Source organism: Nerophis lumbriciformis, linkage group LG05, assembly GCF_033978685.3.
Source record: "Nerophis lumbriciformis linkage group LG05, RoL_Nlum_v2.1, whole genome shotgun sequence".
Lineage (NCBI taxonomy): Eukaryota > Metazoa > Chordata > Actinopteri > Syngnathiformes > Syngnathidae > Nerophis > Nerophis lumbriciformis.
In genome coordinates, this window is record NC_084552.2 from 14810332 (window position 1) to 14871279 (window position 60948).

The following is a 60948-nucleotide window of genomic DNA, read 5'->3' on the forward strand; positions in this document are numbered from 1 at the left end:
TTCAATATTCAATGCAAAACTTGTTTGAGTCCCTATTAAAAGGTTAATTTGTTCAACCTTGGCCCGCGGCTTTGTTCAGTTTTAAATTTTGGCCCACTCTGTATTTGAGTTTGACACCCCTGCCTTAGTAGCTCTTTCTAGTATTTGTACCCCTGAGAGAAAGTGTCAGAGGTCAGCATGCATTTGCGTGTGAGCCAGGAAAAATAAACGGACACGGCCACTGTCAGACAAATCATTCAGACAGGTCTGCACCTATGAAAGTGCCACCGCCTCCTTCATGCTTGTGGTCGGACTGTGAAGACAGGAAATAGACCAAATAAATAAGAGAATCATGTCAAACACACTTACACGGTTCAAGCTGTGTGTTCTTCCTTTTTTGCATATTTCTAGTCCAGATGAACATTTGTGAGCATCAGCAGGAAACATGAGACATGTTTAGGTTAAGATTATATATGAACAAGATATATTTGACATACTTCTCTCCATATCGCTCCATTAGGAAAGGTACCAGGATTTGGGTCAATGAAATTCTTTCTTTTCTGGTGATGAGGCCGCTTTCATCGAGGCTTTTTATTATGTCCAGGCCACTGGAAGCTGATGAGAGAACCTGCTGGATGTCCTGGAAAAAGATTAGCTGTTCAGGATTCATTTGAATGATCATGTTTTACCGACTATAAAATCATGCTTTTTTAGCAGTTTGGCGGGATGGTATGCAGGGAGAGCGGCCAAGACAGTCGCTTACGCAATTTACGTGTCACGAGAGTATACACTAGGCTTTCGCTGCTGCTACATAGCGACCAACTCGCTGCACGTGTCCATTGTACTTTCCCGTAACGTTTCTGTGTCGACTCTGGTTGACGAGGCCGCGTTAGCCGCGGCTACATAGCGACCAGCTACCTGCACGTGTCCGGTGTACCTTCACCTAATGTTTCTGTGTCGACTCTGGTTGACAAGGCCGTGTTAGCCACGGCTACATAGCGACCAAGTAGCTGCATGTGTCCATTGTACTTTCCCGTAACATTTCTGTGTTGACTGTGGTTGACGATGCCGCATAATCCCTGGCTACATAGCGACCAGCCAGCTGCATGTTACTAGTGTACTTTCACATAACGTTTCTGTGTCGACTCTGGTTGACGAGGCTGCGTTAGCCTCGGCTACATAGCGACCAGCTAGCTGCACGTGTTCGTGTGTACTTTCCCGTAACCTTTCTTTGTCGACTCTGGTTGAGGAGGCCGCGTTAGCCACGGCTACATAGCGACCAGCTAGCTCCACGTGTCCGGTGTACCTTCACGTAACGTTTCTGTGTCGACTCTGGTTGACAAGGCTGCGTTAGCCTCGGCTACATAGCGACCAGCTAGCTGCACGTGTTCGTGTGTACTTTCCCGTAACCTTTCTGTGTCGACTCTGGTTGAGGAGGCCGCGCTAGCCACGGCTACATAGCGACCAGCTAGCTCCACGTGTCCGGTGTACCTTCACGTAACGTTTCTGTGTCGACTCTGGTTGACAAGGCTGCGTTAGCCTCGGCTACATAGCGACCAGCTAGCTGCACGTGTTCGTGTGTACTTTCCCGTAACCTTTCTGTGTCGACTCTGGTTGAGGTGGCCGCGCTAGCCACGGCTACATAGCGACCAGCTAGCTCCACGTGTCCGGTGTACCTTCACGTAACGTTTCTGTGTCGACTCTGGTTGACAAGGCCGCGTTAGCCACGGCTACATAGCGACCAAGTAGCTGCATGTGTCCATTGTACTTTCCCGTAGCATTTCTGTGTTGACTGCGGTTGACGATGCCGCGTAATCCCCGGCTACATAGCGACCAGCTAGCTGCACGTTACTAGTGTACTTTCACATAACGTTTCTGTGTCGACTCTGGTTGACGAGGCTGCGTTAGCCTCGGCTACATAGCGACCAGCTAGCTGCACGTGTTCGATGTACTTTCCCGTAACCTTTCTGTGTCGACTCTGGTTGAGGAGGCCGCGTTAGCCACGGCTACATAGCAACCAGCTAGCTCCACGTGTCCGGTGTACCTTCACGTAACGTTTCTGTGTCGACTCTGGTTGACAAGGCCGCGTTAGCCACGGCTACATAGCGACCAAGTAGCTGCACGTGTCCATTGTACCTTCCCGTAACGTTTCTGTGTTGACTGTGGTTGACGATGCCGCGTTATCCCCGGCTTCATAGCGACCAGCTAGCTGCACGTGTCCAGTATACTTTCCCGTAACGTTTCTGTGTCGACTCTGGTTGACAAGGCCGCGTTAGCCACGGCTACATAGCGACCAAGTAGCTGCACGTGTCCATTGTACCTTCCCGTAACGTTTCTGTGTTGACTGTGGTTGACGAGGCCGCATTAGCCGCGGGTACATAGCGACCAGCTAGCTGCACGTGTCCAGTGTACTTTCATGTAATGTTTCTGTGTCGACTCTGGTTGACGAGGGCGCGTTAGCCTCGGCTACATAGCGACCAGCTCGCTGCACGTGTCCGGTGTACTTTCCCGTAACGTTTCTGTGTCGACTCTGGTTGACGAGGCCGCGTTAGCCGCGGCTACATAGCGACCAGCTACCTGCACGTGTCCGGTGTACCTTCACCTAATGTTTCTGTGTCGACTCTGGTTGACAAGGCCGTGTTAGCCACGGCTACATAGCGACCAAGTAGCTGCATGTGTCCATTGTACTTTCCCGTAACATTTCTGTGTTGACTGTGGTTGACGATGCCGCATAATCCCTGGCTACATAGCGACCAGCCAGCTGCATGTTACTAGTGTACTTTCACATAACGTTTCTGTGTCGACTCTGGTTGACGAGGCTGCGTTAGCCTCGGCTACATAGCGACCAGCTAGCTGCACGTGTTCGTGTGTACTTTCCCGTAACCTTTCTTTGTCGACTCTGGTTGAGGAGGCCGCGTTAGCCACGGCTACATAGCGACCAGCTAGCTCCACGTGTCCGGTGTACCTTCACGTAACGTTTCTGTGTCGACTCTGGTTGACAAGGCTGCGTTAGCCTCGGCTACATAGCGACCAGCTAGCTGCACGTGTTCGTGTGTACTTTCCCGTAACCTTTCTGTGTCGACTCTGGTTGAGGAGGCCGCGCTAGCCACGGCTACATAGCGACCAGCTAGCTCCACGTGTCCGGTGTACCTTCACGTAACGTTTCTGTGTCGACTCTGGTTGACAAGGCTGCGTTAGCCTCGGCTACATAGCGACCAGCTAGCTGCACGTGTTCGTGTGTACTTTCCCGTAACCTTTCTGTGTCGACTCTGGTTGAGGTGGCCGCGCTAGCCACGGCTACATAGCGACCAGCTAGCTCCACGTGTCCGGTGTACCTTCACGTAACGTTTCTGTGTCGACTCTGGTTGACAAGACCGCGTTAGCCACGGCTACATAGCGACCAAGTAGCTGCATGTGTCCATTGTACTTTCCCGTAGCATTTCTGTGTTGACTGCGGTTGACGATGCCGCGTAATCCCCGGCTACATAGCGACCAGCTAGCTGCACGTTACTAGTGTACTTTCACATAACGTTTCTGTGTCGACTCTGGTTGACGAGGCTGCGTTAGCCTCGGCTACATAGCGACCAGCTAGCTGCACGTGTTCGATGTACTTTCCCGTAACCTTTCTGTGTCGACTCTGGTTGAGGAGGCCGCGTTAGCCACGGCTACATAGCAACCAGCTAGCTCCACGTGTCCGGTGTACCTTCACGTAACGTTTCTGTGTCGACTCTGGTTGACAAGGCCGCGTTAGCCACGGCTACATAGCGACCAAGTAGCTGCACGTGTCCATTGTACCTTCCCGTAACGTTTCTGTGTTGACTGTGGTTGACGAGGCCGCATTAGCCGCGGGTACATAGCGACCAGCTAGCTGCACGTGTCCAGTGTACTTTCATGTAATGTTTCTGTGTCGACTCTGGTTGACGAGGGCGCGTTAGCCTCGGCTACATAGCGACCAGCTCGCTGCACGTGTCCGGTGTACTTTCTCGTAACGTTTTTGTGTCGACTCTGGTTGACGAGGGTGCGTTAGCCCCAGCTACATAGCGACCAGCTAGCTCCACGTGTCCGGTGTACTTTCCCGTAACCTTTCTGTGTCGACTCTGGTTGAGGAGGCCGCGTTAGCCACGGCTACATAGCGACCAGCTAGCTCCACGTGTCCGGTGTACCTTCACGTAACGTTTCTGTGTCGACTCTGGTTGACAAGGCCGCGTTAGCCACGGCTACATAGCGACCAAGTAGCTGCACGTGTCCATTCTACTTTCCCGTAACGTTTCTGTGTTGACTGTGGTTGACGATGCCGCGTTATCTCCGGCTTCCTAGCGACCAGCTAGCTGCACGTGTCCAGTATACTTTCTTGTAACGTTTCTGTGTCGACTTTGGTTGACGAAGCCGCATTAGCCGCGGGTACATAGCGACCAGCTAGCTGCACGTGTCCAGTGTACTTTCACATAACGTTTCTGTGTCGACTCTGGTTGACGAGGCTGCGTTAGCCTCGGCTACATAGCGACCAGCTAGCTGCACGTGTTCGGTGTACTTTCCCGTAACCTTTCTGTGTCGACTCTGGTTGAGGAGGCCGCGTTAGCCACGGCTACATAGCGACCAAGTAGCTGCACGTGTCCAGTATACTTTCCCGTAACGTTTCTGTGTCGACTCTGGTTGACGAGGCCGCATTAGCCGCGAGTACATAGCGACCAGCTAGCTGCACGTGTCCAGTGTACTTTCACATAACGTTTCTGTGTCGACTCTGGTTGACGAGGCTGCGTTAGCTTCGGCTACATAGCGACCAGCTAGCTGCACGTGTCCAGTGTACTTTCATGTAACGTTTCTGTGTCGACTCTGGTTGACAAGGCCGCGTTAGCCACGGCTACATAGCGACCAGCTAGCTGCACGTGTTCGGTGTACTTTCCCGTAACCTTTCTGTGTCGACTCTGGTTGAGGAGGCCGCGTTAGCCACGGCTACATAGCGACCAGCTAGCTCCACGTGTCCGGTGTACCTTCACGTAACGTCTCTGTGTCGATTCTGGTTGACAAGGCCGCCCGCGTTAGCCACGGCTACATAGCGACCAAGTAGCTGCACGTGTCCATTGTACTTTCCCGTAACGTTTCTGTGTTGACTGTGGTTGACGATGCTGCGTTATCCCCGGCTTCATAGCGACCAGCTAGCTGCACGTGTCCAGTATACTTTCCCGTAACGTTTCTGTGTCGACTCCGGTTGACGAGGCCGCATTAGCCACGGGTACCTAGCGACCAGCTAGCTGCACGTGTCCAGTGTACTTTCATGTAACGTTTTTGTGTCGACTCTGGTTGACGAGGGTGCGTTAGCCCCGGCTACATAGCGACCAGCTAGCTCCACGTGTCCGGTATACTTTCCCGTAACGTTTTTGTGTCGACTCTGGTTGACGAGGGTGCGTTAGCCCCGGCTACATAGCGACCAGCTAGCTCCACGTGTCCGGTGTACTTTCCCGTAACGTTTCTGTGTCGACTCTGGTTGACGAGGCCGCGTTAGCCTCGGCTACATAGCGACTAGCTAGCTGCACGTGTCCGGTGTACTTTCCCGCAACGTTTTTGTGTCTACTCTGGTTGACGAGGGTGCGTTAGCCCCAGCTACATAGCGACCAGCTAGCTGCACGTGTCCAGTGTACTTTCACATAACGTTTCTGTGTCGACTCTGGTTGACGAGGCTGCGTTAGCCTCGGCTACATAGCGACCAGCTAGCTGCACGTGTTCGGTGTACTTTCCCGTAACCTTTCTGTGTCGACTCTGGTTGAGGAGGCCGCGTTAGCCACGGCTACATAGCGACCAAGTAGCTGCACGTGTCCAGTATACTTTCCCGTAACGTTTCTGTGTCGACTCTGGTTGACGAGGCCGCATTAGCCGCGAGTACATAGCGACCAGCTAGCTGCACGTGTCCAGTGTACTTTCACATAACGTTTCTGTGTCGACTCTGGTTGACGAGGCTGCGTTAGCTTCGGCTACATAGCGACCAGCTAGCTGCACGTGTCCAGTGTACTTTCATGTAACGTTTCTGTGTCGACTCTGGTTGACGAGGGTGCGTTAGCCCCGGCTACATAGCGACCAGCTAGCTGCACGTGTTCGGTGTACTTTCCCGTAACCTTTCTGTGTCGACTCTGGTTGAGGAGGCCGCGTTAGCCACGGCTACATAGCGACCAGCTAGCTCCACGTGTCCGGTGTACCTTCACGTAACGTCTCTGTGTCGATTCTGGTTGACAAGGCCGCCCGCGTTAGCCACGGCTACATAGCGACCAAGTAGCTGCACGTGTCCATTGTACTTTCCCGTAACGTTTCTGTGTTGACTGTGGTTGACGATGCTGCGTTATCCCCGGCTTCATAGCGACCAGCTAGCTGCACGTGTCCAGTATACTTTCCCGTAACGTTTCTGTGTCGACTCCGGTTGACGAGGCCGCATTAGCCACGGGTACCTAGCGACCAGCTAGCTGCACGTGTCCAGTGTACTTTCATGTAACGTTTTTGTGTCGACTCTGGTTGACGAGGGTGCGTTAGCCCCGGCTACATAGCGACCAGCTAGCTCCACGTGTCCGGTATACTTTCCCGTAACGTTTTTGTGTCGACTCTGGTTGACGAGGGTGCGTTAGCCCCGGCTACATAGCGACCAGCTAGCTCCACGTGTCCGGTGTACTTTCCCGTAACGTTTCTGTGTCGACTCTGGTTGACGAGGCCGCGTTAGCCTCGGCTACATAGCGACTAGCTAGCTGCACGTGTCCGGTGTACTTTCCCGCAACGTTTTTGTGTCTACTCTGGTTGACGAGGGTGCGTTAGCCCCAGCTACATAGCGACCAGCTAGCTCCACGTGTCTGGTGTACTTTCCCGTAACGTTTCTGTGTCGACTCTGGTTGACGAGGCAGCGTTAGTTGTGGCTACATAGCAATCAGCTAGCTGCCAGTGGCCGCAGCTAACGCGGCCTAGTCCCGACTTCGCTACTAACCTTGGTGCGGTTGGCGATTTTCAATAAGCTGAAACCAATGCTTGCTATAACAGAAGTTGAGACCAAAACATGAAAGAGAAGTGCGAAACAACACGAAAGACCAAAAGTTGTTTAACGAATTGTGCTAAACTAAGTTTTACAAAGGGGACACAGAATAAAGTTTAAGTGGTGGTAAGCTACATTTGTAGCCACAGAATCAGAATCAGAATCAGAATCAGAATCGTTTTTATTGCCATTGTTTGAGAACGAGTTCACAAACTAGGAATTTTACTTGGTGCAATCGTGCAAAATAAAACACATATAACACAGAATAGAATAACATGAGCTGTAACTGAGCTATCAGATCTTGTTATTGTTCATGTGCCTGATGGCCGAGGGGAAAAACCGTTCAGGTGGCGGGAGGTGTGGGTCTGGATGAACCATAGTCTCCTGCCTGAGGGGAGAGGGGAGAATAGTTTGTGTCCAGGGTGAGAAGAGTCAGCTGTGAAGTCAGCTGCCCTGAGGTAGACTGCCGGAAGCGTGGCTGCCAATTTGCGCCTATGGCCCCTCCAACCACCACCCATCATTCATTCACCAGTGTGAGTGGCGCTGGGGGGAAGGGTGAAGTGTCTTGTCCAATGACAGAACGGCTTTGATTTGGATGGCAAGAGGCGGGGAGCGAACCTGCAACTCTCAAGTTTATGAATCCCGGTCGTAACATACCTAGGGTGTGTGTGACAATCATTGGAGTATCCGCCCTGAGATCGGTAGGTCGTGAGTTCAGACCCCGGCCGAGTCATACCAAAGACTATAAAAATGGGACCCATTACCTCCCTGCTTGGCACTCAGCATCAAGGGTTGGAATTGCGGGTTAACTCACCAAAAATGATTCCCGGGCGCGGCCACCGCTGCTGCTCACTGCTCCCCTCACCTTCCGGGAGGTGATCAAAGGTGATGGTTCAAATGCAGAGAATAATTTCGCCACACCTAGTGTGTGTGTGAAAATCATGGGTACTTTAACTTAACTTAACTTAACTTTACCTTTCTGGCACGGCTGCTCTACCCACCACACTCCGCCCACTGCACTCCTTCTTCTTCTTTACAGTTTTACGGCAGCTGGTATCAATATGTGTGGCATTACTGCCACTGCCCACTGTACTTCTTTTTCTTCTTCTTCTGGAATTACGGGCTCACTGTACGTTTGCCCATCCATCCATTTACCGCTTGTCCCTTTCGGGGTTGCGGGGGGTGCTGGAGCCTATCTCAGCTGCATTCGGGTGAAAGGCGGGGTACACCCTGGACAAGTCGCCACCTCATTACAGGGCCAACACAGATAGACAGACAACATTCACACTCACATTCACACACTAGGGCCAATTTAGTGTTGCCAATCAACCTATCCCCAGGTGCATGTCTTTGGAGGTGTGAGGAAGCCGGAGAACCCGAAGGGAACCCTTGCAGTCACGGGGAGAACATGCAAACTCCACACAGAAAGATCCCTTTACAGAAAATCTACAAACCCCGTTTCCATATGAGTTGGGAAATTGTGTTAGATGTAAATATAAACGGAATACAATGATTTGCAAATCCTTGTCAACCCATATTCAATTGAATGCACTACAAAGACAAGATATTTGATGTTCAAACTCATAAACTTTATTTATTTTTTGCAAATAATAATTAACTTAGACTTTCATGGCTGCAACACGTGCCAAAGTAGTTGGGAAAGGGCATGTTCACCACTGTGTTACATGGCCTTTCCTTTTAACAACACTCATTAAACGTTTGGGAACTGAGGAGACACATTTTTGAAGCTTTGAAGGTGGAATTCTTTCCCATTCTTGCTTGATGTACAGCTTAAGTTGTTCAACAGTCCGGGGGTCTCCGTTGTGGTATTTTAGGCTTCATAATGCGCCACGCATTTTCAATGGGAGACAGGTCTGGACTACAGGCAGGCCAGTCTAGTACCCGCACTCTTTTACTATGAAGCCACGTTGATGTAACACGTGGCTTGGCATTGTCTTGCTGAAATAAGCAGGGGCGTCCATGGTAACGTTGCTTGGATGGCAACATATGTTGCTCCAAAACCTGTATGTACCTTTCAGCATTAATGGCGCCTTCACAGATGTGTAAGTTACCCATGTCTTGAGCACTAATACACCCCCATACCATCACAGATGCTGGCTTTTCAACGTTGCGCCTATAACAATCCGGATGGTTCTTTTCCTCTTTGGAGGAAAACTGTGGCCACGACGGCCACAGTTTCCAAAAACAATTTGAAATGTGGACTCGTCAGACCACAGAACACTTTTCCACTTTGTATCAGTCCATCTTAGATGAGCTCAGGCCCAGCATAGGAGAGTTTTAACTTGCACTTACAGATGTAGCGACCAACTGTAGTTACTGACAGTGGGTTTCTGAAGTGTTCCTGAGCCCATGTGGTGATATCCTTTACACACTGATGTCGCTTGTTGATGCAGTACAGCCTAAGGGATCAAATGTCACGGGCTTAGCTGCTTACGTGCAGTGATTTCTCCAGATTCTCTGAACTCTTTGATGATATTACGGACCGTAGATGGTCCATCCATCCATCCATCTTCTTCCGCTTATCCGAGGTCGGGTCGCGGGGGCAGCAGCCTAAGCAGGGAAGCCCAGACTTCCCTCTCCCCAGCCACTTCATCCAGCTCTTCCCGGGGGATCCCGAGGCGTTCCCAGGCCAGCCGGGAGACATAGTCTTCCCAACGTGTCCTGGGTCTTCCCCGTGGCCTCCTACCGGTCGGACGTGCCCTAAACACCTCCCGAGGGAGGCGATCGGGTGGCATCCTGACCAGATGCCCGAACCACCTCATCTGGCTCCTCTCGATGTGGAGGAGCAGCGGCTTTACTTTGAGCTCCCCGCGGATGACAGAGCTTCTCACCCTATCCCTAAGGGAGAGCCCTGCCACCCGGCGGAGGAAACTCATTTCGGCCGCTTGTACCCGTGATCTTGTCCTTTCGGTCATAACCCAAAGCTCATGACCATAGGTGAGGATGGGAACGTAGATCGACCGGTAAATTGAGAGCTTTGCCTTCCGGCTCAGCTCCTTCTTCACCACAACGGATCGATACAGCGTCCGCATTACTGAAGATACCGCACCGATCCGCCTGTCGATCTCACGATCCACTCTTCCCTCACTCGTGAACAAGACTCCGAGGTACTTGAACTCTTCCACTTGGGGCCGGGTCTCCTCCCCAACCCGGAGATGGCACTCCACCCTTTTCCGGGCGAGAACCATGGACTCGGACTTGGAGGTGCTGATTCTCATACCAGTCGCTTCACACTCGGCTGCGAACCGATCCAGCGAGAGCTGAAGATCCTGGCCAGATGAAGCCATCAGGACCAAATCATCTGCAAAAAGCAGAGACCTAATCCTGCAGCCACCAAACCGGAGCCCCTCAACGCCTTGACTGCGCCTAGAAATTCTGTCCATAAAGGTTATGAACAGAATCGGTGACAAAGGGCAGCCTTGGCGGAGTCCAACCCTCACTGGAAACGTGTCCGACTTACTGCCGGCAATGCGGACCAAGCTCTGACACTGATCATACAGGGAGCGGACCGCCAAAATCAGACAGTCCGATACCCCATACTCTCTGAGCACTCCCCACAGGACTTCCCGAGGGACACGGTCGAATGCCTTCTCTAAGTCCACAAAGCACATGTAGATTGGTTGGGCAAACTCCCATGCACCCTCAAGGACCCTGCCGAGAGTATAGAGCTGGTCCACAGTTCCACGATCAGGACGAAAACCACACTGTTCCTCCTGAATCCGAGATTCGACTATCCGGCGTAGCCTCCTCTCCAGTACACCTGAATAAACCTTACCGGGAAGGCTGAGGAGTGTGATCCCACGATAGTTAGAACACACCCTCCGGTTCCCCTTCTTAAAGAGAGGAACCACCACCCCGGTCTGCCAATCCAGAGGTACCGCCCCCGATGTCCACGCGATACTGCAGAGTCTTGTCAACCAAGACAGCCCCACAGCATCCAGAGCCTTAAGGAACTCCGGGCGGTTCTCATCCACCCCCGAGGCCTTGCCACCGAGGAGCTTTTTAACTACCTCAGCAACCTCAGCCCCAGAAATAGAAGAGCCCACCACAGATTCCCCAGGCACTGCTTCCTCATAGGAAGACGTGTTGGTGGGATTGAGGAGGTCTTCGAAGTATTCTCTCCACCGCTCCACAACATCCGCAGTCGAGGTCAGCAGAACACCATCCTCACCATACACGGTGTTGATAGTGCACTGCTTCCCCTTCCTGAGGCGGCGGATGGTGGTCCAGAATCGCTTCGAAGCTGTCCGGAGGTCGTTTTCCATGGCTTCCCCGAACTCCTCCCATGTCCGAGTTTTTGCCTCCGCAACCGCTGAAGCCGCACACCGCTTGGCCTGTCGGTACCTGTCCGCTGCCTCAGGAGTCCTATGAGCCAAAAAAACCCGATAGGACTCCTTCTTCAGCTTGACAGCATCGCTCACCGCCGGTGTCCACCAACGGGTTCTAGGATTACCGCCACGACAGACACCAACTACCTTGCGGCCACAGCTCCAATCAGCTGCCTCGACAATAGAGGCGCGGAACATGGTCCACTCGGACTCAATGTCCAGCACCTCCCTCGTGACATGTTCAAAGTTCTTCTGGAGGTTGGAATTGAAACTCTCTCTGACAGGAGACTCTGCCAGACGTTCCCAGCAAACCCTCACAATGCGTTTGGACCTGCCAGGTCTGTCCGGCACCCCCCCCCCCCCCCCCCACCATCGCAGCCAACTCACCACCAGGTGGTGATCGGTTGAAAGCTCCGCCCCTCTCTTCACCCGAGTGTCCAAAACATGAGGCCGCAAATCCGATGACACAACTACAAAGTCGATCATGGAACTGCGGCCTAGGGTGTCCTGGTGCCAAGTGCACATATGGACACCCTTATGTTTGAACATGGTGTTCATTATGGACAATCTGTGACGGGCACAAAAGTCCAATAACAAAACACCACTCGGGTTCAGATCTGGGCGGCCATTCTTCCCAATCACGCCTCTCCAGGTTTCACTGTCGCTGCCAACATGAGCATTGAAGTCCCCCAATAGAACGAGGGAATCACCCGGGGGAGCACTCTCAAGTATCCAAAATCCAAAAAGGGTCGGTACTCTGAGCTGCCGTTTGGCGCATAAGCGCAAACCACAGTCAGGACCCGTCCCCCCACCCGAAGGCGGAGGGAAGCTACCCTCTCGTCCACCGGGTTGAACTCCAACGTGCAGGCTCTGAGCCGGGGGGCAACAAGAATTGCCACCCCAGCCCGTCGCCTCTCATTGCCGGCAACGCCAGAGTGGAAGAGAGTCCAGCCCCTCTCGAGAGAACTGGTTCCAGAGCCCTTGCTGTGCGTCGAAGTGAGTCTGACTATATCTAGCCGGAACTTCTCGACCTCGCGCACTAGCTCAGGCTCCTTACCCCCAGCGAGGTGACGTTTCACGTCCCAAGAGCTAGCTTCTGTAGCCGAGGATCGGACCGCCAAGTGCCCTGTCTTCGGCCTCCGCCCAGCTCACACTGCACCCGACCTCTATGGCCCCTGCTATGGGTGGTGAGCCCATTGGAGGGGGGACCCACGTTGCCTCTTCGGGCTGTGCCCGGCCGGGCCCCATGGGGACAGGCCCGGCCACCAGGCGCTCGCCATCGTGCCCCGCCTCAGGGCCTGGCTCCGGAGGGGGGCCCCGGTGACCCGCGTCCGGGCGAGGGAAATCTGGGTCCTTTATTTTTATTCTTCATGGAGGTCTTCGGGCTGCTCTTTGTCTGATCCCTCACCTAGGACCAGTTTGTCTTGGGAGACCCTACCAGGGGGCATAAAGCCCCCGGACAACATAGCTCCTAAGATCATTGGGACACGCAAACTCCTCTACCACGGTATGGTGGCAGCTCAGAGAGGAGATGGTGAAATCCCTAAATTCCTTGCAATAGCTGGTTGAGAAAGGTTTTTCTTAAACTGTTCAACAATTTGCTCACGCATTTGTTGACAAAGTGGTGACCCTCGCCCCATCCTTGTTTGTGAATGACTGAGCATTTCATGGAATCTACTTTTTTATCATGGCACCCACCTGTTCCCAATTTAACTGTTCACCTGTGGGATGTTCCAAATAAGTGTTTGATGAGCATTCCTCAACTTTATCAGTATTTATTGCCACCTTTCCCAACTTCTTTGTCATGTGTTGCTGGCATCAAATTCTAAAGTTAATGATTATTTGCACAAAAAAAATATTTATGAGTTTGAACATCAAATATGTTGTCTTTCTAGCATATTCAACTGAATATGGGTTGAAAATGATTTGCAAATCATTGTATTCCGTTTATATTTACATCTTACACAATTTCCCAACTCATATGGAAACGGAGTTTGTACTTTGCAGAGGACTTCAATTGTACATCACAACAAAGTTCAACTTTGTTTTAAATGTTGTCTTTGATCAAGACTCCAGTGTGCATGTGTGCCTAATGGAGTGTCCCTGTTAGTGTACAATATGTTTGAGAATATGTTTGAATATTTATTTATATGTATGAGGATATCTATGATATGTATAAGGATATTTATATGTATGAGGATATTTATGATATGTATGAGCATTTTTATGATATGTATGAGGATATTTGTGATATGTATGATGATATTTATCATATGTATGAGGATATGTATAATATGAATTATATGTATGAGGATATTTATGATATGTATGAGGGTATTATAATGTGTATGAGGATATTTATGATATGTATGAGGGTATGTACAATATATATATATATATATATATATATATATATATATATATATATATATATATATATACTAGAGATGCGCGGATAGGCAATTTATCTCATCCGCAACCGCGTCAGAAAGTCGTCATCCATCCGCCATCCACCCGATGTAACGTTTGATCAAAACTGCATCCGCCCGCCATCCGCCCGTTGTTATATATCTAATATTAATAAAAAAAAAAAAAAAAAAGGGTGAAAACTACGCGAATTGCACCTTGTGCAGACAAAATTTTTCGATCGGACACGGAGGAATTAGCGATGTAAAAGACCACGTTGGGACAAAAAAACACAAGTCTAATGCCGTTGCTAGCGATACAAGTGGAAAACTTTCAACGTTTTTCGTCGCCCAAACAGATTCTTTGGATGTGATAAATGCCGAAGTTTTATTTACGGAGGCAATAATTGAGCATGGACTTCCAATCGCACTGGCTGATCACATGGGACAGTTAATAATGTAATGCAACCTTTAAAAATCATTACGCGGTGATCGCGATCCCAAAAATAAACTTTTCTTGCATGATAATGTCCAGAAAATTTCGCTTTATATTACTATAGAGTCCTTTTAACGAATGAGTTTGATGGTTTATCACAAACCTTAAATGAAATTCCATGGCCACCGTCCTGCTGTCTATATCAACCAGGGTGAGCCCCACCCCTTTCGTGAGCGCACTGTGCGCGGAGTGACCCCTGTTACGCGCCCCCGGCAACAGGGGTGGCAAGCAGGTAAGCTGCGCGGGCGGAGCGCGCGGAGTGACCCATGTTACGAGCCCCCGGCCACGGGGGTGGCGGGCAGGTAAGCTGCTTACCTGCTGCGCGTGACGCCGGCCGCGGCGAAAGCGGACGAGGCGGGGTGTCGGTGCGGTGGGCGCGGTAGTGACCCTGGACGTGCGTCGGGCCCTTCTCGCGGATCGCCTCAGCTACGGCTCCCGGTGGGGCCCTCTCAGGGGAAGGGGCCTCGGTCCCGGACCCCGGCGAGGCGTCCCTTCTCCGCTCCGTAAAAGTGTCCATCTCTTTTCTTTTTTCTTCTTCTGTTGTGGCATATGCTGCAGGTGCCTGCTCGTTTTTCGTATGTGGGTAACAACATTTAACTATGTATATATATTTCCGAATTGGTTTAACTGCCACCCGCAAAAAAACAAACAAAAAAAAAAAAAAAAAAAAAAATCTAATTAATCCGCCCGACCCGACCCGCGAGCGGATAAAATCTTATTTTTTTTAATTTCATCCGCCCGATCCGCGGATAATCCGCGGACTCCGCGGTTGTGTCCGCAAACCGCGCATCTCTAATATATACATATATATATATATACATATATATATATATATATATATGTATATATGAGGATATTTTTATATATATGAGGATATTTATGATATGTATGAGCATATTTATATGTATGAGGATATTCATTAAATTAATGATATGTATGAGGATATTTAGGATATGTAGGACGATATGTATGATAAGTAGGATCATATTTATGATATTCATAATATATATGAGGGCATTTACGATATGTATGAGGATTATTATGATATGTATAATAATATTTATGATATGTATATGTATGAGGATATTTATATGTATGAGCATTTTTATGATATGTATGAGGATATTTGTTATAAGTATGTGGATATTTATGATATGTATGATAATATTTGTGATATGTATGATGATATTTATGATATGTATGAGGATATTTATGATATGAATGACAATATTTATGATATGAATGATATGTATGAGGATATTTAGAATATTAATTATATGTATGAGGATATTTATGATATGTATGAGGATATTTATGATTTGTATGAGGGTATTTATAATATGTATGAGGATATTTATGATATGAATGACAATATTTATGATCCAAATTATATATATGAGGATATTTAGGATATTCATTATATGTATGAGGATATTTATGATATGTATGAGGATATTTATAATATGTATGAGGATATTTATGATATGTAGGAGGATATTTATAATGTGTATGAGGATATTTATGATATGTATGAGGGTATTTATAATATGTATGAGGATACTTATGATATGTAGGATATTTATAATATGTATGAGGATATTTACGATATGTATGAGGATATTTACAATATGTATATACATACAAGGATAGTTTTATATATATGAGGATATTTATGATATGTATGAGAATATTTATTTGTATGAGGATATTTATTAAATGAATGATATGTATGAATATATTTATGATATTCATGAGGATAATTAGGAAGATATGTATGATAAGTATGAGAATATTTATGATATTCATGAGAATATTCATAATATATATGAGGGCATTTACGATATGTATGAGGATAATTATGACCTTGGATAAGCGGAAGAAGATGGATGGATGGATGAATGGATAATAATGTTTATGATATGTATATGTATGTGGATATTTATAATATGTATCATATATATGAGGATATTTAGGATATGCAGGAAGATATTTATGATATGTATGATAGGCTCCAGCGCCCCCCGCGACCCCAAAGGGAATAAGCGGTAGAAAATGGATGGATGGATGATAAGTATGATAATATTTATGATATGTATGGGGATATTTATGATATGTATGAGGATATATATATATATATATATATATATATATATATATATATATATATATATATATATATTTATGAGGATATTTATGATATGTATGAGGATATATATATATATATATATATATATAAATATATATATATATATGAGGATATTTATGATATGTATGAGGATATATAAATATATATATATATATATATATATATATATATATATACACACACACACACACACACACACACACATACATACACACATACACACATACATATATATATATATATATATATATATATATATATATATATATATATATATATTTATGAGGATATTTATGATATGTATGAGGATATTTAGAATTTATACTAGATACACTGTAGATAACTTATGTTAGATACATTGTGGATAACTTATACTATATACATTGTATATAACTTATACTAGGTACATTGTAGATAACTTATACTAGACACATTGTAGATAACTTATATTAGATACATTGTAGATAACATACTAGATACATTGTAGATAACTTATAATAGATACATTGTAGATAACATACTAGATACCTTGTAGATAATTTATACTAGATACATTGTAGATAACATACTACATACATTGTAGATAACTTATACTAGATACATTGTAGATAACATACTACATACATTGTAGTTAACTTATACGAGTTACATTGTAGCTAACATACTACATACGATGTAGATAACTTATATTACTAGATATATTGTAGATAACTTATATTAGATACATTGTAGATTACTTATATTACTAGATACACTGTAGATAACTTACACCAAATGTATTGTAGATAACTTATATTAGATACATTTTAGATAACTTATACTAGATACATTGTAGATAATATACTAGATACATTGTAGATAATTTATACTATATACATTGTAGATAACTTATACTAGATACATTGTAGATAACATACTAGATACATTGTAGATAATTTATGCTAGACACATTGTAGATAACATAAACTAGATACATTCAAGATGGCTGGAAAAGTGGAAAATGCTGAGGACATAAAAATACATACACTAAAGCAGACCAAGGATACAAGAGTGGAAAAGCAAAGAGCAGTTAAAGAAAGTTGGTCTAAGTCAGTCCTTCTCAAATATTTTCTGTTATGCCCCCCCAGGAAAAAGAAACTATTTTGCGCCCTGCTATTCTCCACCGTGACTATGAAGAGTATAATTTGTCTATAAAGTTGTTATAAGTACACCTCTGCATTAAATTCTAAGTTTATTAACATTAAAGGAAACAACACAGCGGTCTTTCCTCGTCTCCCAGCGTGGTTACAGTGACAAGTGCTACATACGCTTCATCATATTCTGCTATGGCAATATTGCATGTTCCCCGAGGTCGCATGCGCCCCCCCTGGCATCACACCGCACCCGCCCCATTATGTGAGAAGGACTGTAAACAGCCCACCTACTAAGGAGCATTTATAGATAAACACTATTGATCTACATCATTTACTTAATAACATCAAATTGCACTTATAGAACTCCCGGGGCTCGTATAACAAAGCAATAAAAACAAGCCGTAAAAGTCTGAAGCCCAGTCTCATCACTCTGCTAGCTGCAGCTCCAAAAACGGTGTAGCATCTTAGCTGCGGCCTCTAAAAAGGAGTTAGCATCTAAGTTGCAGCCTCTAAAATTGAGTTAGTATCTTAGCTGCGGCCTCTAAAAAGGTACCCCTTCAGAGATCACATTTAGTTCTCCTTAAACATTCTCATTTTGCACAATGAAATGTAAGCATAGGATGAAGTGTGCATTCCTGTAACTTTCTCCGGTAACAGCATTCCATGATTAATATGGTTAAGAGGGGAGGAGTATATTTACAGCTAGAATTCACCAAGTCAAGTATTTCATATATATATATAAGAAATACTAAGTCAAGTATTTCATATATATATATATATATATATATATATATATATATATATATATATATATATACAAGAAATACTTGACTTTCAGTGAATTCTAGCTATAAATATATATTTATTTTATTATATATATATATATATATATATATATATATATATATATATATATATATATGTATATATGTATGTATATATATATATAGCTAGAATTCACTGAAAGTCAAGTATTTCTTATATATATATATCTATCTTAACCACGCCCCCCGCCCCACCCCCGACCACGCCCCCGCCCCCCACCCCCCACCTCCCGAAATCGGAGGTCTCAAGGTTGGCAAGTATGATATATATATATATATATATATATATATATATATATATATATATATATATATATAAATATATAAAATAAATACTTAAATTTCAGTGTTCATTTATTTACACATATACACACACACATAACACTCATCTACTCATTGTTGAGTTAAGGGTTGAATTGATCCTTGTTCTATTCTCTGTCACTATTTTTCTAACCATGCTGAACACCCTCTCTGATGATGCATCGCTGTGTGGCACGCACAAAAGTGCTTTCATCAAATGCACTAGATGGCAGTATTGTCCTGTTTAAGAGTGTCACAACATTGCTGTTTACGGCAGACGAACTGCTTTACGGTAGACGAAAACGTGACTGCTGTTGTTGTGTGTTGTTGCCGCGCTGGGAGGACGTTAATGAAACTGCCTAACAATAAACCCACATAAGAAACCAAGAACTCGCCCTCCATCATTCTACAGTTATAACGTGATTGGGCAGGTACGCTGTTTATATTGTGGGAAAGCGGACTCAGGTCCACATGGACCTGAGTCCACCTGAATTTTGGGAGATTTTCGGGAGAAAATGTGTCCCGGGAGGTTTTCGGGAGAGGCGCTGAATTTCGGGAGTCTCCCGGAAAATCCGGGAGGGTTGGCAAGTATGTCTAAAAAGGAATTAGCATTTTAGCTGCGGCCTCTAAAAAGGTGTTAGCGTATTAACAGAAGTCCCAACATATGGGACTTCCGGTTCCGGTTCGCCATGAGTGACTGCTCGCTGACTGTTCGCTGACTGCTCGCTGTTGCGAAAAAGCTAAGTATCGTTCTATCTGTGTGCTTTTAATTGTTTTGCAGCTTTCTTTACTACTTCCCAAACATATTTAGTAGTCCTATTAAACTTGCAAATCACCCGATCTCTGTCTCACCACCTCTCCCTCAGCAAGCGAGCTGCTAAGCTAACGAAGCTAGCACAGAGAAAGGCGGCGCCAGTTGTCGGTCGGGAATCTACTCCCACACAACGTGACCACTTCCCGGAAGACAGCCGAAACTTCACTCGGTGACAGAAAATACCGTGAGTATGGCTTCCTGCGCGCCGTGCATCTTACTCGTGGATAGGTTGGCTCTGCTAGAGGGCCGTGTCCGCCAGTTAGAGCAGAGTAATCTCGTAAAACTTTAGATGTTGCGGACACATCTGCTAGCGTTAGCTGTAGCGAGCTAACTAGCCCAGTTTATAGTAGTCCTAAGCGGCCTATAAACTACAGTGTACCGGTTGAGACGCATACTAGATTTAGCCCTTTAGCTAGTCCTACACCCCAGTCTACCGGGCACCACACCTTAGTCATAGGGGACTCCATCACCCGAAACATAAAGCTTAGCAAACCAGCCACAATTAAGTGTATTCCCGGGGCCAGAGCACCTGACATTGAAGCTAATCTTAGGGAGCTAACTCGCAACAGGTCTAGTAAACACGTACGACAGGCTAATCGCACCACTAGTTATGCGAATATAGTTGTACACGTTGGCTCCAATGACACTAGGATGAGACAGTCTGAGATTACAAAGAGAAACATATCCAGGACTTGTGATCTCGCTAGAAAGATGTCCAGGCATTGAGTAATTGTCTCTGGCCCCCTGCCTGCGAGAGGCAATGATGAGAGATATAGCAGATTAGTCTCGCTTAACAAGTGGCTGGCTAGCTTCTGTAGACAACAGGGACTAACGTTTATTGATAATTGGCCCTCTTTCTGGGGCAAACCAGGCTTGCTGATGAGAGACGGCCTTCACCCTAACCAGGAAGGCGCCATCATCCTGCCTAGGAACATAGACTACTATTTGAGTCACACTTGACTAACTACACTAGAGCAAGCCCGGTCACAGGCAATTACAGAGTCTGCTAGTCCGGATGAGGAGTCAGTTAAACTAGAACTAGCCAGCGCCAGGCTGGATAACCCATGTACGCATAGCAATTCTCGTGGAATAATACACAACTCACATAATGTTTTTTCTGTTGTGACTGTGTCAGAGGTAGACATGCATTCTACTGAGGTGGCAAATTATTATGCGTTCAGTTTATCGCAGCACCAAGCAAACAATCTGAAAATTCCCGTCATATCATTTCTTAGATATGGTCGAAACTATTTAAAGTGCACTATGCACGGGGGGGGGTCGCACTAATATACAATGAAAACTTTAACCTTAACCCTAACCTAAATAATAAATATAAATCGTTTGAGGTGCTTACTATGAGGTCTGTCACACCGCTGCCTCTCGACCTGGCTGTTATCTACCGCCCCCCAGGGCCCTATTCGGACTTTATCAGTGAATTCTCAGAGTTTGTTGCTGATCTAGTGACGCACGCCAACAATATAATCATAATGGGGGACTTTAATATCCATATGAATACCCCATCTGACCCTCAGTGTGTGGCGCTGCAGACTATAATTGATAGCTGTGGTCTTACACAAATAATAAATGAACCCACGCATCGCAACGGTAATACGATAGATCTAGTGCTGGTCAAGGGTGTCACCACCTCCAAAGTTATGATACTCCCGTATACTAAAGTAATGTCCGATCATTACCTTATAAAATTCTAAGTTCTGACTCATTGTCAACAAGCTAATAATAATAATAACTGCTATAGCAGCCGCAACATTAATGCTGCCACAACGATGACTCTTGCTGACCTACTGCCTTCGGTAATAGCACCATTCCCAAATTATGTCGGCTCTATTGATAACCTCACTAACAACTTTGACAACGCCCTACGCGAAACCATTGATAGTATAGCACCGCTAAAGCAAAAAAGGGCCCCTAAAAGGCGTACCCCATGCTTTACAGAAGAAACTAGAGCTCATAAATTATCATGTAGAAAGCTGGAACGCAAATGGCTCGCGACTAAACTTGAAGTTTTCCATCAAGCATGGAGTGATAGTTTAATAACTTAAAAACGCATGCTTACCTTACCTAAAGCTAAATATTACTCAAATATCATCCGCCTCAACAAAAACGATCCTAAATTTTTGTTTAGTACAGTAGTGTCGCTAACCCAACAAGGGACTCCTCCCAGAAGCTCCACCCACTCGGCAGATGACTTTATGAATTTCTTTAATAAGAAAATTTAACTCATTAGAAAGGAGATTAAAGACAACGCATCCCAGCTACAACTGGGTTATATTAACACAGATACGACTGTATCTACGTCGGATACTGCCCTGCAAAATAGTCTCTCTCTTTTTGATGAAATAACATTAGAGGAATTATTACGGCGTGTAAGTGGAATAAAACAAACAACATGTTTACTTGACCCACTTCCTGGGAAACTTATCAAGGAGTTTTTTGTATTATTAGGTCCATCAGTGCTAAATATTATAAACTTATCACTTTCCTCCGGCACTGTTCCCCTAGCATTAAAAAAAGCGGTTATTCATTCTCTGCTCAAAAGACCTAACCTCGATCCTGACCTCATGGTAAACTACAGATTATTTCGAAAAAATTGTCGCACAGCAGCTAAATGAACACTTAGTGTCTAACAATCTCTGTGAACCTTTTCAATCCGGTTTCAGGGCAAATCACTCTACGGAGACAGCCCTCGCAAAAATGACTAATGATCTATTACTAACGATGGATTCTGATGCGTCATCCATGTTGCTGCTTCTTGATCTTAGCGCTGCTTTCGATACCGTCGATCATAATATTTTATTAGAGCGTATCAAAACACGTATTGGTATGTCAGACTTAGCCTTGTTGTGGTTTAACTCTTATCTTACTGACAGGATGCAGTGCGTCTCCCATAATAATGTGACCTCAGACTATGTTAAGGTAACGTGCGGAGTTCCCCAGGGTTCGGTTCTTGGCCCTGCACTCTTTAGTATTGACATGCTGCCGCTAGGCGATATCATACACAAATACGTTGTTAGCTTTCACTGATGACACCCAACTCTACATGCCCCTAAAGCTGACCCACACGCCGGATTGTAGTCAGCTGGAGGCGTGTCTGAATGAAATCAAACAATGGATGTCCGCTAACTTCTTGCAACTCAACGCCAAGAAAACGGAAATGCTGATTATCGGTTCTGCTAAACACCGACATTTATTTAATAATACCACCTTAACATTTGACAACCAAACAATTACACAAGGCGACTCTGTAAAAAATCTGGGTATTATCTTCGACCCAACTTTCTTGTTTGAGTCACACATTAAGAGTGTTACTAAAACGGACTTCTTTCATCTCCGTAATATCACTAAAATTCGTTCCATTTTGTCTACTAGCGACGCTGAGATCATTATTCATGCGTTCGTTACGTCTCGTCTCGACTACTGTAACGTATTATTTTCGGGTCTCCCTATGTCTAGCATTAAAAGATTACAGTTGGTACAAAATGCGGCTGCTAGACTTTTGACAAGAACAAGAAAGTTTGATCATATTACGCCTATACTGGCTCACCTGCACTGGCTTCCTGTGCACTTAAGATGTGACTTTAAGGTTTTACTACTTACGTATAAAATACTACACGGTCTAGCTCCATCCTATCTTGCCGATTGTATTGTACCATATGTCCCGGCAAGAAATCTGCGTTCAAAGAACTCTGGCTTATTAGTGATTCCCAGAGCCCAAAAAAAGTCTGCGGGCTATAGAGCGTTTTCTATTCGGGCTCCAGTACTATGGAATGCCCTCTCGGTAACAGTTAGAGATGCTACCTCAGTAGAAGCATTTAAGTCCGATCTTAAAACTCATTTGTATACTCTAGCCTTTAAATAGACCCCATTTTTAGACTAGTTGATCTGCCGTTTCTTTTCTTTTCTCCAATGCTCCCCTCTCCCTTGTGGAGAGGGAGACACACAGGTCCGGTGGCCATGGATGAAGTGCTGGCTGTCCAGAGTCGGGACCGCTCGCCTGTACATCGGTTGGGGACATCTCTGCGCTGCTGACCCGTCTCCGCTCGGGATGGTTTCCTGCTGGCCCCACTATGGACTGGACTCTCACTAATATGTTAGATCCACTATGGACTGGACTTTCACAATACTATGTCAGACCCACTCGACATCCATTGCTTTCAGTCTCCCCTAGAGGGCGGGGGGGTTACCCACATATGCGGTCCTCTCCAAGGTTTCTCATAGTCATTCACATCGAAGTCCCACTGGGGTGAGTTTTTCCTTGCCCTTATGTGGGCTCTGTACTGAGGATGTCGTTGTGGCTTGTGCAGCCCTTTGAGACACTTGTGATTTAGGGCTATATAAATACACATTGATTGATTGATTAGCTACGGTCTCCAAAAAAGTTGTAAGCATCTTAGCTGCAGCCTCTAAAAATGAGCCTCTCTACAACACAACACTACATAACATAACACTACACTACACAACATTGCACAACACTACACTAGACTAGACTACACTACACCTGTAATAATAATAATAATAATAATAATAAAGGATTATATTTATATAGCGCATTTCTTTTAACTAGATACTCAAAGCGCTCACAGTCACATATAGGTGGTGGTAAGCTACATTTGTAGCCACAGCTGCCCTGGGGTACACTGACGGAAGCTTGGATTGCGCCTACGACCCCTCCGACCACCACCTATCAGTCATTCACCAGTGTCAGCGGCACTGGGGGCAAGGGTGAAGTGTCTTGCCCAAGAACACAACGGCAGTGATTTGGATGGCAAGATTGAACCTGGAACCCTCATGTTTCTGGCACTGCCGCAAGACTACACAACACAACACTAGACTACACAACACAACACTACACTACATAAGATTATAGGGGTGTCCCCACCTATGTGGTGGGGACACCCCTATAATACCATGGAGTAAAAAGTAAACATGTTGAAGTGTTCTAAGGACATACATACTATGGGAGGCAAAGGAGTTCGAATATATCGAATGAAAGCAAACATTCTACAGTTGGCAATAGTTTAGGTACTTTACTAGGGCGACATCTTCTGGCCGAATGTAGTTACTACAACCTGGACCAAGCCAGAAACACACTGCTTTTAAAATATTGTCATCACTTTTTATTTATTTTTTAATTCCACATGTACACTATTTAGTACATAATATGTACACTACGTCCTTCTGAACACTTCAACATATATACTATTTAGTACATACTATGTACACTACGTCCTTCTAAACACTTCAACATGTATACTATTTAGTACATACTTTGTACACTATGTCCTTCTAAACACTCTTACATGTATTCTATTTAATACATAGGATGTACACTAGGTCCTTCTGAACATGTCAACATGTACACTATTTAGTCCATACATACTATGTACACTAAGTTCTTCTGAACACTTCCACATGTACACTAATTAGTACATACTATGTACACTAAATCCTTCTGAGCACTTTGACATGTATACTATTTAGTATACTATGTATACTACGTCCTTCTCAACACTTCAACATGTACACTGTTTAGTACAAGTATGTACTAAATAGTGTACATGTTGAAGTGTTCAGAATGACATAGTGTACATACTACAAAGTATGTACTGAATAGTATAAATGTTGAAGTGTTCAGAAGGACCGAGTGTACATAATATGTACTAAATAGTTTATATGTAGAAGTGTTCAGAAGGACCTAGTGTACATATTATGTACTAAATAGTGTACATGTTGAAGTGTTCAGAGTGACGTAGTGTACATACTACATAGTATGTACTAAATAGTATGTTGAAGTGTTCAGAAGGACCGAGTGTACATAGTATGTACTAAATAGTTTACATGTAGAAGTGTTCAGAAGGACCTAGTGTACATAGTATGTACTAAATAGTGTACATGTTGAAGTGTTCAGAAGGACCTAGTGTACATAGTATGTACTACATAGTGTACATGTTGAAGTGTTCAGAACGACGTAATGTACATACTACAAAGTATGTACTAAATAGTATAAATGTTGAAGTGTTCAGAAGGAACGAGTGTACATAATATGTACTAAATAGTTTACATGTAGAAGTGTTCAGAAGGACGTATTGTACATAGAATGTACTAAATAGTTCACATGTTGAAGTCTTCAGAACAACGTAGTGTACATACTACATAGTATGTACTAAATAGTATAAATGTTAAAGTGTTCAGAAGGACCGAGTGTACATCATATGTACTAAATAGTTTACATGAAGAGGTGTTCAGAAGGACCTAGTGTACATAGTATGTACTAAATAGTGTACATGTTTAAGTGTTCAGAACGACATAGGCACATACTACAAAGTATGTACTAAATAGTATAAATGTTGAAGTGTTCAGAAGGACCGAGAGTATGTACTAAATAGTTTACATGTAGAAGTGTTCAGAAAGACCTAGTGTACATAGTATGTACTAAATAGTGTACATGTTGAAGTGTTCAGAACGACATAGTGTACATACTACAAAGTATGTACTAAATAGTATAAATGTTGAAGTGTTCAGAAGGACCGAGTGTACATAGTATGTACTAAATAGTTTACATGTAGAAGTGTTCAGAAGGACCTAGTGTACATAGTATGTACTAAATAGTGTACATGTTGAAGTGTTCAGAACGACGTAGTGTACATACTACAAAGTAAGTACTGAATAGTATAAATGTTGAAGTGTTCAGAAGGACCGAGTGTACACAGTATGTACTAAATAGTTTACATGTAGAAGTGTTCAGAAGGACCTAGTGTACAAAGTATGTACTAAATAGTATAAATGTTGAAGTGTTCAGAAGGACCGAGTGTACATAATATGTACTAAATAGTTTATATGTAGAAGTGTTCAGAAGGACCTAGTGTACATAGTATGTACTAAATAGTGTACTTGTTGAAGTGTTCAGAGCAACGTAGTGTACATACTACATAGTATGTACTAAATAGTATAAATGTTGAAGTGTTCAGAAAGACAGAGTGTACATAGTATGTACTAAATAGTTCACATGTAGAAGTGTTCAGAAGGACCTAGTGTACATAGTATGTACTAAATAGTACATATGATTTGTGGCTTTATTATTTTGTAAAACGGACCAAACTCGCCACAAAATTAACTACAACAAGACTGATTCTTCAAAAATTATTTTAAAGATTGAAAGGTACCACGTGGGTGCTCGGTATTGTCCGGGATCGGCGCCTATGTGTACATGTTGAAGTGTTTGGAAGGACCGAGTGTATATAGTATGTACTAAATAGCAGACATGTTGAAGTGTTCAGAAGGCTTTAGTGTAGAGAGTATGTACTAACTAGTGTACATGTTGAAGAGTTCAGAAGGACCTAGTGTACATCGTATGTAATAAATAGTATACATGTTGAAGTGTTTGGAAGGGCCTAGTGTGCATAGTATGTACTAAATAGTATACATGTCAAAGTGTTCAGAAGGATTTAGTGTACATAGTATGTACTCTGTGTACATGTTAAAGTGTTCACAAGGACCTAGTGTACATAGTATGTACTAAATAGTATACATGTTGAATGACGTGTTCAGAAGGATTTAATGTACATAGTATGTATTAAATAGTGTACATGTTAAAGTGTTGAGAAAGACGTAGTGTACAGAGTACGTACTAAATAGTGTACATGTTGAAGTGTTCAGAAGAATGTAGTGTAAAAAGTATGTACTAAATAGTATACATGTTGAAGTGCTCAGAAGGACGTAGTGTACATAGTACGTACTAAATAGTATACATGTCGAAGTGTTCAGAAAGACGTAGTGTTCATAGTAGGTACTAAATAGTATACATGTCGAAGTGTTCAGAAGGATTTATAGTACATAGTATGTACTAAATAGTATACATGTTGAAGTGCTCAGAAGGACGTAGTGTACATTGTACGTACTAAATAGTATACATGTCGAAGTGTTCAGAAGGACGTAGTGTACAAAGTACGTACTAAATAGTATACATGTCGAAGTGTTCAGAAGGACGTAGTGTACATAGTACGTACTAAATAGTATACATGTCGAAGTGTTCAGAAGCATTTATTGTACATAGTATGTACTAAATAGTGTACATGTTGAAGTGTTCAGAAGGGCGTAGTGTACAAAGTATGTACTAAATTGTATACATGTTGAAGTGTTCAGCAGGATTTAGTGTACATAGTATGTATTTAGTACATACTATGTACACTCGGTCCTTCTGAACAGTTCAACATTCATACTATTCAGTACATACTTTGTAGTATGTACACTACGTCGTTCTGAACACTTCAACATGTACACTATTGAGTACATATTATGTACACGACGTAGGCACCCTACTGTCGTTGCGTACTTACCGGAAGTGACGAGTCATATTGATTCACTTCCTCCTCTTGAGCCCTCCTTTTTAGTTGCTGGATGACACTAGAAACAAACGCTAAACACTCGAGTAATTTCCATAAATAAATAAATAAACGATTGAGGGCGCTAAGTATAGATAGTATGCAGTCAAAATGCTAAGGTAAGTACGGAAAGTGCGCGTATAGAAAAACCAGCTTGGTTGAGAGATGCGTTCTAGTGCCACTATAAATGTAGAATTCCCCACAATTTTGTGTTATCGTGGTATTTTTGTAACGTACCAAGACCGGTAGATTGATTGATTGAAACACGAATGGTAATTTTTTGTAACGCACTGAAGTCGTGATGTTCGCGGTTCTACTTTGTTCAAAGATACCCGCTCACATGTCGCTGATTAGGACGATTAGAGAGCGTTCGATGGGTCCTTGAACGCAGCCCCTCTAGTGGCCGGAGGCGGTAGTGCAGCCGGGGCTCCGCGCTGGGACTGGTTCTTTCGCAGCCATTTTCTGTCCAACCAAACCGCGGCCTGAGGACGGCAACCAACCAGGGCTTCATTGCAGGTCTGTGTCTGGCTCCGGCCAATGATTGCTAACCGCTTGCTCGTTAGCTCGAATGGAAATGTCCGCCGCCGTCTGATTAACGTTCGTAGTTGGCGTGTGTCTGAAGGAGGAAGTCTCTCCGCGGGCGACACGTTTTCGATGACCGCTAAGAAGGCGTTGAGCCGCGGCCACGTTCTTGTCGCGCTGCGGTCGACAAAGAAACGACAGGCCGACGCTTTTCTCCTCCGAGTGTCCGTCAGTGTGATGGGAGCGGTGGGCCCGCGCGGGGTTACCTGCCGGAGGTTACAGGCGCCGAATGGCCTCGTCGTCGCCTCGCTGGAATAAAATAAACATTTTTTTTTGTCACAAGCTCGCTGCTGTCGTTTAGTTGTTATTGTTAATTATTACACGCTAGCATGCTAGTTAGCATGCCTTAGCCTAAACGTAGAGCCCTCGTTTTGGCGGGCGTTTTGCGGCACGATTTCCAATTCGTTATTTGGCAAAAACCGATGTATTTTTTTAATTCAGTGGCAGTATTTCAACCTTTTACTATCAATGTTTTTGTCTGGAAGAGAGCGAACACTCTTTGTTGACATGCGTCAAAAATGTCCACCGTGACGTCATATCAAGAGGCCGCAACCAATGATGTCATTAAAAAAAACCTCAAACTACAAATGCGTCTCAATCAATTAGTATACATTCAGTGACGTGTGGTGAACTACACACCAAATGAGGCGTAGATACTTTTTTTTTTTTTTTTTTTTTAAGACTGTGGTGATTGATTGATTGAAACTTTTATTGATTGCACAGTGAAGTACATATTCCGTACAATTGACCACTAAATGGTAACACCCCAATAAGTTTTTCAACTTGTTTAAGTCGGGGTCCACTTAAATTGATTCATGATACAGATATATACTATCAAATATATACTAACATCCAGGGGCGTCACTAGCTTTTAAGGACAGGGGGGGGCTTAGCCCCCAGGACAGCGAACGTAGCGCACGAGCACAAAACTTCACAAACGGCTAACAAAGACTTAGAAATTATTCATTGTTATTATTTTAAAAATGCACGGGACGAAATGAAATCCTCCCCGGGACGATGGCTTTTAACAATTTTTTCTCTTTTTCTTTTTATGTATTTATTCATTTTACATTTTATATTAAATGTCTTGGTTTTTACTCCCTCTGAAAATCCTATGAAATGTTTAACAAGCCATCCTATAATAATACAACAGCTATTAATGTGACAATACAATAAAACAAATCTATTTAATTATGTTTTTTTCAATATTTTAACATTAGGCTAATGTATATTACTTTATATAGATTCTACAAGAGTGATGTGGGCGTTTTCTATATGAACAAGTCCAAGGACCGCAAGTAAGGTCGCAGAGAAAATGCGGACTGGATTTTGAGTGATGTGGGCATTTTCTATATGAACCAGTGGAATGGATTGGATACCGACACACTAAAGGGGCTCTCTACCTTAAAGTACCAATGATTGTCACACACACACACTAGGTGTGGTGACATGTCCTCTGCATTTGACCCATCCCCTTGATCACCCCTTGGGAGGTGAGGGGAGCAGTGGGCAGCAGCGGTGCCGCGCCCAGGAATAATTTTTGGTGATTTACGCTATAAAATGAGGGGAAACTGAGTGAATAATGACAGTTTATATGATTATTTAATTAAACTCATATTCGGGCCTCTTTATAATGGATATGTCGGCATGTATTTGTAAAAAAAAAAAAAAAAAATAAAATATATATATATACACCGGTAACACCAAATTATTTAGGGGGGCTTAAGAATATTTTAGGGGGGCTTGAGCCCCCCTAAAATAGGCCTAACAACGCCAATGCTAACATCATAATACAGTCATCACACAAGATAATCATCAGAGTATATACATTGAATTATTTACATTATTTACAATCCGGGGTGTGGGATATGGGGGGCGGGGGTTAGGTTTGGTTGGTATCAACACTTCAGTCAACAATCAGCATCAGAGAATTGGACATTGAAACAGTGTAGGACTGACCTGGTAGGATATGTTCAGCAAGTAGTGGACACAGAGAGAGAGATCAGAAAGTATAAGAAAAAGTGTCTCCATTTGATTATTTACAATCCGAAGAGGTATTATGTGGAAGGGAGGGTGTTAGTTTAGTGTACCGGTAGTTGCCTGGAGGTGTTCTTTTAGTGCGGTTTTGAAGGAGGATAGAGATGCCCTTTCTTTTACACCTGCTGGGAGTGCATTCCATATTGACATGGCATAGAAAGAGAATGAGTTAATTATGAGTGAGTGAATTATATTTATATAGCGCCTTTCTCTAGTGACTCAAAGCGCTTCACATAGTGAAACCCAATATCTAAGTTACATATAAACCAGTGTGGGTGGCACTGGGAGCAGGTGGGTAAAGTGTCTTGCCTAAGGACACACTAGGATGGCGTAAGCGGGAATCGAACCTGGAACCCTCAAGTTGCTGCCACGGCCACTCTACAAACCGAGCTATGCCGCCCCACAGAGTACTCATCACACCTAGAGATGTCCGATAATATCAGCCTGCCGATATTATCGGCCGATAAATGCGTTAAAATGTAATATCGGAAATTATCGGTATCGTTTTTTATTATCAGTATCGTTTTTTATTTTTTATTTTTATTTTTTTATATTAAATCAACATAAAAAACACAAGATACACTTACAATTAGTGCACCAGCCCAAAAAACTCCCCTCCCCCATTTACACTCATTCACACAAAAGGGTTGTTTCTTTCTGTTATTAATATTCTGGTTCCTACATTATATATCAATATATATCAATACAGTCTGCAAGGGATACAGTCCGTAAGCACACATGGTTGTGCGTGCTGCTGGTCCACTAATAGTACTAACCTTTAACAGTTAATTTGACTAATTTTCATTAATTACTAGTTTCTACATAACTGTTTTTATATTGTTTTACTTTCTTTTTTATTCAAGAAAATGTTTTTAATTTATTTATCTTATTTTATTTTATACATTTTTTTTAAAAGTACCTTATCGTCACCATACCTGGTTGTCCAAATGAGGCATAATAATGTGTTAATTCCACGACTGTATATATCGGTTGATATCGGTATCGGTTGATATCGGTAATTAAAGAGTTGGACAATATCGGATATCGGCAAAAAGCCATTATCGGACATCCCTAATCACACCCCATCATTTTCCCTCCCTTCGATAAGATCCTGGTGGGACCCGTTTTCATTTTTTATTAAAAGAAAAATCCATCCATCCATCCATCCATCCATTTTCTACCGCTTATTCCCTTTGGGGTCGACACGATTAATTAATTTTTCAAACTGAGACTCACTGACTTTGGCTAATTTTCTGTGAAGAACATATATCAGCTGTGATGAGGTGGCGACTTGTCCAGGGTGTACCCTGCAGCTGGGATGGGCTCCGGCTCCCCCCGCGACCCCAGGGGGGACAAGCGGTAGAAAGTGGATGGATGGATGGAACATATATCAGAATACATATTTAATGACCACACACACCATATACCCCCCCTACACATTTCTATTACATATAAGATGTCCGAGTCCACTGGACCCGGGGCTAATAAAAGTGTGGAAATTGATGTTCTGTGTACCACATGTACACACACACACACACACACACACACACACACACACACACACACACACACACACACACACACACACACACACACACAGCAGGCCTAGACAGGAGGAGGACAGAGTGTAGGTACACAGAACATCAGAGGGTCAAATGTGCGAGAAAATGAGAGCATACGGTGTTGACAAACAATGTTGCAACCTTGTGTGGGAACCGTAGGTGCAGAAACACAAAAGAAGAATCCCTGTGGGATGCAGAAACTGGCAGAGAAATTTCCCGTGCAACGTTCATATTGTTGTTACTCAGCCAGCGTTTGTGGGTCTGATGGACCCGTTGCATTTTGGGGCTTTTAATGCCTCACAATCAAACACTTTTATGTTAAAATACTGAACCTTATTGGGATAAGGTAAACATGTGTTCGGTATTTTAACATAAAAGTGTTTGATTGTGAGGCATTAAAAGCCACAAAATGCAACGGGTCCACCAGACCCACAAACACTGGCTGAGTAACAACAATATGAACATTACACAAGGGTTGAATTCATATGTGCAGCTCTAATCATTGTTGATTTGGGCCCCGTTTACACTAAGGTTATCCAGGGTAAATCCCACCTAACCTTATCGGTGTCCACACACAACAATGACCCCTTCCGCCCTCCGTCCGCCGGCGCAACGCGACCTAGTACGCATGCGCGGAAAACGCACACGTCATAGTCACGGGGCGGCGGAATAGCTCAGTTGGTAGAGTGGCCGTGCCAGCGAGTTGAGGGTTCCAGGTTCGATCCCCGCTCCCGCCATCCTAGTCACTGCCGTTGTGTCCTTGGGCAAGACACTTTACCCACCTGCTCCCAGTGCCACCCACACTGGTTTAAATGTAACTTAGATATTGGGTTTCACTATGTAAAGCGCTTTGAGTCACTAGAGAAAAGCACTATATAAATTCACTTCACTTCACCTCCAGTGTTGCTTTGTGTGCAAGTTCTTAAATGTAACTTATCTGAAAAATATCCAACTATAGTTTAACATGTAATAACGAATTCGAAATCGTAGTTTTTTCTATATTTTTATTTAATAAATTGTAGGTGTAATTATTTCAGTATAAAAGTTATTTGCTTCAGTCATTAGAATAGAATAGAATACAAAGTACTTTATTGATCCCTGGGGGAAATTCAGCACCACAGTTCGCTCACAATAGACAATAATTGTAATAAATAATATATTATATATATAATATATGAATAATATAAATATATTCTACATTTAAGTGCAGTCAAGGAACATGTGCATTATACAGTCTGATGGCTGTCGGTATGAAGGACCTCCTGTGTCGTTCCGTGTTGCATTTTGGGAGTCTGAGCCTTCCACTGAACGTACTCATTCTCTCCGCAAGGTTCGAGTGTAGTGGGTGGGAGGTGTTGTCCATAATGGCTAGGAGTTTTGCTAGACTTCTCCTCTCTGACACCACCGCCAGAGAGTCTAGCTCCACTCCCACCACGTTACTGGCCTTCTCTACCATCTTGTCCAGTCTGTTTGCGGCCCTCGCTCTCAGCCCGCTGCCCCTGTAGGCCACGGCGTACAAGAAGGCGCCCGCCACCACCGACTCGTAGAACATTTACATCATCTTTGTACAGATCCTAGCCTCCTGAGGAAGTAGAGGCGACTCTGTCCCTTCTTGTAGCGTGTTTTGACCCATTCAGCTTGTTGTCGATGTGTACACCGAGGTATTTATAATCCTCAACCATGTCCACATCGACCCCCCTGATGGAAACAGGGGTCGTCGGAGTACTCCTCCTCCTTCCCAGGTCCACAACATGCTCCTTGGTCTTCTTCACATTGAGCTGGAGGTGGTTCTTTCCACACCATGTGACAAAGTCCTCCACCAGTGCCCTGTATTCCTCATTATCACCATCCTCAATACACCCCACTATCGCAGAGTCATCAGAAAACTTCTGAAGGTGGCAGGACTCTGAGTGATAATGGAAATCGGTGGTGTAGATGGTGAAGAGGAAGGGGGAGAGGACTGTGCCCTGCGGGGCCCCGGTGTTGCTGACCAGCCTGTCAGACACACAGTCCTGCAGTCGCACGTACTGTGGTCTGTCAGTCAGGTAATCAACAACCCAGGACACCAAGGGGGCATTGTCTCCAACTTCACACCCAGTAGTCCAGGCCATATGGTATTGAAAGCACTGGAGAAGTCAAAAAACATGACCCTCACACTGCTCGCAGGCTTGTCTAGGTGGGTGTGGGCTCGGTTCAGCAGGTAGATGACTGCGTCCTCCACTCCCACTCCCGGGGCTGGTAGGCGAATTGGAGTGGGTCCAGGTGGGGCTTGACTGTAGGTCGGAGTTGTTTCAGGACCAACCTCTCCATGGTCTTCATGATATGGGAGGTTAGAGCCACCGGCCTGTAGTCCTTTGACGTGCTGGGTCGCGTGCACTTGGGGTTGGGGACCACGCATGAGGTTAAATATTTTTATTTAATAAATTGTAGGTGTAATTATTTCAGTATAAAAGTGTACAAAGTTTTTTGCTTCGGTCATTAAATGATGATAATCGTGGGCCAGGGCATACAAACATTACGTATTTAACGCTTAATTCTCTAGAGCAGGGGTAGGGAACCTATGGCTCTCGAGACACATGTGGCTCTTTTGATGACTGCATCTGGCTCTCAGATATATCTTACCTGACATTGCTTAACACGATAATTCATTAATAATTCCGCTGATAATCAGTGTTAAAAATAACCACATATCAACCAGACTACAAAGCCATCAGCAAAATCATGCAGCACCAGAAGTCGCGTTAATGGTAAGAAGTATTTTATGTATTGTTGGTTAGCTTCAGAATAACACTGTTAATAAAAATAATAAGAAACTTATTATACTCTAAAAATGTTGGTCTTACTTAAAAATGCACGCATTTAGTTGTATTCAGTGTTAACATTTTTTATACGGCTCTTACAAAAGTACATTTTAAAATATTTGGCTTTCATGGCTCTCTCAGCCAAAAAGGTTCCCGACCTCTGCTCTAGAGTCTACATCAACCTCAGATCTATCCGTCAATTCAAATGTTTTTTTTAAAGGGGAACATTATCACAATTTCAGAAGGGTTAAAACCATTAAAAATCAGTTCCCAGTGGCTTATTTTATTTTTCGAAGTTTTTTTCAAAATTTTACCCATCACGCAATATCCCTAAAAAAAGCTTGAAAGTGCCTGATTTTAACCATCGTTATATACACCCGTCCATTTTCCTGTGACGTCACACAGTGATGCCAATACAAACAAACATGGCGACATAGCGACATTAGCTCGGATTCAGACTCGGATTTCAGCGGCTTAACACTGTCTGATAAGATAATTACTAACAACTATGAACTAGGTTTACGGCATATGAAATACATTTGGCAACAACATGCACTTTGAGAGTGCAGACAGCCCATTTCAGGCGCGCTAAGAACATATATTTTTCCACGATTTCAACACTCAGGTTAACCATACCTAAATAGACACAAAATTGTCAGAGTTTGTAGGACGCGAACCCCAAGATGCAGAGAAGGCGGAAGGCGTTATACGGGAAAACATGATTTAATGTTCGAAATAAAGTAAAAACACAAACTAGGAACAGGCAAAATGGAAACAGGAACCAGAAAACAGAAAAACTGGAAATAGCAAACGGCTAACAGGATCTGGCTAACAGGAAAACAAGAAGCTAGGAGAAACCAACCGTAAATAGCTATAAGGAACAGCTTACCGCTATGACGACAGCGACAAGGACAGGTAGACACTACAATGACAATCAGGTAGTGATGACAATGATCCAGCAATGACTGGAGGAGAAGGCAGGTTTAAATAGTAGCTGGCTGATTGACACCAGGTGTGGCCAGGTGCCAATCAGCCACAGCTGAGGGGAAGCAGCATCCAGGGAGACACTCAGGAAACTAAGACAAACACAGAGAAAAAACTAAAACACAGTCAAACTGTCAGGGACAAGCCTGACAGTAGCCCCCCTTCCTATAACGGATACCAGACGTTCTAGAACCCCCCCCCCCAAAAAAAGTCCAAAGTCACGGGAGGGTGGAGGGAGGACAAGGAGGTGGGCCACCAGGCCAAGTGTCCCCGCAACCAGCGAGGAAGAGTTAGGTGGCGACGGCGAGTTGAACGCCGCCGCAATTGGCGAGGCGGCTCGACCGCCGGCGTGGGAGGACCCACCGGAGACGATGGTGGTGGCGCCCTCTGCTGGCCCACCGGAGAGGATGGTGGTGGCGCCCTCTGCTGGCCCACCGGGGAGGATGGTGGTGGCGCCCTCTGCTGGCCCACCGGGGAGGATGGTGGTGGCGCCCTCTGCTGGCCCACCGGGGAGGATGGTGGTGGCGCCCTCTGCTGGCCCACCGGGGAGGATGGTGGTGGCGCCCTCTGCTGGCCCACCGGGGAGGATGGTGGTGGTGCCCTCTGCTGGCCCACCGGGGAGGATGGTGGTGGCGCCCTCTGCTGGCCCACCGGGGAGGATGGTGGTGGCGCCCTCTGCTGGCCCACCGGAGTGCATGGTGGCGCCCTCTGCTGCTGGCCCACCGGAGAAGAGGATGGTGGCGCCCTCTGCTGCTGGCCCACCGGAGAGGAGGATGGTGGCGCCCTCTGCTGCTGGCCCACCGGAGAGGAGGATGGTGGCGCCCTCTGCTGCTGGCCCACCGGAGAGGAGGATGGTGGCGCCGTCTGCTGCTGGCCCACCGGAGAGGAGGATGGTGGTGCCGTCTGCTGCTGGCCCACCGGAGAGGATGGTGGCGCCGTCTGCTGCTGGCCCACCGGAGAGGATGGTGGTGCCGTAGGTTGTAGACCCACCGGAGTGCATGGTGGCGTCTGCCGGCCCACCGGAGTGCATGGTGGCGTCTGCCGGCCCACCGGACTGCATGGTGGCGTCTGCCGGCCCACCGGACTGCATGGTGGCGTCTGCCGGCCCACCGGACTGCATGGTGGCGTCTGCCGGCCCACCGGACTGCATGGTGGCGTCTGCCGGCCCACCGGAGAGGATGGCGCCGTCTGTTGCAGACCCACTGGGGTGAGGAGTAGCTGTGCGTCCCCAGCTGCACACCTACTCATAGCCCCCCCCTCAAGGGACGGATCCAAGACGTCCCACGAGAAACCAACACAGGACAGGGATGGGTGGGAGGGATTGCAAAAAGAGGCAAAGCTTTTTTTTGATTCGGCCATCAACGATAAAGCTTTGTTTAGTCTCTCCGCCAAGGAAATCTCCGCGAGGTTCGTACTAGGCTGGATCATTATGTCAGAGTTTGTAGGACGCGAACCCCAAGATGCAGAGAAGGCTGAAGGCGTTATACGGGAAAACATGATTTAATGTTCGAAATAAAGTAAAAACACAAACTAGGAACAGGCAAAATGGAAACAGGAACCAGAAAACAGAAAAACTGGAAATAGCAAACGGCTAACAGGAAAACAAGAAGCTAGGAGAAACCAACCGTAAATAGCTATAAGGAACAGCTTACCGCTATGACGACAGCGACAAGGACTGGTAGACACTACAATGACAATCAGGTAGTGATGACAATGATCCAGCAATGACTGGAGGAGAAGGCAGGTTTAAATAGTAGCTGGCTGATTGACACCAGGTGTGGCCAGGTGCCAATCAGCCACAGCTGAGGGGAAGCAGCATCCAGGGAGACACTCAGGAAACTAAGACAAACACAGAGAAAAAACTAAAACACAGTCAAACTGTCAGGGACAAGCCTGACAAAAATACTGCATTACACAAGACTACCCGAATGTACTCGAATGATTGAAAAAAATAAATGTTTTTAAGCTAAATTATTGGTAAACACAGTTTATGTATAATAATTTACGTAAAACCGCGAGTAATGAATAAAGTTTTCATCAATTAATATATTCTGTAGACATACCCTCATCCGCTCTCTTTTCCTGAAAGCTGATCTGTCCAGTTTTGGAGTTGATGTCAGCAGGCCAGGGAAGCTAGGGTCGATATTCTTCTCTTGATCATCTTCGGTGGCATAAGGGACGGTGTGAGCCAAGACATCCAGGGGGTTTAGCTCGCTCGTCTGCGGGAACAAACTGCCGCCATTGCTTGCTGTGCTACCGAGGTCCGTTGTCCCTGAATTGCTCACACACTCCGGCAGATTCAATGGGGGTCTGGCGGCAGATTTCTTTGACTTTATCGTTGGAAATGCATCTGCTTTGAGTGTCGCAGGATATCCACACATTCTTGCCATCTCTGTCGTAGCATAGCTTTCGTCGGTAAAGTGTGCGGAACAAACGACTGACCATTTCGTCGGCTTTCCCCACACCCTCGTATTTTGAACAAATTTCATCCAATTTCTTGCCACTTTCGCATCTTTGGGCCACTGGTGCAACTTGAATCCGTCCCTGTTCGTGTTGTTACACCCTCCGACAACACACCAACGAAAGTGTGACGTCATCGCTCCGAGAGCGAATAATAGAAAGGCGTTTAATTCGCCAAAATTCACCCATTTAGAGTTCGGAAATCGGTTAAAAAAAATATATGGTCTTTTTTCTGCAACATCAAGGTATATATTGACGCTTACATAGGTCTGGTGATAATGTTCCCCTTTAATGTTTTTTTGTTGGTTTGTTTTCCCCCCTTTTTGTCAAAAAGAAACGGAGGCAGTATTTGTGATTGATAAAACCTTCGGCGAATCAAAATTCAAGAAATTGTACTGGAAAGCTCATTACTTTGAAGACGACCAATAAAAACGCAATAAACGGGGACGGAAATTTGACTTGTCAAATATAAGCAAAACTAAACAGGCAGAAAGCGATAATCAATAATAAAACAAACAAGAAGACTGGAGTTTTGACCCGGAAAAGGCAGGGTTGGTAAAAAATAAAATAAAATCAGCGTCCTGGGGACGCTCGGACTTCCGGAAATGCGCGTCCTTTCTGATAGTGATGGGTTGATGAGGCGTCATGAAGCGTTTCGACACATTGCAAAACTGTACTGATACTGTGTCACTAAATACTGACATCTGCTGGACATTAAAAATCCCTACAGGCAACCTATGGACCGACTCAACTGACACTGATTTTATGAGTATATACAATAATATAAACCAAGTCATTGTATTTCATTTAGGATTATTTCATATCTTCATTTAAATAAAAATATATTTTTATCTTTTTTAGATACAGTCAATAAAAAATGTGAACATGTATCATAACATGGAAATCTAAGAGAATGTGTTGAGAATGAGGATGCTTGTGGACTGGGATTTTTTTAAATTAATTTTTTTACACATTTTTATTTAAAAAAAAACAGTTTTTCCAACGTATTCAATTTTAGACGATTTCTTTCATTGATTGATTGAGACTTTTATTAGTAGATTGCACAGTGAAGTACATATTCCGTACAATTGACCACTAAATGGTAACACCCCAATAAGTTTTTCAACTTGTTTAAGTCGGGGTCCACTTAAATTGATTCATGATACAGATATATACTAACATCATAATACAGTCATCACACAAGTTAATCATCAGAGTATATACATTGAATTATTTACATTATTTACAATCCGGGGTGTGGGATATAGAGGGGGGGGGTTAGGTTTGGTTGATATCAACACTTCAGTCGTCTCTTCTTAGTTATTATTTCTCCGGCTGTAGAAAAGACCCGCTCACAGGGCACAGAGGAGGCGTCAGTGCGACACAGTTCGCGTATCGGTCACATGACCAAAACAGCTCATGATCGGTCACGTGACTTTCTAAAAGCAGTACGCGCACCGACACAGGCTCGACGCATGCGCCGATGCATCGGTGTTGCCGGACCCATCACTACTTTCTGATTTCAATGCGTAAAAAGACATAAAAAGAGCGTTAAAGCCAACTGTGGATTTACGTGAGACCAGACAGGTCTTGTAAAGATGACTGCAGTGATATAAGTGTCATTTGTCTGTGATAAATATGAAGTTTGATCCTGAAATGTAAACCACTGCCATAACATTTTCAGTACTAACCTCTTCCATGCAACGTTCCCTCTAAGGTGCGCGCCTGCGCAATTGCGCACTGCTCACGCATCCTCTGCGCACAGCAAATTAATGCCGCGCAGGAAATCAAAAATCCCATCTGAACTCTAAACGAAATAAACACATTACAGTCTACTCTGTATGATTTTGCAATGCAACTCTGTGAGAGACAGGTGACAACAAGAGTGGCCCCAATGAATAAAACAATCTTTGTCAACACAGGTCAATTATCGTCTGTCGAGACACTTCACGGACAGGAATTCCATCAATCACTTTATTGAGCAAAACTGTTTGTAACCACACCAAAAACTTGAGTAAAAAAAACTTTTATCTATAAAAACTGGTAATTTTCTGCCATACAAACCAGGCTTAAACCAACGTTATAATCCGTCGTTTCAACAGAAGCCGCTCGCTCTGTCTCACCTGCACCAACACAAGCACTCATGGCACTTAGCCAGTGCTGCGTTTATGGCCACACAAAAAGTGGGACAACCCCAACGCCACACAATGTGTAAATGCCAGGTTGTAACACTTAACTCCACAATCAGATGTGTGCTTATTTTACTGCCATTTATTAAGAATGTTAATCTAAGGATATTATTCATGAAATATTGTCACTAGATTTCATAAATGCTAATAAAAAGATGTATTTTACAGACAGAAAGTTACAGGAACTAAATGTAATCTCTGAACGGGGTAACATTTCTTTTAAAGGCAGGACCCGCAGCCAGACATACAATACTAGCACATAGGTCATGAAAAACATGTTTTTTTGTTATTGTCATTGTAAGAGGGCAAAATGACTTATGTCAGAAAATTATTTTAATAAAACATTTAAATTGTTATGATGTCAGGTTTGGGACAGGTGTGACGCTGATGTGGCCACAGTGTGCACGTCTGATGTTGCTCACATGCTCAGGGAGTTTGTGCGTTTGCTCACACACATGAAAAATTAGAGGGAACATTGCTTCCATGCAAGGTCAAAGGGGCTCAAGATTTTAGTTGTGACGGTTTTTGGTGAATCAGACTTTCAAAATGTCATATGACATTTTTAAAAGGTTGGTATGGGGCAGGGGCCGGCAACCCAAAACGTTGAACGAGCCATATTGGACCAAAAATACAAAACACAAATCTGTCTGGAGCCGCAAAAAATTAAAAGCCGTATATACTGTAAGTGTTATAATGAAAGCAACACATGACGTAAGTGTCTATATTAGCTATAATAGCCTACTATCAAAATGACTGTGTCGCAGACTGAAGCAAATCGTCCTTGACAGAAATGTTGAAATTTAGTCTACACATTTTTACAACATTAGAAACCATTAGTAAATCAGAGGCTACTCAGAAAGTGAGATAACTCCTGGAAATGACTGGCTTTTAATGGCCAAAGGTATAGATGTGTGTGTCCAAGTTAAAGGGGAACATTATCACAATTTCAGAAGGGTTAAAACCATTAAAAATCAGTTCCCAGTGGCTTATTTTATTTTTCGAAGTTTTTTTCAAAATTTTACCCATCACGCAATATCCCTAAAAAAAGCCTGATTGTAACCATAGTTATATACACCCGTCCATTTTCCTGTGACGTCACACAGTGATGCCAATACAAACAAACATGGCGGATAGAACAGCAAGGTATAGCGACATTAGCTCGTATTCAGACTCGGATTTCAGCGGTTTAAGCGATTCAACAGATTACGAATGTATTGAAACGGATGGTTGTAGTGTGGAGGCAGGTAGCGAAAACGAAATTGAAGAAGAAACTGAAGCTATTGAGCCATATCGGTTTGAACCGTATGCAAGCGAAACCGACAAAAACGACACGACAGCCAGCGACACGGGAGAAAGCGAGGACGAATTCGGCGATCGCCTTCTAACCAACGATTGGTATGTGTTTGTTTGGCATTAAAGGAAACTAACAACTATGAACTAGGTTTACAGCATATGAAATACATTTGGCAACAACATGCACTTTGAAAGTGCAGACAGCCCAGTTTTCATCAATTAATATATTCTGTAGACATACCCTCATCCGCTATCTTTTCCTGAAAGCTGATCTGTCCAGTCCAGTTGGAAATGCATCTGCTTTGAGTGTCGCAGGATATCCACACATTCTTGCCATCTCTGTCGTAGCATAGCTTTCGTCGGTAAAGTGTGCGGAACAAACGTCCAATTTCTTGCCACTTTCGCATCTTTGGGCCACTGGTGCAACTTCAATCCGTCCCTGTTCGTGTTGTTACACCCTCCGAGAACACACCAACGAGGCATGATGTCTCCAAGGTACGGAAAACAGTCGAAAAAACGGAAAATAACAGAGCTGATTTGACTCGGTGTTTGTAATGTGTTTGAGAAAATGGCGGATTGCTTCTCGATGTGATGTCACGTTGTGACGTCATCGCTCCGAGAGCGAATAATAGAAAGGCGTTTAATTCGCCAAAATTCACCCATTTAGAGTTCGGAAATCGGTTAAAAAAAAAAAAAAGGTCTTTTTTCTGCAACATCAAGGTATATATTGACGCTTACATAGGTCTGGTGATAATGTTCCCCTTTAAAGGAAACGACAGGTTGTCTTCTTTTAATAGATTTATTACAATCTTTGGCAAGCTAGGTAATGTTTGCTGTGGTTTGGAACAATGTGGCACACAAACAACTATCTGAAATGCAACCATTATTACATACAGATAATGTGTCATGAGACATGCAAAACTAAATGATATACAAAGAGGATACAAGTAAAGGGTATTAAATTAGCTCAAATATACCTATAAATTGAGGCATAATGATGCAATATGTACATACAGCTAGCCGAAATAGCATGTTAGCATTGATATGCCTGATTAGCAGTCCAACAAATCAATAACATCAACAAAGCGCACCTTTGTGCATTCACGCACAGTGTAAAACGTTTGGTGGACAGAGTCGAGGCGCATGATGTGTCAAAACGTGCGCACCAAGTGCATAAGCAAAAACATTGACGCTACTCAAGAGTGCAACGCTTAGTCAGCACTGCGGAGATCCAGCCAGTGGCCAATACACACATACCTACATGTTTGATTCATTGAAGTATTTTAATGCATGTTTATACTGAAAATGTAATACCATCGTACTTTTTAAGTGCATAAAATCAAATATGTTACCAAAAGTACCACAAACTCTTGCCTAAATAGTTGTGTTCCACCTTTAAAAACACAAAACCTGGATTAAAAGTAATTATTTTCCTTGAAATATTCTGTTTACTATTTTGACGAGAGAGATATTTTATTGGACTTACCCAAACCAGTCACATGACTGGTAAGCCCAGCAACAGTTTGTCATCCAAGTGGCAATTAGACGCCAAATTAGATATGTTGTGTGTGTCTTTAACTGAAGATGTGTGATGATTTCTTGTCCCAGATGGACGGGGACGGTTCCACTACCGACGCCTCCCAGCTGGGCATCGCTGGGGAGTATATACCATCCACACACTACGTGCTCCAGCAAGATGGTGATGGTATGCTCTTGCTTTTGTTTTTTTACTATCTTAAAATAACAAAGAGCGCACATGAGATATTGCATTACTACAAAACCTCTTGTCTCTTTATGGTTCTTTGTAGCCATAAAAGGGAAATACTGACATCTGGTGGCTGATTGTTACTCCTACACCAATATTGTACAGTAGATTTACAATCAAAGGCAAAAAAAAAATCAGATGCACCCATATAAATCCCTAAAAATAATACTTTAACCCCTTTAATATGCCTCTTAGCTATTAAACACATTCAAAATGATTTTTTTTCCCACTTACAGAAACAATCCCAGGCATGTTATATTCAACTTTACACTTGAAAAGATGCAGTAAAACGTCACATTTTGTCGAAGCATCTTCCTGCTGGAGAATGTTGAGTGAATTGATTTGGAGACAGCACCCTCTGCTGGAATTATAGCTGCAGCACTCTTTTTCACCGGCACATGATGCAATTAAACCACTTCCTGTTTAAGTTACCTTTTAAAAAACACATTTAAAGGGGAACTGTACTAAATGTTGCCCATCATTCACAAGTCGTATGTGAGACAAGAACACATATGTATTGTTATTATTATTATTATTTTGTTGCATTGTTCTATATGGATAGCAATGGTGCTAATGGGTGTAATCCATTTTGCCTCAAAAGTCCTCTTAAAAACATCCAAAAAAGTGCCAACAATACTCCAATTACATGTGGTGACCTGAATATTAACAAGTGTTAGCTATTTTATTATCAGTGCTAATGCAGAGGAACTACTTTTAGTTGTGCCGTGATCACAGAGAGCTAACGCGCTTATGCTGCTATATAGACTTGTTGAGCTGCTGCATCGCGTCTGAGTTGGTGAAAGTTTATTCTAGATTCTAAATCATGCCTCTCACCTGGATAGTAGAATATAGTAGGCACTTATTTTTAACTCTTTGTGAGGATTACAATTAATTGATCATGTTAAGGAGAAGATATAAACATCCCAGCAGTCTTTATTGCGGTGAGAGCAGACATTGTACAGTAAGTGATTGTTTTATTATGTCTGTTGTTTCTCTTCAAGTCTGCCATGATTAGTAGTGTTTTGATGCCCCATCTACAGTATCTGCCTTTGAACAATATTACTTCCTAGCAACGAAGTTAGCGCCCACATACCTGAAGTATCTTTTACCACAGAAGATTGTGGATTGCTCCCATTGGAATCTTGCTGCTCTTGTACATCATTCGGCATATCTTTGTCTGTGACTAGGCTGTCAAGGGTGAATGGAGAATCCCAACTCCTGTGAGAGCTTGTGTCAATATCTGATGTTTCTATTCCAAATTGAATGGACGTAGTTGATGGAGAACCGCCCCAGATCTGCTCGCATAGTTGGAAGTAGGGCCAATATCTCGATATTTTTAGGCCATATCGCGATACACAATATATATCTCGATATTTTTGCCTTAGCCTTGAATGAACACTTGATACATATAATCACAGCACTATGATGATTCTATGTGTCTACATTAAAACATTCTTCTTCATACTGCATTGATATATGCTCATTTTAAACTTTCATGCAGAGAGGGAAATCACAACTAAGTCAATTTAGCCAAACTGTATTTATTAAACAGTTACTAAGCAGTGGCACAAACATTCATGTCATTTCCAAAACAGAAAGTGCAAGATTTTCAGAGACATTTTAAAACAAGCTATAAGTGCACTTTTGTGCATGACACACAAGATATTTCAATAAGTGTCACATAAAAATGAGCTGCATATCAAATAGTACAAACTATAAATATCATCAAAGGGTTCAGAGAATCTGGAGAAATCACTGCACCTAAGCAGCTAAGCCCGTGACCTTCGATCCCTCAGGCTGTACTGCATCAGCAAGCGACATCAGTGTGTAAAGGATATCACCACATGGGCTCAGGAACACTTCAGAAACCCACTGTCAGTAACTACAGTTGGTCGCTACATCTGTAAGTGCAAGTTAAAACTCTCCTGTGCAAGGCGAAAACCGTTTATCAATAACACCCAGAAACGCCGTCGGATTCGCTGGGCCTGAGCTCATCTAAGATGGACTGATGCAAAGTGGAAAAGTGTTCTGTGGTCTGACGAGTCCACATTTAAAATTGTTTTTGGAAACTGTGGACGTCGTGTCCTCCGGACCAAAGAGGAAAAGAACCATCCGGATTGTTATAGGTGCAAAGTTGAAAAGACAGCATCTGTGATGGTATGGGGGTGTATTAGTGCCCAAGACATGGATAACTTACACATCTGTGAAGGCGCCATTAATGCTGAAAGGTACATACAGGTTTTGGAGCAACATATGTTGCCATCCAAGCAACGTTACCATGTGCGCCCCTGCTTATTTCAGCAAGACAATGCCAAGCAGCGTGTTACATCAACGTGGCTTCATAGTAAAAGAGTGCGGGTACTAGACTGGCCTGCCTGTAGTCCAGACCTGTCTCCCATTGAAAATGTGTGGCGCATTATGAAGCCTAAAATAGCACAACGGAGACCCCCGGACTGTTGAACAACTTAAGCTGTACATCAAGCAAGAATAGGAAATAATTCCACCTGAGAAGCTTAAAAAATGTGTCTCAGTTCCCAAACGTTTACTGAGTGTTGTTAAAAGGAAAGGCCATGTAACACAGTGGTGAACATGCCCTTTCCCAACTACTTTGTCACGTGTTGCAGCCATGAAATTCTAAGTTAATTATTTGCAAAGAAAAAATAAAGTTTATGAGTTTGAACATCAAATATCTTGTCTTTGTAGTGCATTCAATTGAATATGGGTTGAAAAGGATTTGCAAATAATTGTATTCCGTTTATATTTACATCTAACACAATTTCCCAACTCATATGGAAACGGGGTTTGTAGAAGCACAAAAATGAATACATGTATATTCACACTATATGACGGTTTTTCCAGACGATGCTGACGAAGGTATGAACGATCATGAGGAAGGGGGCTCAAAGGACAACTACAGGGAGCAGGACATCTATCTCCCCATCGCTAATGTGGCTCGCATCATGAAGAACGCTGTCCCACAAACCGGAAAGGTTTGTCAGTCCCGTAGACAAGTCTTCTACAGGCTCAGCAAGCATAGGCCTGTTTGCCCGCAGATCGCCAAAGACGCTAAGGAGTGCGTGCAGGAGTGCGTGAGCGAGTTCATCAGCTTCATCACCAGCGAGGCGAGCGAGCGCTGCCACCAGGAGAAGCGCAAGACCATCAACGGCGAGGACATCCTGTTCGCCATGTCCACGCTGGGCTTCGACATGTACGTGGAGCCGCTCAAGCTCTACCTGCAGAAGTTCCGAGAGGTGAGCCGGCAAAAGCCGTAACGCACGTTCTCCCTTCTAGAAAGAAACTGGCGCCTCGTTTGTAATACATGGAAGTGTAATTCACCAAGGCTGCCACTAGGTGGAGCAGCATGACAGCAATTGTGCTTTTTTGTGATGTCATTATGTCTTGGCACTTGGCAAGATGTCCTATGGCAGGGCTGCTTAACCTTTGTCGCCTGGAGCCCAACTGCTCCACAAGTAACACTCAATTAGTTGCCTTACTCTTAATCATACTCAATAATTATATTGAAGCGACTTACAGTTTAACAGGATAAACCATGTCAAATGATGTGAAAACATGCGTTAATCACAGAGATGATTATCAAGGCTTAGGTCAGGCTGATTACAAAATTAATACTAATCAAATACACTGCAAAGGAAGGTACCCGTAAACAATGTTCGCTCTAAGGTGCGTGCCTGCGCAATTGCGCATTGCTCACGCGTCCTCCGCACTCGGCAAGTCTATGCCGCGCACAAAATCAAATCCCATCTGGACTGTATGATTCTGCAATGCAACAGTGAGTGACAGGTGGCGACAAGCGCCAAAATGTTTGTCAACCCTGTTCAGTTATTGTAATGTTTGTTGACGCTTTAAGGAGGACAGACATAAAGGCCTACTGAAATGCGATTTTCTTATTTAAACGGGGATAGCAGGTCCATTCTATGTGTCATACTTGATCATTTCGCGATATTCCCATATTTTTGCTGAAAGGATTTAGTAGAGAACATCAACGATAAAGTTCGCAACTTTTGATCGTTGATAAAAAAGCCTTGCCTGTACCGGAAGTAGCAGACGATATGCGCGTGACGTCACAGGTTGTGGAGCTCCTCACATCTGCACATTGTTTACAATCATGGCCACCAGCAGCGAGAGCGATTCGGACCGAGAAAGCGACAATTTCCCCATTAATTTGAGCGAGGATGAAAGATTCGTGGATGAGGAAAGTGGGAGTGAAGGACTAGAGGGCAGTGGGAGCGATTCAGATAGGGAAGATGCTGTGAGAGGCGGGTGGGACCTGATATTCAGCTGGGAATGACTAAAACAGTAAATAAACACAAGACATATATATACTCTATTAGCCACAACACAACCAGGCTTATATTTAATATGCCACAAATGAATCCCGCATAACAAACACCTCCCCCCTCCCGTCCATATAACCCGCCAATACAACTCAAACACCTGCACAACACACTCAATCCCACAGCCCAAAGTACCGTTCACCTCCCCAAAGTTCATACAGCACATATATTTCCCCAAAGTTACGTACGTGACATGCACATAGCGGCACGCACGTACGGGCAAATGATCAAATGTTTGGAAGCCGCAGCTGCATGCGTACTCACGGTACCGCGTCTGCCTATCCAACTCAAAGTCCTCCTGGTAAGAGTCTCTGTTGTCCCAGTTCTCCACAGGTCAATGGTAAAGCTTGACTGTCATCTTTCGGGAATGTAAACAATGAAACACCGGCCGTGTTTGTGTTGTTGCAGCCGCCCGCAATACACCGCTTCCCACCTACAGCTTTCTTCTTTGCTTCTTTGCATTGTTCATTGAACAAATTGCAAAAGATTCACCAACACAGATGTCCAGAATACTGTGGAATTTTGCGATGAAAACAGACGACTTAATAGCTGGCCACCATGCTGTCCCAAAATGTCCTCTACAATCCGTGACGTCACGTGCAGACGTCATCATACCAAGACGTTTTGAGCAGGATATTTCGCGCAAAATTTAAAATTGCACTTTAGTAAGCTAACCCGGCCGTATTGGCATGTGTTGCAATGTTAAGATTTCATCATTGATATATAAACTATCAGACTGCGTGGTCGGTAGTAGTGGGTTTCAGTAGGCCTTTAATTGAGCAAAACTGTTTTCATTCGCCTCGTGCTGTAACCACACCGAAAACATGAATAAAAACACTTCTATCTAGTAGGGGTGTAACGGTACACAAAAATTTCGGTTCGGTACGTACCTCTGTTTAGAGGTCACGATTTGGTTCATTTTCGGTACAGTAAGAAAACAACAAAATATACATTTTTTGGTTATTTACCAAATTTGTAAACAATGGCATAACATACATATACACACAGGGTCCATTGCCAGGGTTAATGTGGTCAACATACAGTATTTTCCGCACCATAAGCCGCCCTGGGTTATAAGCCGCGCCTTCAATGAACGGCATATTTCAAAACTTTGTCCACCAAGCCGCCCTGGGTTATAAGCCGCGCCTTCAATGAACGGCATATTTCAAAACTTTGTCCACCTATAAGCCGCCCCGTGTTATAAGCCGCATCTAACTGCGCTAAAGGGAATGTAAAAAAAACAGTCAGATAGGTCAGTCAAACTTTAATAATATATTAAAAACCAGCGTGATGTGGGCGCGCATGGAGTCGTATATCAACATGGACGGAGCTGCGTGAAAAAAGCCACCCGGCCTCTTCGCGTAAACTTCCCTTAACCACTCGCTCACCTTTTCTTCATCCATCCATCCCTTCGAGTTAGCTTTTATGATGACGCCGGCTGGAAAGGTCTCTTTTGGCAAGGTCTTCCTTTTGAATATCACCATGGGTGGAAGTTTCTGGCATTAGCATGGCAAGCTAGAACCACAGTGAAGGATGACTTCTCATTCCCTGTGGTGCGAATATTCACCGTACGTGCTCCCGTTGTATCCACAGTGCGGTTCACAGGAATATCAAAAGTCAGTGGAACCTCGTCCATGTTGATAATGTTCTCTGGCCGGATCTTTTTTTCAGCTATCTTGTTTTTACAATATGCACGGAAAGTAGCCAGCTTTTCTTGAAAGTCTTTAGGCAGTTGCTGTGAAATAGTAGTCCGTGTGCGGATGGAGAGATTGCGTCTTTTCATGAACCGGAAACCTGTCGCTTATTAGGAGCCATTTTGTGGTCTTTACAGATGTAAACACACAAAGGAAATGAAACGTAATATCCGCGCGCTTCTTCTTCTTCTACGGGGGCGGGTGGTTGCTTACAGTAGAAGAAGAAGCGCTTCCTGTTCTATGGGGGCGGGTGCTTACCTTGGCGGTTGCTTGCGTAGAAGAAGAAGCGCTTCCTCTTCTACGGGGAAAAAAGATGGCGGCTGTTTACCGTAGTTGCGAGACCTAAACTTTATGAAAATGAATCTTAATATTAATCCATATATAAAGCGCACCGGGTTATAAGCCGCACTGTCAGCTTTTGAGTAAATTTGTGGTTTTTAGGTGCGGCTAATAGTGCGGAAAATACGGTATATAAAATAAAAACGAAATAAGATAAGGCTCAGAATGGTTTCTTAACAAAACCTTTCTACATATAAAGTGCTTTTTTTGATTGATTGATTGAGACTTTTATTAGTAGATTGCACAGTACAGTACATATTCCGTACAATTGACTAAATGGTAACACCCCAATAAGTTTTTCAACTTGTTTAAGTCAGGGTCCACGTTAGTCAACATTTAACTGCCTCAAGTTGTTGCTCAGATTAAATAAAATGACAAAACTTTTCTCCTACATATAAAAAGTGCAACATTAAACAGTTTCAAGTAAGGATGTCCCGATCCAGGTTTTTGCACTTCCGATCCGATACCGATACTGGCCTATCCGAGCATGTATTAAAGTTTAAAGTTATTTAGCCTACTTAGTTGTCAGATTCATGTTGAAAAAGGTTTTAGTACTTTTGATAACAACTAGCCAGCTGAATTAGGTGAGTTTGAATAATACACAATGGTTTGTAACAAGAAACTGACCTGTTTATTCAAGGATAAACACAAAATAGACAAAATTATACATGACAAACAGAAATGGCATTATTGAACTAGGGCTGGGCGATATGGCCTTTTTTTAATATCGCGATATTTTAAGGCCATATCGCGATACACGATATATACCGGTATGTGGATATTTTGCCTTAGCCTTGAATGAACACTTGATGCATATAATCACAGCAGTATGATGATTGTATGTGTCTACATTAAAACATTCTTCTTCATACTGCATTAATATATGCTACTTTTAAACTTTCATGCAGAGAAGGAAATCACAACTAAAAAAAAAAAATCACAATTTTTTTCATACGGTGTTGATGTGGAAATGTTTGCCTCTGCATTTTGATGGTGTGGGCGTGTGGCACCGAATGGAGATGTTGACATGCGGAGTAAGCACTCTTCATTCTCTAGCAGGGGACTTTTCAAATGATGCTACATATTAGCAGTAATGCTACTTTTTATAGCAACGCTTTTGCTCCACACTTGACAAATTACGGTTGTCTGTTCGACATATTCCCACTTGAAGCCAAACCACCGCCAGACGATGGACCCCCTGCTGTTTTTTGGGGGAATTAATTAATTCTTCCTTCATTCGTATTACCTCGCCCGGCTACGCTAGCATCACAGCTAACGTTAGCCATGCTGCTACCTGTCTGCTGGGAGAGGGCGTATACGTATGTGACGTATGACGTGACAGTATGTGACGTGTGTAAGAAGGTGCGCTTGCTGTCTGTGAGAAGGAGAGACAGGAAAGAGTGAGAAGAGCATGTAGTGTAATGCCCGCAGCTAAAAGCAACTGCGTGAGAACGTATACTCGAATATCACAATATAGTCATTTTCTATATCGCACAGAGACAGCTTGCATTTTTACCGGTAACTTTTAATTCATATGGCCGTCTTAACGGTTAGGAAAATGCGGAACGGAAATTAGGGAGCAGCAGAAAAGTGGAATGTATTATTTCAATCGGTGCGTTGGAAAACACGGATCTGGATCGGCATTTTCCCACGCCTTGCCGATACGCATTTTTTGGCAAATATCGACGGCCGATCCAATCCAAATATTGGATCGGGACAACCCTAGTTTCAAGTCAACTCAGCCTCAGATTAACTTTTCTTTCCCCCCCCCCAGACTGGCTAACTTGGCAGTAAGGATATATGGGCTCATTGTTCTTCCACCATAGATTTGTTATTGCTTTAGCCCTGCCTGACTCGCCGAGGAGAGGCAGCTTGAATGCGGTGGTGACACTTCAAAGGGGTTAGCATGTGTTATGAGAGTAGCGTATGTGTGTGTGTGGCCCTTTAATATGTGACAGCATGTGAGGTGAGTGTGTGGGCAAGCGAGGTGAGGGAGCGGTAGGGTGAGTGCGGGGAGTGGCTAGTGTTTTGTTGGATTGGCTGTGTGCAAGACCTCAATAAAGCCACGATTTCCTCATTTACCCTGGAGTCCGGAGCTGTGGAGACCCGCTGCCGGGTAGAGTGAAGGGTGTTGCCCCCAAGAATACATCGGCCCTGGAGGAGTGCCTCCCCTGTGCTCCTCGACTACGGTCTGGGAGCCGGAAGCAGGAAAGGTGCAACACATGTTTGACGTGTTGTCAGAAGCAGCTGCTGAACAACCTCCAATGTTGTATCGCGCAGCCAAAGTGTTCCCAAACGGGGGATCTTAACGAGGCAGGAGGGTCTTCCAGCTCTGGCTTTTACATGTTGTCCTAGCCCGGTCGTTGCTAGCAGGTGTACACCTCCGAACCGAACCGAAACCCCCGTACCGAAACGGTTCAATACAAATACACGTACCGTTACACCCCTATTATCTAGTAAAACTGGTACGTATACTCGAATACTCACTATTTTCTACATCGCATAGGGATAAACCCGCGATATATCGAGTACAGGGATGTTCGATAATGGCTTTTTGCCGATATCCGATATTGTCCAACTCTTTAATTACCGATACCGATATCAACCGATACTGATATCAACCGATATATACAGTCGTGGAATTAACACATTATTATGCCTGATTTGGACAACCAGGTATGGTGAAGATAAGGTACTTTTTAAAAAAATTAATAAAATAAGATAAATTAATTAAAAACATTTTCTTGAAAAAAAAGAAAGTAAAACAATATAAAAACAGTTACATAGAAACTAGTAATTAATGAAAATGAGTAAAATCAACTGTCAAAGGTTAGTACTATTAGTGGACCAGCAGCACGCACAATCATGTGTGCTTACGGACTGTATCCCTTGCAGACTGTATTGATATATATTGATATATAATGTAGGAACCAGAATATTAATAACAGAAAGAAACAACCCTTTTGTGTGAATGGGGGAGGGAGGTTTTTTGGGTTGGTGCACTAATTGTAAGTGTATCTTGTGTTTTTTATGTTGATTTAATAAAAAAACAAACAAAAAAAACCCGATACCGATAAATTCCGATATTACATTTTGACGCATTTATCGGCCAATAATATCGGCAGGCCCGATAATATCGGCCTGTATCGGACATCCCTAATCGAGTATATTCGATATATCACCCAGCCCTAGATGGACGTTAGTTCCAGCCTTCTTCTGTTTGTTTGATATTGTCATGGCTGCCATAAGTGGTGGAAAAGGGAATTACAAGTGAGAAACACACCCAGTATTTATTGGCGGCCCAGCAATGTTAAGAAACACTGTCCTACGGGATGCAAGGTGGTCATCTACAGCCGTTCATTCCAGGTAATCTTTCTAGAAGGCAGAAATGTACATTTTTTGTATTCTCCCTGCACAGTAGCATAATATGCTGCAATAACAATTCTGTATTATTTCCCCTACTAGGCAATGAAAGGGGAAAAAGGGATGCCTGTGACGGACGGCCTTGGAGAGGAGCTCACAGACGACAGCTTCAGTGAGTTGGTCTTGTACTGTGTGCCTCGGTCTTGCACCAGATGCCTCGGTCTTGTACCATATGCCTCGGTCTTGCACTATATGCCTTGGCACACAAGGTCTAAAAACTGTCCTCCCCTCTGCAGCTAACCCTCTTCCTGCAGGAATTATCACTGCCGATGGCCAGCAGCAGAACGTGATGGTGTACACCACCTCATACCAACAGGTACATAACAAGTGCATGCTTTATTCATGATCTGGGGTGTGTGAGGAAGTGCAAGTGACAAGTGTATTGTAAGCACAAACAATGTATTTGTAAACTGCTCAATCAGCATTAATACACTCACACAGGTACAACACTCAACTACACTAGGAGGTTGCCTACAGCCACAAGTGTCAATGCTTAAAAGCAGTTCTTTGCCTCCATGGGATGATTAAATATGTTAATGGCAGCTTGTTTGTAAAATTATTAACTATCTTAATAGGAACATGTATGTAAAGTTATGGAATATGTTGATGTCAAGTTATGAAATATGTTAATAGTGTATATATGTCCAGCTATGAAATATGTTAATGATGTATATATGTCAACTTAGGAAATATGTTAATGTCAAGTTATGAAATATGTTAATAGTGTATATATGTCCAGCTATGAAATATGTTAATGACGTATATATGTCAACTTAGGAAATATGTTAATGTCAAGTTATGAAATATATTAATGACGTATATATGTCCAGTTATGAAATATGTTAATGTCCAGTTATGAAATATGTTAATGGTATATATATGTCAAGTTATGAAATATGTTAATGGTGTATATATGTCAAGTTATGAAATATGTTAATGTCAAGTTATGAAATATGTTAATGGTGTATATATGTCAAGTTATGAAATATGTTAATGGTGTATATATGTCAAGTTATGAAATATGTTAATAGTGTATATATGTCAAGTTATGAAATATGTTAATAGTGTATATATGTCAAGTTATGAAATATGTTAATGGTGTATATATGTCAAGTTATGAAATATGTTAATGGTGTATATATGTCAAGTTATGAAATATGTTAATGGTGTACATATGTCAAGTTATGAAATATGTTAATGGTGTGTATATGTCCAGTTATGAAATATGTTAATGGTGTATATATGTCAAGTTATGAAATATGTTAATGCTTTATATATGTCAAGTTATGAACTATGTTAATAGTGTATATATGGCAAGTTATGAAATATGTTAATGGTGTATATATGTCAAGTTATGAAATGTTAATGACGTATATATGTCCAGTTATGAAATATGTTAATGGTGTATATATGTCAAGTTATGAAATATGTTAATGGTGTATATATGTCAAGTTATGAAATATGTTAATGTCAGGTTATGAAATATGTTAATGGTGTATATATGTCAACGTAGGAAATATGTTAATGACGTATATATGTCCAGTTATGAAATATGTTAATGTCAAGTTATGAAATATGTTAATAGTGTATATATGTCAAGTTATGAAATATGTTAATAGTGTATATATGTCAAGTTATAAAATATGTTAATGTCAAGTTATGAAATATGTTAATGGTGTATATATGTCAAGTTATGAACTATGTTAATAGTGTATATATGGCAAGTTATGAAATATGTTAATAGTGTATATATGTCAAGTTATGAAATATGTTAATGACGTATATATGTCCAGTTATGAAATATGTTAATGGTGTGTATATATGTCAAGTTATGAAATATGTTAATGGTGTATATATGTCCAGTTATGAAATATGTTAATGTCAGGTTATGAAATATGTTAATGGTGTATATATGTCAACTTAGGAAATATGTTAATGACGTATATATGTCCAGTTATGAAATATGTTAATGTCAAGTTATGAAATATGTTAATAGTGTATATATGTCAAGTAATGAAATATGTTAATGTCAAGTTATGAAATGTGTTAATGTCAAGTTATGAAATATGTTAATGCTTTATATATGTCCAGTTATGAAATATGTTAATAGTGTATATATGTCAAGTTATGAAATATGTTAATGCTTTATACATGTCAAGTTATGAAATATGTTAATGGTGTATATATGTCAATTTATAAATATGTTAATTAGGGATGTCCGATAATGGCTTTTTGCCGATATTCCGATATTGTCCAAATCTTAATTACCGATACCGATATCAACCGATATATACAGTCGTGGAATTAACACATTATTATGCCTAATTTGGACAACCAGGTATGGTGAAGATAAGGTCCTTTTTAAAAAAATTAATAAAATAAGATAAATAAATTAAAAACATTTTCTTGAATAAAAAAGAAAGTAAAACAATATAAAAACAGTTACATAGAAACTAGTAATGAATGAAATTGAGTAAAATTAACTGTTAAAGGTTTGTACTATTAGTGGACCAGCAGCACGCACAACCATGTGTGCTTACGGACTGTATCCCTTGCAGACTGTATTGATATATATTGATATATAATGTAGGAACCAGAATATTAATAACAGAAAGAAACAACCCTTTTGTGTGAATGAGTGTGAATGGGGGAGGAAGGTTTTTTGGGTTGGTGCACTAATTGTAAGTGTATCTTGTGTTTTTTATGTTGATTTAATAAAACAAAAACAAAAATAACCAACAAAAAAAACGATACCGATAATTAAAAAAAAAACGATACCGATAATTTCCGATATTACATTTTAAAGCCTTTATCGGCCGATAATATCGGTAGGCCGATATTATCGGACATCTCTAATGTTAATGATATCTATATGTCAAGTTATGAAATATGTTAATGGTGTATATATGTCAAGTTATGAAATATGTTAATGGTGTATATATGTCCAGTTATGAAATATGTTAATGGTGTATACATGTCAAGTTATGAAATATGTTAATGGTGTATATATGTCAACTTAGGAAATATGTTAATGACGTATATATGTCCAGTTATGAAATATGTTAATGTCAAGTTATGAAATATGTTAATAGTGTATATATGTCAAGTTATGAAATATGTTAATGCTTTATATATGTCAAGTTATGAACTATGTTAATAGTGTATATATGGCAAGTTATGAAATATGTTAATGGTGTATATATGTCAAGTTATGAAATATGTTAATGACGTATATATGTCCAGTTATGAAATATGTTAATGGTGTATATATGTCAAGTTATGAAATATGTTAATGGTGTATATATGTCAAGTTATGAAATATGTTCAGTGTTTCCCCCAGAAAATGTGTTAGTTAAGGTGGTGTCTCTCCGGCGGACAGACCGGGGATGGGAGTGGGTGGGTGTAAGGATTGGTGTAACTCGGCCTGTCGCCATCACGTGTCCACCTCGTCGCTGCCACCACAGCCTGGGGGGGCGGGGGGGACTACAGACTGTGGTGAAGTAGGCCGGCTTCGTTGCGTGAAGAAGCCTAACATTTTTGGTTGTGTTTTCTGCTCCATTTGCTGAATGGCGATATACAATATATATCTCGATATTTTTTCCGTAAAGTAAAAACAAAACAGTCCTAGTTACCTGAGATACTAAGTATGTCATCATTATGACTTACTAAGTCAAATTAATGACTTACTGTAAGTAAGCGTTTGCAATAAGCTTTTGAAAAAAAAGAGTTAAAAGTGGGGCCACATGTTGACATATGCTCAACTCATCATGCTTAATTTATTACAGCATTTGGGAAGCCTGTAGTTGATTTTTATTATGTAAAGGTTATATTTTTGTCAACGTGATAGCAGGGACCCTGCCATTCAAAACTAGGCTGCTACATTCCTAATGATTAATGTAACTATAGCTGAAAAAATAGTACAATAGCAATAGGAGAGACTATTCATCTCTGAACACCATGGAGTTCATGTAGGCTTTATGATGCAGTTACATTATTATATCAACTATCAGAGACAGAAACTCTTCATTTAACATAATGTCATTTTTTGCTGCTTCAACACAGAAAAAGGTAAAGGGAAATAACTTAGTTGTTAACTATAGGTCAATAATGCTTGTCTTTCTCTCAGACAGACAGGGCTTTGCTGTCCGTAACACACACGCACGCACGCACATACACCGCAAAATGAGCTAACGTTACGCTAAAAGCTAATTAGCCTTCACCTCAAGGACTGCGAGCGAGCTGAGCTGCCGCTTATGTTTCTAGAACAGGGGTGTCAAACTCAAATACAGAGTGGGCCAACATTTAAAACTGAACAAAGCCAAGGTTGAACAAATTAACCTTCTAATAGGGACCCAAACAAGTTTTGCTTTGAATATTGAACAAGCAAGGCTTATATAACTTTATAGTGACATGCAAAATCCAGTTTCAAATAACAATAATAATAAAAATAAATATCAATGGCATATCAAATACAATTTAAATAAAAATTTAATGCCTCTTTTCTATTTGCAGCCTTCTTAAGGTAAATATCAACATTAACTTTTTCCACAGGCTAATAAATTTGAAAATAAAATAACAATAAATAAACCAACCATTCAGGACTTTAAACCGCTCAGTTTGCAACACACTGATCTAATCTGATGTGCCAAGCCAGATACCTGCCATCTTTTCTTGAATGCTAGTTCATTAATGTCGGGGCTCAAGCTTTGAGCTGAGGCAACCTTCATTATCGAACGAAGGTGTTCATCAGTCATTATATCTCGTAGTCCACCCGGACCACAGTCTTGGGGGCGTGCCTTAAAGGCACTGCCTTTAACGTCCTCTACAAGCTGTCGTCACGTCCGCTTTTCATCCATTCTAACAACGTGCCCGCCCAGTCTCAAGATATGTGCGGCTTCTGTACGCACACACACGTGAATGCAACGCACACTTGATCAACAGAGATACAGGTTACACTGAGGGTGGCCGTATAAACAACCTTAACACTGTTAGAAATATACGGCACACTGTGAACCCATACCAAACAAGAATGACTTTCAATTCAATTGATGAATTTCGGGAGAACATCCGCACCGTAACACAACAGAACAAATACCCAGAATCCTTTGCAGAACTAACTCTTCCGGGACGCTACAATATACAGCCCCGCTGCCACCAAATATGTTAATGGTGTATATATTTGAAGTTATGAAATATGTTAATGACGTATATGTCCAGTTATGAAATATGTTAATGGTGTATATATGTGAAGTTATGAAATATGTTAATGGTGTATATATGTGAAGTTATGAAATATGTTAATGGTGTATGATTCTGCCTGTGCTGCAGATTCCTAACGTGCAGCAGATCCAGTTCTCCTGACAAGTTTCTCCTCCAGCTGCAACAAGTGGCCCGTGCTCGCCAGTGAGAGGAAAGGTGTGCGGGGTGGGGGTGTTTGGGGGGGTGGGGGGGGGGGGGTTGTTTGGTAGCATCTGCTGCACCTTGATGTACAGACCAATCATGAGCTGTGTTGTAGAAAGTCTAGTTTGTAGTTTATGGTACAAATCATCTCAACCATCTTTCATTTGAATCTTTTTGTGCATCATAATGAATAATGTTAACGCCTTTGCTCTTTTGGCTTACTTTAGCCACTTTTCCCAGTTCCATGATGTTTGTGTGATGCCAGCTCTTTTGTAAATTCTCCACTTGTCATGTGCCGATGTCATTGGAATTAACATGTCCACAACAGTTTTATTTATAGCATTAAAATAATCTGTGAAACTCAGGCTGCTGTCTTTTATGCAGATTTAGGGTGCAGCTCTCCAACACAGTTATGATGATTTATGTTTGGAACAAATGCGGCCGAAATGAGTTTCCTTCGCCGGGTGGCGCGGCTCTCCCTTAGAGATAGGGTGAGAAGCTCTGTCATCCGGGAGGAGCTCAAAGTAAAGCCGCTGCTCCTCCACATGGAGAGGAGCCAGATGAGGTGGTTCGGTCATCTGGTCAGGATGCCACCCGAACGCCTCCCTAGGGAGGTGTTTAGGGCACTTCCGACTGGTAGGAGGCCACGGGGAAGACTATGTCTCCCGGCTGGCCTGGGAACGCCTCGGGGTCCCCCGGGGAGGAGCTGGACGAAGTGGCTGGGGAGAGGAAAGTCGGGGCTTCTCTGCTTAGGCTGCTGCCCCCGCAACCCGACCTCGGATAAGCGGAAGAAGATGGATGGATGGAGTGTTTTTTATATTTAATATGCTATATAAACCACTGTAAATGTTACCGTGAAATCTGTTTTTTTTTACAGTGTACAATTTAATAGATACTTGCTTTAAAAAAAAAAGATATATACACATATATATATATATAATGTGTATGTATATATACATACACACATATATATATATATATATAAAATGTGTGTATGTATATATATATATACACACACACACATATACATACACATTATATATATATATATATATATATACACACATATATACATACACATACATATATATATGTATATATATATACATTAGAGATGCGCGGATAGGCAATTATTTAATCCGCAACCGCATCAGAAAGTCGTCAACCATCCGCAATCCACCCGATCTAACATTTGATCAGAACCGCATCCGCCCGCACCCGCCCGTTGTTATATATCTAATATAGACGATGCAAGGCATTAGTGAGGTTATAAAGCTTTTGCCTGTTAAAGAAAAGAGACTGATCCAATGCAGCATTCGCGTGCTACGCTGTCACGACCCAGACGCACACCAGTGCGCAATCATATGGGAGCCACGCTGAGCGCACCTCCAAGCGCGTCTAGCTGCCGGCGACGGCCGGGTATATGGGCCCGACGCTCCAGCGCCATACATTTTCAGGGCTAGTTGATTCGGCAGGTGGGTTGTTACACACTCCTTAGCGGGTTCCAACTTCCATGGCCACCGTCCTGCTGTCTATATCAACCAGGGTGAGCCCCACCCCTTTCGTGAGCGCACTGCGCGCGGAGTGACCCCTGTTACGCGCCCCCGGCAACAGGGGTGGCGGGCAGGTAAGCTGCGCGGGCGGAGTGCGCGGAGTGACCCCTGTTACGAGCCCCCGGCCACGGGGGTGGCGGGCAGGTAAGCTGCTTACCTGCTGCGCGTGACGCCGGCCGCGGCGAAAGCGGACGAGGCGGGGTGTCGGTGCGGTGGTGACCCTGGACGTGCGTCGGGCCCTTCTCGCGGATCGCCTCAGCTATGGCTCCCGGTGGGGCCCTCTCGGGGGAAGGGGCCTCGGTCCCGGACCCCGGCGAGGCGTCGGGGGCCTTCTCCGCTCAGTAAAAGTGTCCATCTCTTTTTTTTTTTTCTTCTGTTGTGGCATATGCAGCAGGTGCCTGCTCGTTTTTCGTATGTGGGTAACAACATTTAACTATGTATATATATTTCCGAATTGGTTTAACTGCCACCCGCCTGAATCTATTTAAAATCTAATTTTTTAAAATTTCAATCGCCCGACCCGACCCGACCCGACCCGCTGATAAAATCTAATTTTTTAAAATTTCATCCGCCCGATTCGCGGATAATCCGCGGACTCCGCGGTTGTGCCCGCAAACCGCGCATCTCTAATATATATATATATATACACACACACACATA

The 60948-nt window shown here is 43.0% G+C and overlaps 1 protein-coding gene across 3 annotated transcripts; it reads left to right on the plus strand.

The window, feature by feature from the left end:
- Positions 1–27843: 27843 nt before the first annotated feature.
- Positions 27844–58774, plus strand: nfyba (nuclear transcription factor Y, beta a). Of its 3 annotated transcripts, none has more exons than XM_061961237.2 (7): positions 27844–27970; positions 43368–43464; positions 46384–46514; positions 46578–46775; positions 53378–53447; positions 53572–53651; positions 58664–58774. In XM_061961237.2, the coding sequence occupies exons 2-7, from the start codon at positions 43368–43370 to the stop codon at positions 58694–58696; spliced, it is 609 nt and encodes a 202-aa protein (XP_061817221.1). In that variant the 5' UTR covers positions 27844–27970; the 3' UTR covers positions 58697–58774. The 3 variants fall into 3 exon arrangements, with proteins under 3 accessions (XP_061817221.1, XP_061817220.1, XP_061817222.1); XM_061961236.1 differs by lacking the exon at positions 27844–27970 and adding an exon at positions 28211–28367; XM_061961238.1 differs by lacking the exon at positions 27844–27970 and adding an exon at positions 28211–28367 and having other exon boundaries at positions 53590–53651.
- Positions 58775–60948: the final 2174 nt, after the last annotated feature.

Bases quoted from the DNA above. Each gene is read 5' to 3' on its own strand.
- nfyba (XM_061961237.2), top strand. From the start codon at position 43,368: ATGGACGGGGACGGTTCCACTACCGACGCCTCCCAGCTGGGCATCGCT. The intron at 46,515-46,577 runs GTTTGTCAGTCC...GTTTGCCCGCAG, and splicing joins CTGTCCCACAAACCGGAAAG to ATCGCCAAAGACGCTAAGGA. The intron at 53,652-58,663 runs GTACATAACAAG...CCTGTGCTGCAG, and splicing joins ACACCACCTCATACCAACAG to ATTCCTAACGTGCAGCAGAT.